Here is a 69,782-nt window from a genome sequence, read left to right as displayed (position 1 = left end):
GGCGCGCGCTCCTTCTTCGCCGGCCCGTACTCCTCCGTCTTCCCATTTCCTCCGCCCCCAGCCAACATGGCCGCCACTCTCCTGTCTCCACTTGCCTGGCCGTTGCCGGCCTCTTAGCGCGCGCTTTGTTTGAATCAGAACTGGGAGGCCGGCGGGCTCGGGGGTGGCGGCGCTGTGCAGGCGGACGCGGGGACGGGGGAGGGACCAGTTGGGTCACCCCGCGGACGCGGGCCTGCCCTCGGGCCACCCTTCCTAGGCCCGGGGAATGGCCGTGGTCCTTGCAAGCTGTAGGTTGCCGGAACGCCCATCGGCCAGTCCTCGCGCCGGCGCAGCTCCCTTCGTGATGCGCGCGGCGAAACTTGCGTGCTCTGGAGAGCCACGCACTTTTCTTCTCCTTAGTGAGTGGCCTTGGATGTATTCGTCTAGGAGTGAGTGTGTTGAAATTTGCAATGCGGGACCGCGCAGCCCCTCTGGTTTGGCTTTCTCCGGCGTCGATTGTGCGTTCTTGGTTTTACAGAGGTTTCTTTTGAGTAATGGCTTCAGTATTGTCAACCCCATACGCATTTGGAAGTTTGTTTATGCAATTGTTTTTACATTTCTCTTGTTATTTATAATGTTTGAATTAGATTTTGTGTTTTTGGAGAGATTTTCCGTACGTGGTGGAAGCGTTTTTAATCTTGGCAAATATGGATTGTCTATTTTATCATGTTGATCGGAAAGCAATACCAGGAACGTTGAAACGTTTTAAAGGCTTTCACTCTCCACTGACTTGTGCGAAAGACGACGTACATACTAAAACTGAAACACCTGTCTTTTTTTCTATTGGAGTTTTTTGGAAGAAATTCTGTGCAATCTGAAAAGATTGATGGAGGATACAGTAATTGCTGTCTACATCGCTTTTGTTAAGCAGTGTAAATTAGACAAACTTGGAGATTTATACCTGGACATACTGAGTTTTTGAACTGTCTTGAAGTGAAATTTTGGAAAGGGCAGGTAAAATGAGGCTTCTTCCAACCTTCCCCCGCCCCAGCTTGGTTAACAGGTAAACACCAAAATATTGTAATATCTGGTAATTTACAGAACGTTGGTTATCAGATTTGATAATTATATATTAAGGTTGTACAATATTTGTATGTCAGAGTTACGGGTAGTAGGTCTTAGGCCGTAGAGTCTTATGAAAAATACGATTTTTTAATAATCTTCTGAGTAGCGAAATGGTAACTGTTACAATGGTTATGAATTGTCAAGGCAATAGGGCCGGTATATGTCTTCAGTCATGTTTTTATGCCTGAAATCCAGGAAACTGTGTAAATGGATGTTTCCTGAAACAGCCATTGCAGTGCCATATGTATCGGTGTCCTTCCAGTATATCTCAGATAATGGTGTGTCTCCCTTACTTGTGAACTGCAGGGTCGTGATATTGCTGCGGCTTGTCTGTGCCCCTCTGCATTTTGTGGGTAGTGTCTCACATTTGGCTATCATATTTATAAGATGAGTTATTAATTTGGTTTTAACTGGAAGAAATTTAGGTGGTTTTCACTTCCCAGTGACTTAACTGATTGTACCTAGTTACAACGTTAATGGTTGCACTCCTCAATTGCTAGCATCTTTTTTCTAGTGTTAGATATATATTCTTTTGGTTTATCATTTAAAAGAATATTGCTGAGAAAGCATATAAATGTTAAGATTGTATTTGTTTATATTTATTGGATGCTTAATTAAATGTTTTTTCTTTCCCTTTTCCTGAATGAAAAGAAACCGGGAGAAGAGAATCAACCATTTTGTGCAAGTACTTTGTTCAGTTGAGGAGACGTGGTATTGTGAAAACAGTGTAGTCTCTGGAGTTAGACCTGGAGTCAGAATGTATATCTAACATACTAGAAAAAAGATGCTTGGAAGAATGGCCTTCCAAGTCAGAAGCATCTGGGTTGAAATTGAGCTCCACTCCATACTGGGCCAAAGCCATGTAACTCATTCATCAGCAGCCTTTTCTTTTCTTTTTTTTTTTTTAAAGAAAAAAAATGTTTTTAATGTTACTCGAATATGTCAGTTTTATTGTTTCTGTATACACACATTTGTTACTGAAAATTGCAAAAATAGCACATTGAAAGTCCTTTTATTGGAGTTCAAACTTCTGAAAACAAGAAAATTTAATGATACTGTAGCCAGACTACCCAGTGTTTTCTTTACATTGTTGCCCCACAAGTTGGTTTCCTCCGATTCTTGAAGTTGGGCTTCATCTCACTGACTTCAGGCTTCTGACACACATGGGAATCTTAGGAGCTACTGGCTCTTTGGGTCACGTCAGAGAGGAGAGCTTATTGAAAAGGATGTATTGAGCATCGTGGCTCACACCTGTAATCCCAGCACTTTGGGAGGCTGAGGCGGGTGGATTGCCTGAGATCAGGAGTTGTGAGACCAGCCTGGCCAACGTAGTGAAACCCCATGTTTACCAATAACACAGAAAAATTAGCTGGGTGGGATGGTGCGCGTCTCCCGGGTTCAAGCGATTCTCCTGCCTCAGCCTCCCAAGTAGCTGGGACTACAGGAGCATGCCACTATGGCTGGCTAGTTCTTTTTTTCTTTTTTTGTTTTTTTGGTAGGAGTTTTGCTCTTGCCGCCCAGGCTGGAGTGCGATGGCGCCATCTTGGCTCACCGCAACCTCTGCCTCCCGCGTTCGAGTGATTATCCTGCCTCAGCCTCTGGAGCAGCTGGGATTAGCCCAGCTAATTCATTTTTATTTTTATTTTTATTTTTGAGGTGGAGTTTTGCTGTTGTTGCCCGGAGTGCAGTGGCGCTATCCTGGCTCACTGCAACATCCACCTCTTGGGTTCAAGCGATTCTCCTGCCTCAGCCCCCTAAGTAGCTGGGATTACAGGCACGCACTAGCACACCTGGCTAATTTTGTATTTTGAGTAGAAACAGGGTTTCTCTATGTTGGTCAGGCTGGTCTTGAACTCCTGGCCTCAGGTTATCTGTCCGCCTCGGCCTCCCAAAGTGCTGGGATTACAGGTGTGAGCCACTGTGCCCTGCCTGCCCATGTCAGTTTTTAACATGAGTGTGCATGTAGTTGTTAGTATGTTCTTTTATTACCTGTTTAGTGACTACAGGATCTGTGGTTCTATGTTCTCTTTCAGTGCTGGCATTCTTAATTTGAATCTCCTCTATTATTTTAGCATCAGCAGATTGTGAAGTTTACTGATTGTATTAAAAGAACAATTTTAAGCTGCGTGCTGACCATCGTAAAGGACTGAGCCTTTCTTCATTCTTTCCCATGGCTCTGATGCACGGTTTCCAGATACCAGTTAGGAAAGAAGTTCCTGAGATGATGGAACTTGTGCTAGTCCCATAGGGCTGCTAGGACAAAGTGACCATAGACTTGGGGGAGCATATTAAAAACAGAAATGCATTAGTGACAGTCTGGGGGCTGGAAGTCCAAGGTTAGGGTCCCAGTGTGGTGAGGTTCTGGTGAGGGCTCTCTTCCTGGCTTGCAGATGACTGCCTTCTCACTGTGTCCTCGTGTCAGGGAGAGAGAGCTCTGGGGTCTCTGCTTCTTACCAGGGCCCTAATCCCAACATTAGGTCCCCACTCTCATGATCTCCTCTAACCCTGAAGAACTCCCAAAGGCCCCATCTCGAAATACCATCATCTATCCTGGATTAGGGCTTCAACACAGGAATTGGGCGGGAGAGGGGAACGAACGTTCAGTCTGTCAGAGCCCCCCAGTCGCCCCTACTGTCCCCGTTTAGGGGCAGATTTTAGGCCTCAGGCGGGACACAGAGGTGGAGGAAGCACACGTTCTGCCTCCTGGGAGTGGTTGAGCCAAAACAAGGACAGGGACGTGGGGCAGACAACAGCCAGTGGGGTAACCAGCAGGAGTCCCGAGGTGTCACTAAGCTGAGGTGTCACTTTCATCTTTAGGTGAGGAAGTTGACTGAGCACCCACACACAGCAGAGTACAGACCACGTTCCCTTCAAACACGGCTCACTTACCATTCCTCAACGCTGCAAAGGGGAGGTGCTACCTCGTCTCCTGAGGATGGTCCTGGAGGTAGAGGAGTCACGGGAGTTGCGCACATCACCCACCAGTGACTCTTCACTCCCCACATTTTCCCCGATGGGCTGATGTGCGCTAAGCTGGGGATGCCTTGTCAAGATAAACTCTTCTTCCCAAAGGCCACAGAGGGCAGGCCTCTGACACTGCCCACATGGAGCAGAAGTGATGGGGCGGAGGGGCATCCGTCCAGCTGACTGGTGTATTCTGGGGGAGGATGGGGCCGGAGAGGCCCCAAACATGGCTCCCTTTGTCACTCGGCAGAGGGGCCAGACCGCCGTGTGCCAGACAGCTGTGCCCCACCAGCCTCTGTTGCTGGGCCAGCCCCTGGCACCATGACCACAGCTCTGCATACAGGCAGTGCCGGGACCAGTGCTCTGGCAGTCACCATGGTCCTGAGCCAACAAGGGCCCTGGGGAGGAATCGGAAGTCAGGCAGTGAAGAAGGTATTGGCCAGAAGGGAACCGGGGCGGGTGCCAGGTCCTGTCTGTGCTGGGATCTGAGATTCTGAGAGGTGGGTTAGGGGTAAGGGGGTAGAGGTCGGCCACATGGGGTGAGGGGAGTTCAGCAGAGATGAGGAGGACCGGACGATGTGGGAAAGAGCAGAGCATCCTCCCCAGCCTCAGTCCCTCTCCTGATGCAGTCATCATCTCACTCTTAGACTCCAGAAGTCTCCCTTCAGCCAACACCTGGCCCCCGAATCCCAGGGCACTTCCCAGACAGCCAGTGCCACATCCCAGGCAAGCCCTGCTCTGCTCTTGAGGTCTGTGCCTGGCAGAAGGGCGGCTGACCCTCGGCCCCTCTCGGCCTGGGTCCCAGCTCTCCCTGGCCCTGGGACCAGCAGACACAGCCACCCTGCGCCTGGCAGACTGGCCATGCTTGTACCTGTTTGTGATGGTGGATTGGGAGGGAACTGTTTGAGATACCAGTGTAAATCTGTGTCTGCATCAATTCCACACAAGAGTCGAGTTATCATATGGGAAGGGAATCATAGCTGTGGGGGGCTCCATGCAGCACCCCGAGGGCCCCTGAGGCCAGTCCCTGTGGCCACGGCAAGGAGCATCTGCTTCTGCCAGTTGGACAAGATTCTTTCCTGCCCAGAAACCGGCAGAAGGACTTTCTCTGCTCCCCACCCACCGTCGTATCCCAAACACACCCGTGTGGATGGATGCCTTGACATCTCCTCCCAGCCCAGGGCCTGAGCTCTTCCTGATGAGGGTTAAGCAGGAGCGGCCGCCTCTCCCCATGTCCATGTTGCGGGCAGTTGCCTTCTCCTCAGCTCCCACGGGGCAGAACAAGAGCCAGCCAGCTCTCAACATCCCAGGATTTTCCAGGGATGCTGATAACTAAAGCAGGCGGGGCCTTGTGAGTGGGTGGTGGGAGGGATCAGGGTTTCCTCAGCATCTGTCAGTCCCTGGAGCATCTGAAGGGGCAGCCTACACCTGGAGGAACGAGTGGGGCTGGCCCCCGTGGGTCCCCAGTGCCTGGCATCTCCCGGTCCCTCTGCTCTCCCAGACCCCCTCCACTGAGCAGCACAGCCCTGAGGACAGAGACAGCAGCCCAGAGAGCGTTCCCAACACCACTATATTTATTCCTATTTACATATGAGACCCACTAGGCATTGCTCCCACCCTCTCCCCCTCCCCCCAGGCCCTCCCTTCTGGTTCAGCCACCCTCTCCTTCCCCTCCCTCCCTCCCCCACCCTTCCCTATCAAGCTAAGGCCCAGCAAATCCGCACTGGGGGAGAAGCTTTTGTCTGCTTTGGGGCAACAGATGTCAGAGCCCCACCTCGGGGATTGGCACCAGAGAGCCTGCCGTGTCCCCCTACTGGCTGCAAGCCCGCTTCTTCTTCTTCTTCCTGGAGACCATGGGGTCACCCTTTCTCTTTTGAGGCCGCGAGGGGCCAGCCAGCCCCCAAGCCAGGGATTGCGCCCCAGAGACTCTGAGCCCAGGCCCTAGGTGGGGCGTCTGTTGAGCAGAGGATGGGCCTCCGAAGAGAGCTTGCTCCTGGGACTCGGTGGTGGGAGCCGCTGCTGGGCTGAGGCCTCCTCTCTGAGCAGAGGGAGACTGACGAGCTCCCTGGGGACCCTGTCCTTCTGGGCTGAGGTGGCCTTGGGTGGCAGGCAGGGAAGCCTGAGGCAGCTGGGCTTCCTGTCAAAGACAGAGGGTGTGGCTGTGCCGGGCATCCCGTTGGGCCTCACTCCAGTTTGCATCCTGACTCCCCTCCCTGGCTCCTCTCCATCCCGCTCCATCTGAACCTGCACCTCCCCACCTCGGAGTGGCTCCCCAAGAAGCCGAGCATGCCCCGCAGGGTGGGGTAGACAATCAGGTGGGGCTTGTGTGCCGGGTCCCTCCTGCCCCCGGGGTACCTGGGTTCCCCTCCCTCCCTGCTCTACCTGGGCAAGGGTGAGTCCTTCCTCCTGCTCCAACTCCTGGCTTAGGGCCAAGAGATCCATCTGTGGATCTGGGGAAAGCAGTTCTTCCAGGAATCGGGGGTGAATGATGTCCTCCACCTGGAAACAGAAGGAAGACGGTGAGAGCTACCTGGGCAGGGAGTAACGTGGAGCCAAGGACACCTGGAGGAGATGCAGAAAGCAGCGAGCACCCCGTCCCCACCCTTCTGGAGCTGTCTCATAGCATGGCGACCACCAGCTCCACACACAGACCACAGACCTGGTAGCATACACACATGCAGACAGAGACACACAAACAGACCCACATATGACACAGGAAAAGACACAGACACAAGTAACGTCCACACTCCACACTCACACCCACGCAGACACACAAAGAAACACAGTAAGAAATGACAGGCACAAACATACAGCAGAGCTTAATTCCAAGGACCTGCGAGTGACCCCCTTACCCACCCCGGAATCCTGCAGACCCCAGCACTTCAGGCCAGCCCACCTTGCTGAGGAAGTCTTCCTGTGAGCACAGCTTTTCAATGTAGCTCAGGAGGCCTGGGTCTTCCCATTGTGCCTCGAGCTCCCCCGTGGCCCCAGCGGGAGGCTCCAGCAGCTCCTCCATGATCTCCATATACTCCTGTACCAGTTCAGGGGGGATCTCCTTGGGGGCCTTGGTGTTCACTGGCCGCCGGGGCGGTAGTAGGTTGGTCTTGGTCTCTGCTGGCCGCTGGGGCCTGGGTGGCGGCAGGCAGGCAGGTGGGGCCTTGGGGCCGGCCTTCCTCGGAAGGTACACTGAGGCAGGGAGGGAGGAGGATGGGTGTGGTGAGGGCTGCTCCTCCTGCCCGCGCCACACGAGGGAGGGCAGGGCTTGGGGACATGAAGTGGGACCCAGCTGGGTCAGGACCACCTGAACCACAGCACCCCAGAGGAGACGCCGCAGGAGGGGCACATCTGAGACAGCATCGTTTGGGAGGAAGTTTGGAGCCACCAATATGCCGTGTACTCGACCCGCTCGTCCCTGTTCCTGGGTGGATTGTATGTTGAGTTTTGGACAGGCGAGGGGAGAGTAGCTAGGAAACCTGACCAGGTCAATACCCTCCTTGGTGACCATGGTCCGCCCACGAAGTGACCTGGTCAGTACCCAGCATATGCCCTTGGGAGCTGTCCTATTGGAGGAGCACATCCCTCTCTTGAAGGAAGGCATGGGGTGTGGGGACAGTGGCCTCCCTCGGCCCCTCTGGCCTTTGCCGTGGCTCCTATGGGAATGTGGGAAGCCGTACCTGGCTGCTTGACCACCTCAGGGGCCAACGGTTTCTGAGGTTCAAGCCTCGGCAGGGCTGGAGGAGGCAGGCACTGGGGCCCCTTCATCCGCTGTGAGTTCTGAAACCGCGTCTCCTCCTCAGCCTCAAACTCCAGGAACCTGGGGTGAAAAAGGTTACAGGCCGTGTTGAGAGGGTCCAGGCCCCCTGCCCCCAGGACCAGGCAGCAGCCGATGGCAGGGATGGGAAGGCGTGCCGTGGACGGGCTGTCCAGGCCCTGCCTGGGGCCTGTCCCCCAGTCCCAGAGGGAGCTGCTCCCAGAGTTCTGGGCTCTCCCTCCCTCACCCGGCCCCCGCAGAGCCCATGGCATCAACAGGGCTTCCTGACTCAAGTCAGGGCCACGAGGCCCAGGAGGGCACCAGGGGGACCCCTCCTCCTGGCTTCAGCTGGCCAGGGGTGGGGTTTATGGCAGAAGGTGTCAGGAATGTTGCCCAGATGCAGGAGTCCTGAGGTTGGGACTATGGGTCCCTGAAGTATAACCCAGGAGCACGAGGCCTGGGAGACCCCTGGTCAGGAGGAAGCAAAAGCTGGGCCCCTTTCCCCCAAGGCTGCTGTCTTTTTGTCTTAACGGAGGGGACTTCCCAGGAGCAAAGGCAGGGAGGCCAGAGATGGGTCTCATGGTGTCCTGGACGCAGGTGGCCCCTGACCCAGCGCAGGTTTCTCCAATCCTGGCCAGGCCGGGATGGGTGAAAACCGACTTGTGGCCACTGCTGTGAGGAGAGTGCATCCCGCTCTGTCTATAGTCGCCAGCCCCGCTTCTCCCCATCCTCACAGCTGGCGGTGATCTGCTTTGGGCTGTGATGCTGGCTGCTCCCTCCATGACCCCCAGTGTCAAGGCAGGGGTTGGCCCCAGGCCAAGCAGGGCGTGGCTTCCCACCAGGGCAGTATAGAGACCCCAGAGCACTCTAGGAGGGAGGAGCAGTTTCTTGAGAGAGGCAGGGGCCCAGGAGGGCCTGTGTTTGTCCACACCCTCATGCTCCACGCTGAGAAGCCACCATGGCCACCGGGCCTCTGTCACCCTCTCTTACCCTGCCATGCGGGCTCTGCCCCTGCATCCCAGACTCACTTTGCCGCCATCTGGTAATAGATGATCCTGTCAGACTTGCTGATGTGCTGCCATTCCCGCATGGCCCACCACAGTTGCTCCTCCAGGGTCATGCTGGGCTTTCGCCGGGCCAGGGTTCTGAGAACTGGGCTGTAAGGCGGTGCAGTCAGTCCCAGTCCATAAGCCTACCCTCCATCCCAAGCCCACCTGGTCCCAACACCCGGCCCCTGTCCTCCCCACACCTGTCCTGCCATGTGTCCCCGTCCTGTTTTCCCCCACGTGGGCTCCTCAGCCTCTAGGACACCCCCCCAAGATCAAACATCAACACAAGCCACTGGGTGGCCTCTCCTACTGCCCCTCGAGTCCTCAGTGTTGACAAGTGAACTCAGTACTATGGGTGGAACGTGTGTGTCCCCAGCATTTCTGTGCTGAAGCCCTGAGCCCCAGTGTGTCGGTTCTTGGAGTCAGTCAGGGTTAGAGCAGGTCATGAGGGTGGGTTCCTGTCATGGCATCCGAGCCCCAATAAGGGCAGGAGGAGACAGCAGGGCTGTCCCTCTCAGCCACAAGGGGACACGGCCAGAGGCAGTCCTCTCCAGCCAGGACACCAATCTGCTGTCGCCTTGATCTGGGACTTCCGGCCTCTGGAACTGGGAGACGTGACTGTGTCCTGATGAAGCACCCAGTCTGTAGGATTTGTTATGACAGAGCCCGAACTGACTGAGACAGCGCACACACAGAATGACCGGGGAGCGAGGGTTAACGTGCAGGTTCCAGGGCCCCAGGACTGAGCATTTAAGCAGCTTCCTGGGGACTCTGGAGTAAGGTAGCCCCTGGGGACATAGCCTCAGGGTCCTGGAGAGTAGTAGAAACCAGAACCAAAGCAGAGCGGCATCGAAGCCCACTCCACGCCAAGCCTGTGAGCCTGGGGCGACTCCACTCTGAGAATCAGGGTCCCCAGTGCACCGGGACTCAACTCCAAGGGAGAATGCAACCAGTTCCAGGATGCAGGGGCGGCAAGATTTTTGGGAACAATGATGGGGCCTCCTTACACCTACAGCCTGGGCAGGGGACTTGCCTAGGGAGTGGCCAGTGTGTTGCCTGGTGGTTGTGCTCAAGCTCCCGTGGAGTACGGGTTTGCTCATCAGCGGGGGACACAGGGTCACAGAGGCCCTGCAGGATGGAGAGAGGCAGGACTGGGACTGAATCGACAAACCCTCAGATCTGAGGCGTTGCTGCCTCAGTCACCACAGTCCACAGCCCTGAACTGCTGGGCTCGTGGGCTCGTGGACTCGTGGTGCACTGAGAGCCATCACTGGAGCCCGTGGCTTTGGGGAGCGCTGTCCTAGATGGCCTAGTTCCAATAGCGATAGCAATAGGGACAGTAATCATAACAGCTATCATGTAATGTGTCCCAGCATGTGCCGAGCACTGTGCTATGTGCCTCATATGTGAGCTCAAGTCACCTCCTCACCATCCTCTGAATGAAGCATCATTGTCCCTTCTTCTAGAAGGGATCGAGGGCCAAGCTGCAAATACCTGCCCAGCGTGGACCCTAGTGTGGGGCCCAAGACCATCCCTTGTGCAGGCTCCACCACCACCGTGCCAGCTGGACCTCAGCAGAACAGTGGGCGTGTGCCAGTTTCCTGCAGCTCCCACCCCCAGCTCCATGTGATGTGCCCCTGGCCTTTGCCACTCAGGTCAAGGGGAGGCACTGGGGTGCACTAAACCCAACCCGTGGCTCATGTTGGACCGAGAACCCTCTCTGATCTGGGTCTTCTGTAAACGTTGTCATGACAATGTTTGAAAGTAAGGATTGGCCGGACTCACAGGACAGTGAGGGGCAGGTGAGATGAGGCCCCTGAGAGTCTGTCCTGAGCGGCAGTCAGATTAATGTTGCTGAAAATGTGCCCTTCCATAGCTCCACCCGTCACCTTTAAGACCACCCTGCAAGCTTCCCTGAACGGCGTGACCTCCCGTCCATCCAGCAGCCTCTTTACGGGTGAGCTGCGAGATGAGCTCCGGTGCCCCGAGGACACTCACATAAAGAAGCAGGAAAGCGCTTCCATGTCCGGACTCTGGGGAATGTGCCTCCGGGCCAGGGTCTTGTAGTGCTGCCAGAGTCGGAAGTTGTCATACACGCTCTTGCAGGAGTCGTCCGGTTGGGCCTTGGCCTGGGAGGGAGCCTGGCTGCCCTCTCCATGAGCCCCTTGTGGCCATGGACAAGCATTCCCTGGGGCCATGATGGGGGCCGGCTGGGGAGCCAGTGGTGGTGCTGGAGGAGGAAGGCTCTGGGACCAGCCTCCCTCGCAGGCCCGGGTGCCCCCAATGACGTGGGCAGCCCTAGCGGGCACCGCAGGGGCAGCTGCTAGGGGTCGGGGAGGTGGACAGGTGACACCCGCGCAGAGGGTGCCTGGAGCCTGCCAGACGAGGGGTGCCTGAGTTAGGACCAAGGTCTGTGCCTGAGGGGCCTTCATAGGCCCCGCTTCTGTCTTTATCTGGAGAAGGGCGTTGGAAGCCCCAGCCCAATTCAGGCCTTGGCCATCCTGTCCTGCCACCAGAGGGGTGCTGGGGAAGGCAGACAGCACCAGAGAGCTGCCTGGAGGAACCACTGTAATCACGAGGGTCGGCCCGTGTGCTGGGCTGGGAGCAGGTGTGGTGAAGGGCAGAGCCCTGAACACTGGCATGGAGGTGCCAGGGTTCTTGGTCACACTTGGCTCCAGCACTGGGCATGCTGTGGATACAAAGGAAAGAGGTGAATGAGCTGGGGTCTCCAGGTCCGCACTAGTCACTGGGAATCAGAGGGGTGTCCCAACAGCTGAGGGTGTGGGACAAGGAAACTCTGCAGCTTGTAAGTGTCCGTGAGTGTGTATCGCATGCTCTGTTCCTCCACGGGAGGGTCGCTTCACTAGAGAGCCTGGCCCTGGCTCCACTAGACTCCCTGACCCCTGTCTGCCAAGAAGCAACAGCCAAGCCTTCGCTGCCTCTGAGGGTCTCCCTGGCAGACCCTGTGAGCCTTACAGGCATCTCCCAAGCCATGGGTCAGGGATGAATCTCTCGCCGGCTTGGTGGCCCTCAGCATGCTCAGCAGCAGGTGAGGGGCCTCCCCCAGGGCGGTGCTATGCGCTCAGAAGGCGTATAGGAAGCCAGAAGATTCCTAATATTATGGTCGTGTCTCCTCTTCAGTCTTCCTTTTCCTGAAGCTCTTGAAAACCCCTTTCTGTCCTAGCTCAGCACAACAAAATAAAACCACTGATTAGAGTGGGTGTGGCGATTCATGCCTGTAATCCCAGCACTTTGGGAGGCCGAGGTGGGCAGATAACCTGAGGTCAGGAGTTGAAGACCAGCTTGGTCAATGTGGTGAAACCATGTCTCTACTAAAATACAAAACTCAGCTGAGTGTGGTAGTGCATGCCTGTAATCCCAGCTACTCAGGAGGCTGAGGCAGGAATATTGCTTGAACCCAGGAGGCAGAGACTACAGTGAGCTGAGATTGCACCACTGCATTCTGACCTGGGTGACAGAGCAAGACTCTGTTAAAAAAAAAAAAAAAGAGAAAAAGAAAAAGAAAAAGAGAAAGGGAGGAAGGGAGGAAGAAGGAAAGAAGGAAGGAAGGAAATCATTGGAAAGAAATCTGTCCCAAGCCAGCACCCTGTGAACCCTGAAGATAACCCATATGTGTTATGGCCAGTGTGCAAGTGATTGTCCTGGCACCATGCACGGCAAGTGCTAAACAGGGGTCAGATTTGGGCCACCCTTTCCTGAGTGCTCGGTGGTCCTGGCTGCCACTCAGTAAGGTGTGTTCCCAGGGGGCAGGTCTGAGAAGCAGTGGTGGCGTTCCCTGAGATACTTTGATTGCTCAGCCAGCAACAGCTGCACACGATTAGAGCACAGCCAGGAAGCAGTGAGCAGTGGGGCTGTCAGGGGAGGTGTCCAGGGATTTCCACAGCTGCTGGTCATGTTAGAATAGGTCATGGGACAACGAGCCCGTCTCTGGTCCTTTTCCTTTGAGCTCCCAATAACTGAATCTAGTGACCAACCAAGAAGCAGAAGTTCTTGGGCCACAGGCCAGGTGTGGCAAAGTTGTCTGGAGCTCATCCCTGTTCACTAGGACCTCATGCAGTCTCCAGTCAAGGGGACTAGGGATACAGCACATGCACCTCATCAGTCAGGACACACATCCTGACTTGAAGGAGAATAATAAGAGGACCGTCTTCCTATTTGTACGCTACTCTCCTTCCTCTACTGAATAGGAAACCAGTCTTTCCAGACCCTTCCACTGAGAACCAGCAAGAGTCCACACCTGACCCCTGTTCATGAGGTAGTAGACATGGAAAAGAGACAAATTCTTCCTCTCCACAGTAACACAAAGTGCAGAGGACAGGCCATGAGCTAGCAGACAAGAGGAAGTGGGTCTGAAGACCTGAGCTTCCACAAAAGGACGAAGAATTCAGAACAAGCTGGGAAGCCCAGGCCGTGTTGCCTGATCTTCCCCAACTGCCCCCACCCCTGTTAAATGAGAGCCAACAGCCACCTGAACTGACGGAGAAGCCACCTCTGGGGAGGGAGCTGAGAGGCTGCGGCAGTTACAGTAGCTCCAGCCTCGCCCACCCAGAGGCTGTCACTGCGTGCTCTGTCACAGACAACCCACCCAACAGTTTTCTGGCTGAGCCCACTTCTCCCCACTCTTCCCTAAGATCTAGAAACGTCCAGTCCAAATCCCTCTGCACAATATGGAAGGGCACCTTCCAGGTGCCTGAAGACACACAACACAGGGCTCAGACTTGCCTGTCATCCTCCCTGGGCCACCAGCACAACACGATCCCACCACTCCCTACAAAGACACGGTGATGTGACCTGTCCCCCTCTAGAAAGAATCAATACATCCACTCCATCCTTTCCCCTACATGGTGTATTCCCCCGGGCACCTTGGTCCACCTCTAAGGAGCCGTCCTCCCTAACCACAGACTCAGGGTGCCATGGCCCTCCCCAGGTGTGATGTATTTGGGAACATCCAGTGCTTCCTCCCTCCTGGACATCAGCCCTATCAGCTGTCCCCTGGGGCACTGTGAAATTTGAATTCCCAAGGATTTGAAACATGGCAGAGAATTGGATAATGCCCTTGTCCCTACAGACTCACCTCCATTTGAAGCCATCGCCTCAGGCTGGGTGCTGACCACCGCTGTCTGGTAGTTTCTGTGGTGAGAAAAGTCAAGGGCAGGACCCAGAGAGTGACCTGCCTCAACAGATTCTCCTGAGTTCAGGTAGGTCAGGTAAAATTTGAAAGTATGGCAGTTTAGAACATAGGACCCAGACATTCTGCAGAGGGGGAGGGGCGCTGCAGTAAGTACCGGTCGCGGCAGGGGACATTCTGTGCAGGGCTCCAGTCAGTAGGCAAGAGCTGAGCTTCCCTTCCAGCTGGAGGGCAGCAGCGCGGACTGTGTGCGCCTCTTTAGGCAACTTTTAAATTGTCCTTCTGACTCACAGCACAAAGCTTCAACCTGATGTCCCCTTTACTTCCGTTCTTTGTCAACAGACCTACTTCTGTGCCCCTCAACCCATGCTCCTTCCCATTTGGGCTCTTTCCCTCTCTTGATGAATCTCAACAGGGGCTGCACCTCCTAAACACAATTTAGGACACTTCCTAAGAAGCCCTGTGTTTGTCAGACGATCCACATCTGGATCCTCTGCCTGGTTCAGGCAGAAAGCCTTTCCTGGAAAGCCTCAGTCTGGGAAAGAGTGGCTCTGTGGCCAGAAAGCCTTTGATTTTGTTTCCCAGCATATTGTGCTTGTATTAAATATTTATTTTTTATCTTTTAAATGACTTGAATTTAACCAAGCAATACTTTTGCATGGTTCGAAATTCAAATTGTGCACAGTGGACTAGGCAGTGACCAGTCTTCCTCCCACTTTTTTCTGTCCACAACATTTTCTTTCCTGTAACAAACGGGTATTCTGATTCTTTTTCATCTTTCCAGAGATATATTATACAAACGAAAGGATAATGAAGCTGTTTTTGCTGTCTGCAAATGCTTTCAGGTTTTTTTGGGTGAAAGTTGATATATTAATATTAATATGTTCCAGTATTCTGATACTTCCCGTTGGCACTTAGGAAGCATTTGCCCCTTCCTAAGACAATTGGACTCATGCAGGCAGAGTTGCAAGACAACATAACCGGGGCCACACTGCAGGGAAGGCGGCGGATTGCAAGTGTGAAGCCCAGGGTTCTCCCCTCCTTGCTCCGGTTGTGTGAGAAACTCATTTTCTAACTCCTGTCCGATATCCCTCATGAGTTCTCGGTTTGATCCTGATTCTGAATGTGAATGGTCCTTGAGCATTTCTATGAAATGCCTCCACAGTGGCCACTGGGAGGGGAGCGACCTCCACGCAGTGCCTGCCTGTCCGGGTGCTCCCAGGCCTTTTGTCCTCTGAGACAGAGCTGCCTTCTTACACGCAGCCCTCTTCCGCCGTGCAGCTCACCTCGATCTTAGCTGAGAAGATTGGTGGAGAGCAATTGAAGCAAAACGATGGTAAACTTACCGAAACAACGTCCCCAGTAGTGGGGATTCCAGGTGTGCACCACCACACACAGCTAATTTTTGTGTTTTTAGTAAGAGACGGGGTTTCACCATGTTGGCCAGGCTGGTCTCGAACTCCTGACCTCAGGTGGTCTGCCTGCCTTGGCCTCCCAAAGTGCTGGGATTATAGGCGTGAGCCACTATGCCTGGCCTGTTAACGCTAACTTCTGAGTTACTCCTTCCCATTTCCTTTTTTGTATTCGTATTTGCAAATGCTTTGTATCCTTATATATCAAGATCATCTGTGATACTGACTGACTTAATTGGCATCTCCCTTTTGTTTTACAAGTGACGGCCAAAAAATGAGCAAACGGAAAAAGAATTATCCAGATCCAGTTTCCATCATCCAGAAGTATGGTGCTGATGCGCGCAGGTACAGACCGGTGCTTTGCCTTGTGTGTCTTTATTGTTTTATATGTAAGCGTCTCCTACACTATTGGTCAGAATTGTTAGGTTTCGTTTATACTTAGGTTTTTAACAACACATCTCTATTATGATTTGGGTGTTATGTTGGTGTGCTTGTTGATCTTCAACTCCCCAAATAGTTTTCTAGATGATAAAGGCATTTTTCAACCTAGAGGTCCGTTTGGGGAAGAGGACCTCTGTTGGGTGTTGGTCGAGCTGTCCAAGTCCTCCCCAGGCTAGATGTGGATTGCCTCTGCCTTCCTTCCTTTCTAGGTTCCCTGTCTTGTTGGTATTCGAATTCTCTTTCACCATTTATTTTAATTTTGTACCTACAGAGCCATGTGAGATATATCTATGCTGGAGCTAATATGTGTATGCTAGAGGCTGGTTGTGGTGCTGCCAGAGAAACAAAGCAGGACATGAGTTCTGTGTGTGGAGCAGGGACTTAAGATCAAGGAGGATTTTGCAGAGTGGGATAGAACATTCTGGGTAAAATGAACAGCTTTAGCATGGCAGTTCCTTCTCAGTACTCATTTTGAGTTTGTGGACAATCATTCAGTCCTAGACAGTTTTACTGTCCTTCCTTCCTGAGGTTTAAAGGAATTAAACCCTGCACTTTCTGACAAGGTTTTAGAATCTCTCTCAATTCTTAATTACTATTTGGTGCAGAGAAGTAATGTTTTCCTAAACTCACTTCGGTTCACTCAAAAACATAATCGAGGACTTAATGTCGTACGTTGGTGCTTATGTTGAAAGTATTGCTGAAAATCAGAAATTCACACTGCCAGCAGTGTTTGGGATTTTTGTTATTTGTTTGTTTAAGTGATTGTAAAAGTTGATTTCCTTATAGTAACTTACCCCAATGTGCAAGTGTTTAACTGATTGTTCATTCCTAGGAAGAAGAAGTAGAATTTCTCTCCAATGAGAACACAGTTAGAAAAAGCCCCAACATGACGGACCAGTGGATCCTGTCCTTCATGCGGTCTCTCATTGGCTTCTTTGAGACTGAAATGGCAGGTGAGTCTCTCTTGGTCTGTCCTCCCAGAACTACTCTCTTTGTAACTGCCCTTTTGGCATGTGTCCGTCTATAAACATAGTGGAAATATTGAGAGAGACAAAATTAAAAAATTACTTCCTTTCACCTCTCAAATGCAGTTTTGGTAAGGCTTGTTAATTGTCGGGATGTCTTTGTTTCAAGGCCCCGGGGAATTCTGATCTGGCTCGGTGGCTCACACCTGTAATCCTGGTGTGATCCGGGGGGCCTGGATCTCTGGATAGTTGTCGGTGCCGAGGGGCCTGGGACTGGGTAGGTGCCGGGGTCCAGTGCCTCTGGACAGAGGCAGGTCCTGGGGTCCAGTGGCTCTGGACAGAGGCAGGTCCTGGCGAGCCTGGGTCTCTGGACAGGGGTAGGTGTCGCGGGGCCTGCATCTCTAGACAGGGCTAGATGTGGGGTCCTGGACCGGGGTAGGTGTTGGGGTCCTGGGCCTCTGGACAGGGGTAGGTGCCCGGGCCTGGGTCTGTGGACAGGGGTAGGTGCCGGGGGCCTGGGTCTCTGGACGGGGGTAGGTGCCGGGGCCTGGGTCTCAGGACAGGGGTAGGTGCCGGGGTCCAGGGACTCTGCAGAGAGCTGGGTGCCAGGGGCCCTGGGTCTCTGGACAGGGGTAGGTGCCGGGGAGCCTGGGTCTCTGGACAGGTGTTGGTGCCGGGGTCCAGGGTCTCTGGACAGGGTAGGTGCCAGGGGCCTGGGTCTCTGGACAGGCGTAGGTGTCAAGAGTCCTGGGTCTCTGTACGGGAGTAGGTGCCAGGGGGCCTGGGCCTGGGTAGGTGCCGGGGTCCAGGGTGTCTGGACAGAGTCAGGTGCCGGTGGGCTTTGATCTCTGGACGGGGCCAGGTGCCGGAGTCCTGGGCTTCTGAACGGGGGTATCTGCCGGAGTCCAGGGCCTCTAGACGGAGTAGGTCCCGGGGGACTGGGTTTCTGGACAGGGGTAGGTGCCAGGGGTCTTGGTCCTCTGGACGGGGTAGGTGCCGGGGGCCTGGGTCTCTCGACAAGGGTAAGTGCCTGGGGGCCTGGGCCTCTGGACAGGGGTAGGTGCCGGGGGGCCTGGGCCTGGGTAGGTGCCGGGGTCCAGGGCCTCTGGACAGGGACAGGGGCAGGTGCGGGGGGCCTGGGTTTCTGAACGGCGGGGGTAGGTGCCGGGGTGCCTGGGTCTCTGGACAGGGATAGGTGCCGGGCTCCATGGCCTCTGGATGGGGTAGGTGCAGGGGGCCTGGGTGTCTGGACAGGTGTAGGTGCCGGGGGGCCTTGGCCTGGGTAACTGCTGGGGTCCAGGGTGTCTGGACGGGGCAGCTGTCGGGGGCCAGGGTCTCTGAACGCGGGTAGCTGCCGGGGTCCAGGGCCTCTGCACAGGGGTAGGTGCCTGGGGGCCTGGGTCTCTGGACAGGGGTATGTGCTGGGGTGCAGGGTCTCTCGGCAGGGGTAGGTGCCCTCGGAGGCTTGGGTCCCTGGACGGGGTAGGTGCTGGGGGCCTGGTTCTCTGGACAGGGGTAGGTGCTGGGGGGCCTTGGTCTCTGGACACGGATAGGTGCGTGGTCCTGGAAGGGGGTAGGTGTTAGGGGTCCTCGGCCTCTGGACAGGGGCAGGTGCAGGGATCCAGGGCCTCTGGACAGGGGCAGGTGCCGATGGTCTGGCGCTCTGGACAGGGGTAGGTGCCGGGGGGCCTGAGTCTCTAGAAACTGGTAGGTGCCGGGGTCTGGGTCTCTGAACAGGGGTAGGTGCCAGGGGCCTGGGTCTCTGGACAGGGGCTGGTGCCGAGGAGCCTGGGTCTCTGGACAGGGGCAGGGACCGAGGTCCAGGGCCTCTGGACAGGGCTAGGTGCTGGAGGCCCTAGGTCTCTGACCCGGGGTAGGTGCCGAGGGGCCTGGGACTTAGTAGGTGCTGGGCTCTAGGGTCTCTGAACAGAGGCAGTTGCCGGGGGCCTGTGTCTCTAGACAGGGGTAGGTGCCGGAGTACAGATCCTCTGGACAGGGTAGGTGCCGGGGCCTGGGTCTCTGGACAGGGTTAGGTGCCAGGGGTCCTGAGTCTCTGGACGGGGGTAAGTGCCGGGGGGCCTGGGCCTGGGTAGGTGCCAGGGTCCAGGGCCTCTGGACAGGACTAGGTGCAGGGGGACCTGGGTCTCTGGACACGGACAGATGCCGGGGACCTGGGTCTGTGGACAGGGGTAGGTTCCGGGGTCCTGAGTCTCTGGACAGGGGTAGGTGCCGGGGGGCCTAAGTGTCTGGACAGGGGTAGGTGCCGCGGGGCATGGGTCTCTGGACAGGGGTAGGTACCGGGGTCCAGGGACTCTGGACAGGGTAGGTGTCGGGGGCCTGGGTCTCTGGACAGGCGTAGGTGCCAGGGGTCCAGGGCCTCTGGACAGGGGTAGATGCCGGGGGACCTGGGCCTGGGAAGGTGCTGGGGTCCAGGGCCTCTGGACCGGGGCACATGCCGAGGGGAGTGGGTCTCTGGACAGGGGCAGGTGCCGGGGGCCTGGGACTCTGAACGGGGGTAGGTGCCGGGAGGCCTGGGTCTCTCGATGTGGGTAGGTGCCGGGATCCAGGGCCTCTGGACAGGGTAGATGCCGGGGGCCTGGGTCTCTGGACAGAGGTAGGTGCCGGGGTCCTGGGTCTCTGGACAGGGGCAGTTGCCGGGCGCCTGGGTCTCTGGACAGGAGTAGGTGCCGGGGGGCCTGGGTCTCTGGACAGGGGTAGGTGCTGGGGGGCCTGGGTCTCTGAACAGGGGTAGGTGTGGGGGGTCCTGGGTCTCTGGAAGGGGCAGGTGCCGGGGGCCTGGGTCACTGAACGGGGTTAGATTCTGGGGGGCCTGGGACTGGGTAGGTGCTGGGGTCCAGGGCCTCTGGACAGCGGCAGGTGTCGGGGCCTGGATCTCTGGACAGGGGTACGTGCCGGGGTCCAGGGCCTCTGGACAGGGGTAGGTGGCGGGGTGGGGGGGGCTGTGTCTCTGGACAGGGGTAGGTGCCGGGTTCCTGCGTCTGTGGACAGGGGTAGTTTCCGGGGGGCCTGGGTCTCTGGGCAGGGGCAGGTGCCGGGGGGCCTCGGTCTCTTGACAGGGTTAGGTGTCGGGGGGCCTGAGTCTCTGGACAGGGGTAGGTGCCGGGGTCCAGGGCATCTGTACGAGGTAGGTGCCTGGGTTCCTGGGTCTCTGGACAGGGGTAGGTGCCGCGATCCTGGGTCTCTGGGCAAGGGCAGGTGCTGGAGTCAAGGGCCTCTGGGCAGTGGTTTGTGCCAGGGGTCCTGGGTCTCTGGAAAGGATAGTTGCCGGTGGTCGGGGTCTCTGGACAAGGGTAGGTACAGGGGGTCCTGGGTCTGTGGACAGGTGTAGGTGCCTGGAGTCTGGGTCTCTGGACAGGGGTAGGTGCCGGGGTCCAGGGCTCCTGGACAAGGCTAGGTTCCCAGGGGCCTGGGTCTCAGGACAGGGGTAGGTGCCATGGGGCCTGGGTCCGTGGAAGGGGCAGGATCCGGAGGCCTGGGTCTCTCAACGGGGGTAGGTTCTGGGGGTCCTGGGTCACTGAACAGGGATAGGTGCCGGGGTTCCTGGGTCTCTGGACGGGGGTAGGTACCGGGGGACCTGGACCTGGGTAGGTGTCGGGGTCCAGGGCAGGTGTCGGGGTCCAGGGCCTCTGGATAGGGCCAGGACCCGGGGGTCCTTGGTCTCTGGACAGGGATAGGTGCCGGGGACCTGGGTCTCTGAACGGGGGTAGGTGCCAGGGTCCTGGGTCTCCGGACAGGGTAGGTGCCGGGGGCCTGGGCCTCCTAACAGGGGCACTTGCTAGGGGGTCTGGGCCTCCGGACAGGGGCAGGTGCCGGGGGGCCTGGGTCTCTGGACAGAGGCATGGGCCGGTTTGCCCGGGACCCCGGAAAGCGGCAGGGGCCCGGGGGGCCTGGGACTCCAGACAGGGGTAGGTGCCGGGTGCCCTGGGTCTCCGGATAGGGATAGGTGCTGAGGGGCTTGAGTCTCTGGGAGGGGCAGGTTCTGGGCGGGGTCACTGAACGGGGGTATGCGTCGGGGGGCCTGGTTCTTTGGACAGGGGCAGGTGCCGGGGGCCTGGATCTCTGAACGCGGGTAGGTGCCGGGGGCCTGGGTCTTTGGACAGAAATAGGCACCGGGGTCCGGGGCCTCTGGACAGGGCTAGGTGCCTGGGGCCTGGGTCTCTGGACGGGGTAGGTGCCAGGGGTCCTGGGTCTCTGGATGGGGTAAGTGCCGGGGCCCTGTGTCTCTGGACAGGGGTAGGTGCTGGGGGGCCTGGGTCTGTGGACAAAGGCAGGTGCAGGGGTCCAGGGCCTCTGGACAGGGCTAGTTTCCGGGGGGCCTGGGTCTCTGGAGAGGGGTAGGTGCCCGAAAGCCTGGGTCTCTGGACAGGGCTAGGTGCCTGGGGCCTGGGTCTCTGGACAGGGGAAGGTGCCAGGGGTTCTGGTTCTCTGGACGGTGTAAGTGCTGGGGCCCTGTGTCTCTGGACAGGGGTAGGTGTCGGGGGGCCTGGGTCTGTGGACAGAGACAGGTGCCGGGGTCCAGGGCCTCTGGACAGGGCTAGTTTCCGGGGGGCCTGGGTCTCTGGAGAGGGGTAGTTGCCCGAAGTCTTGGGTCTCTGGACAGGGGTAGGTGCCGGGGGGCCTTGGCGTGGGTAGGTGCCAGGGTCCAGGGCCTCTGGACAGGGTCAGGCGCCAGGTGGCCTGGGTGTCTGGACAGGGGTCGGTGCCAGGGGGCCTGGGTCTCTGGACAGGTGTAGGTGCCGTGGTCCAGGGCCTCTGGAGAGGGTAGGTTCCGGGGGCCTGGGTCTCTGGACACGGGTAGGAGCCAGGGGACCTGGGCCTGGGTAGGTGCCGGCGTCTGGGGCCTCTGGACAGGGGCAGGTGCCGGGGTCCTGGGTCTCTGGACAGGGGTAGGTGCCAGAGGGCCTGGGTCTCTGGACAGGGATAGGTCCCGGGGTCCACGGCCTCTGGACAGGGCAAGGTACCGGGGGGCCTGTGTCTCTGGACAAGGGTAGGTGCCGGGGGGCCTGGGCCTGGGTAGGTGCCGGGGTCCAGGGCCTCTGGACAAGGGCAGGTGCCGGGGGCCTGGGTCACTGGACAGGATCAGATACTGGGGATCATGGGGCTCTGGACAGGGTTAGGTGTTGGGGGGCCTGGGTCTCTGGACAGGGGTAGGTGACAGGGGTCCTGGACCTCTGGACAGAGTAGGTGCCGGGGGCCTGGGTCTCTGGACAGGGGCAGGTGCCAGGGGGCCTTGGACTCCGGACAGGGGTAGGTTCCGGGGTCCCTGGGTCTCTGGAGAGGGTAGGTTCCGGGGAGCCTGGGTCTCTCAACAGGGGCAGGTACCGGAGGGCCTGGGTCTCTGGACACGGGCAGGTGCCGGGGGGCCTTGGTCTCTGGACAGGGGAAGGTGCCGGGGTCCAGGTCCTCTGGACAGGGGCAGGTGCCGGAGGGCCTGGGTCTCTGGACAGGGATAGGTCCCAGGATCCATGGCCTCTGGACAGGGCAAGGTGCTGGGGGGCCTGTGTCTCTGGACAAGGGTAGGTGCCAGGGGGCCTGGGTCTCTGGGCAGGGTGAGGTGTCGGGAGGCCTCGGTCTCCGGACAGGGGTAGGTGCCGGAGTTCAGATCCTCTGGACAGGGTAGGTGCCGGGGTCTGGGTCTATGGACAGGGTTAGGTGCCAGGGGTCCTGAGTCTCTGGATGGGGGTAAGTGCCGGGGGGCCTGGGCCTTGGTAGGTGCCAGGGTCCAGGGCCTCTGGACAGGGGTAGGTGCAGGGGGACCTGGGTCTCTGGACACGGACAGATGCTGGGGACCTGGTTCTCTGGACAGGGGTAGTTGCCAGGGGCTGGGTCTCTGGACAGGGGTAGGTGCCGGGGGCCTGGGTCTCTGGACCCGGGTAGGTGCCGGGGGCGTGGATCTCTGGACAGGTGTAGGTGCCGGGGTCCTGAGTCTCTGGACAGACGTAGGTGCCGGGGGTCCTGGGTCTCTGGACAGGGGTAGGTGCCGTGGGGCATGGGTCTCTGGACAGGGGCAGGTGCCGGGGGGCCTGGATCTCTGGACAGGGGCAGGTGACGGGGTCCTGGGTCTCTGGACAGGGGTAGGTGCCGGTGGCCTGGGTCTCTGGAGAAGGTTAGGTGCCAGGGTTCCTGGATCTGTGGACAAGGTAGGTTCCGGGGGCCTGTGTCTCTGGACAGGGGTAGGTGCCGGGGTCCACGGCCTCTGGACAGTGGCAGGTGCCGGGGGTCCTGGGTGTTTGGACAGAGGTAGGGGCCGAGGGTCCTGTGTCTCTAGAAAGGGATAGGTGCTGGGGGGCCTGGGCCTGGGTAGGTGCCACGGTCCAGGGCCTCTGGACAGGGGTAGGTGCCGGTGGACCAGGGTATCCGGGAGGGGCAGGTGCCGGGGGCCTGGGTCTCTGAAGGAGGATAGGAACCGGGGGGCCTGGGTCTCCGGACAGGGGTAGGTGCCGGAGTACAGATCCTCTGGACAGGGTAGGTGCCGGGGGTCTGGGTCTCTGGACAGGGTTAGGTGCCAGGGGTCCTGAGTCTCTGGACGGGGGTAAGTGCCGGGGAGCCTGGGCCTGGGTAGGTGCCAGGGTCCAGGGCCTCTGGACAGGGCTAGGTGCAGGGGGACTTGGGTCTCTGGACACGGACAGATGCCGGGGACCTGGGTCTGTGGACAGGGGTTGGTTCCGGGGTCCTGAATCTCTGGACAGGGGCATGTGCCGGGGGGCCTGGGTCTGTGGACAGGGGTAGGTTCCGGGGGACCTGGGTCTCTGGACAGAGGCAGGTGCCGGGGGGCCTGAGTCTCTTGACACGGGTACGTGCCGGGGGTCTTTGCTCTCTGGACAGGGGTAGGTGCCGGGGGGCCGGGGTCTCTGGACAGGGGTAGGTGCCGGGGGGCCTGGGTCTCTGGATGGGGGCATGTGCCGGGGGGCCTGTGTCTCTGGACAGGGGTAGCTGCTGGGGGCGGGTGTCTCTGGGCAGGTGTAGGTGCCAGGGTTCCTGAGTCTCTGGACAGGGGAGGTGCCGGGGGCCCGGGTCTCAGGACAGGGGTAGGTGCCGTGGTCCTGAGTCTCTGGACAGGGTTAAGTGCCGGAGGCCTGGGTCTCTGGACAGGTGTAGGTGCCGGGACGCCTTGGTCTTTGGATAGGGGTAGGTGCTGCGGGGCCTGGGTCTCTGGAAGGGGTAGGTGCCTTGTTCTCTGTATAGGGGTAGGTGCTGGGGGGCCTGGGTCTCTGGAAGGGGCAGGTGCCGGGGGCCTAGGTCTCTGAACGGTGGTTGTTGCCAGGGGGCCTGGGTCTCTGGACGGGTAGGTGCCAGTGGTCCTTGGTCTCTGGACAGGGGCAGGTGCCAGGGGGCCTGGGCCTCGGTAGGTGCCGGATTCCAGGGCCTCTGGACAGGGAAAGGTGCTGGGGGGACTGGGTCTCTGGACAGGGGCTGGTTCCGGGGGCCTGGGTCTCTGAATGGGGATAGGTGCCGGGATCCAGGGCCTCTGGACAGAGGTAGGTGACGGGGGCCTGTGTCTCCGGACAGGGTAGGGGCTGCGGGCCTGGTTCTCTGGAAAGGGTTAGGTGTCGGGGTCCTGGTTCGCTGAACAGGGGTAGGTGTTGCGGTCCTGTGCCTCTGGACAGGGGTAGGTATTGGGGGACCTGGGTAGGTGTGGGGTCCTGGGCCTCTGGACAGGGGCAGGTGCCGGGGTCCAGGGCCTCTCGACAGGGGCACGTGCCGTGGGGCCTGGGTCTCTGAACAGGGGTAGGTACCGGGGGCCTGGGTCTCTGGACAGGGGCTGGTGCCGGGGGCCTGGGTCTCTCAACAGGGGTAGGTGCCTGGGGCCTGGGTCTCTGGACAGGGACAGGTGCCTGGGGGCCTGGGACTCGACATGGGTAGGTCCCGGGATCCAGGGCCTCTGGATACGGGCAGGTTCCGGGGGGCCTGGGTCTCTTGACAGGGGCAAATGCAGAGGCACCTGGGTCTCTGGACAGGGATAAGTGCTGGCTGGCCTGAGTCTGGGGACAGGGGTAGGTTCCCGGGGGGCCCGGGTCTCTGGACAGGGGTACGTGCTGGGGTCCAGGGCCTCTGCACAGGGCTAGGTGCCGGGGGCCCTGGGTCTCTGGACAGGGTAGGTGCCGGGGGCCTGGGTCTCTGGACAGGGGTAGGTGCCTGGGGGCCTGGGTCTCTGGACATGGGTAGGTGCGGGGTGCTGGACGGGGGTTGGTGTTGGGGGACCTCGGCCTCTGTACAGGGGTAGGTGTTGGGGGACCTTGGTCTCTGGACACGGGTAGGTGCGGGGTCCTGGGCTTCTGGACAGAGGCAGCTGCCGGGGGTTGGGGTCTTTCGACAGGGGCAGATGCCGAGGGGCCTAGGCCTTGGTAGGTGCCGGTGTCCAGGGCCTCTGAACAGGGTCAGGTGCCGGGGTTTAGGTCTCTGTACAGGGGCAGGTGCCGGGGGGGCCTGGGTCTGTGGACAGGGGAAGGGGCCGGGGGGGCTGGGTGTCTGGACAGTGGTAGGTGTCGGAGGGGCTGGGTGTCTGGATAGTGGTAGGTGCCGGGGGGCCTGGGTCTCTGGACAGGGGTAGGTGCCGGGGGGCCTGGGTCTCTGCACAGGGGTATGTGCCGGGGGCCCTGGGTCTCTGCACAGGGGTAGGTGCCGGGCGGCCCGGGTCTCTTGACAGGTACAGGGGCCGGGGGGCCTGGGTATCCGGACAGGGGTACCCTGGCCAGGGTCCAGGGCATCTGGACATGTTCAGGTGCCGCGGGCATGGGTCTTTTCACACGGGCAGATGCGGGGGCGCCTATGTCTCTGGACAGAGGTAGGTGCCGGAGGGCCTGGGTCTCTGGACAGGGGTAGATGCCAGCGTGCCTGGGTCTCTGGACCGGTGTAGGTGCCGGGGGTCCTGGATCTCTGGACAGGGGTAGGTGCCCGGAGCCTGGGTCTCTGGACAGGGGTAGGTGCTGGGAGGCCTGGGTCTGTGGACAGGGGCAGATGCCGGGGTCCAGGGCCTCTGGACAGGGCTAGGTGCCGGGGTGCCTGAGTCTCTGGACAGGGGTAGCTGCTGGGGGTGGGTGTCTCTGGGCAGGTGTAGGTGCCAGGGGTCCTGAGTCTCTGGACAGGGGAGGTGCCGGGGGCCCGGGTCTCAGGACAGGGGTAGGGGACGGGGTCCTGAGTCTCTGTACAGGGGTAAGTGCCGGAGGCCTGGGTCTCTGGACAGGCGTAGGTGCCGGGACGCCTTGGTCTTTGGATAGGGGTAGGTGCTGCGGGGTCTGGGTCTCTGAAAGGGGCAGGTGCCTTGGTCTCTGTATAGGGGTAGGTGCTGGGGGGCCTGGGTCTCTGGAAGGGGCAGGTGCCGGGGGCCTAGGTCTCTGAACGGTGGTTGTTGCCAGGGGCCTGGGTCTCTGGACGGGTAGGTGCCTGGGTTCCTTGGTCTCTGGACGGGGGCAGGTGCCAGGGGGCCTGGGCCTCAGTAGGTGCCGGGTTCCAGGGCCTCTGGACAGGGAAAGGTGCTGGGGGGACTGGGTCTCTGGACAGGGGCTGGAGCCGGGGGCCTGGGTCTCTGAACGGGGATAGGTGCCGGGATCCAGGGCCTCTGGACAGAGGTAGGTGACGGGGGCCTGGGTCTCCGGACAGGGTAGGGGCTGGGGGCCTGGTTCTCTGTAAAGGGTTAGGTGTCGGGGTCCTGGGTCGCTGAACAGGGGTAGGTGCGGGGTCCTGAACAGGGGTAGGTGTTGCGGTCCTGTGCCTCTGGACAGGGGTAGGTATTGGGGGACCTGGGTCTTTAGACAAGGGTAGGTGTGGGTTCCTGGGCCTCTGGACAGGGGCAGGTGCCGGGGTCCAGGACCTCTCGACAGGGGCACGTGCCGTGGGGCCTGGGTCTCTGAACAGGGGTAGGTGCCGGGGGCCTGGGTCTCTGGACAGGGGCTGGTGCCAGGGCCTGGGTCTCTCGACGGGGGTAGGTGCCTGGGGCCTGGGTCTCTGGACAGGGACAGGTGCCTGGGGGCCTGGGACTCGACATGGGTAGGTCCCGGGATCCAGGGCCTCTGGATACGGGCAGGTTCCGGGGGGCCTGGGTCTCTTGACAGGGGCAAGGGCCTGGGTCTCTTGACAGCGGTGGGGACAGGGGACTGCGTGGGGACAGCGGCGGGGACAGTGCCCAGTGTGGGTACAGAGGCGGGGACAGTGCCCAGCATGGGGACAGTGCCCAGCATGGGGACAGCGGCAGGGACAGGTGACTGCGTGGGGACAGCGATGGGGACAGTGCCCAGTGTGGGGACAGTGGCGGGGACAGGGGACTGCGTGGGGACAGCGGCACGGGCAGTGCCCAGCGTGGGGACAGCGGTGGGGACAGGGGACCACGTGGGGACAGCGGCTGGGACAGTGCCCAGCGTGGGGACAGTGGCAGGGACAGTGCCCAGCGTGGGGACAGCGGCCATGGTGCTCCTGCCGGGCCCTTCCCTGCAGCCCAGTGTTCTTCAGGCCTCTGCCATTGGTCCCCACACCTGCTGCTGGCTCTGCGCAGATGGGACCCCACCGCGTCCCCTGCAGCCTTCAGGTCACAGCCCAGAACGGCCCAGTTCATGCGGAAATCAGAACAGGCCAAGGGTGGCGTTTAAGGCTGCAGGAGGGCGGGGGCATGAGGCGTGAGAAGGAACTTTGTAGTCTGACTTAAAGCCGAGTTCGTGGTTGCTGGTGTTTTCTCCGGAGTTTCTTCAATGAAACCAGAGGTGCTGGGGAAGACGAGGGTGAATGCTGACCCCACCCCAAACGTGCTCCCACGAGGAGCTCCTGTGCCCAGCAGGCAGTTTCCAAATCTCATCTTTACGTTCCCAGATTACCCTCCAGGCCTAGATTTGAGTTTGCCAATTCCCCGGCCTGGCAAAGCTGTGCCTTCTCTAGCGGAACCAAGCCCTGCCCCTTAGACAAGCTGGCCCTCAGCTGGGCCTCATGGGGAACAAGGTTGGAACTTTCCAGGAGGTTTTAGTGTAGGGCTGTGGTGGCTGGGGGTGCCGGGGGCTCCAGGGCAGGGAAGCCACTGGTCAGTGAGAGCGGCCTGAAGTCTGGGTGATGGGGGTGCCGGGGAGCCCAGGGCAGGGAAGCCGCTGGTCAGCGAGAGCAGCCTGAAGTCTGGGTGATGGGGGTGCCGGGGGGTCCAGAGCAGGGAAGCCGCTGGTCAGCGAGAGCGGCCTGAAGTCTGGGTGAGGGCCCTGGGTGCTGTGCCACTGGAACGATCGTGTGACCCCCCATTTTCTTCAGGGCGAGCCTGGAGCCGACGGGGAGGCAGGGAGACCCGGGAGCTCAGGGCCACCTGGAGACCTGGTGAGGATGTGCACGGCCCCCGCGGATGGGGGGGTTCGAACCCCCAGGGAGGGTTCGGGAGATGGAGCCGCCATCCTACCCCTGTCTCCCACAGGGCGAGCCAGGAGAGCCTGGTCCCCCAGGAGAGAAAGGAGAGGCGGGCGATGAGGTGAGTTCCCCGGGGTCTCTCCACAGCCCTGAGACCAAACGCAGGGGTGCGCCAGTCTAACACCGGCATTTCTTCCTCTTCCTCCCAGGGGAACCCGGGACCTGATGGTGCCCCCGGGGAGCGGGTGAGTGGGGCAGGGCGGCCTGTGCGGTTGGCCTCACCATGTCGCTGTGGGCATGGCCTCCACGGCCCAGTCGGTCCTCCCAGCGCTGAGATCCACAGCGCTCTGGTCTAAGCCAAGTGGGCTTTCACCTGCGCGTCCAGGATACCTCCGCTCTCCGGCGGGTTTTCGTTCTGTGGAGAGCACGGCTTGCTCGGCCCTTCCCACGGTCTCGGAGCGGGTGGGACCTGGGGGACAGGGAGACTCCGGCCTCTGGAACCAGGGGGCATGAGGTGGAGGGACGGCCCGTCCCAGGGGTCCTGCTGAGGGAGTCACCTGGGCCAGGCCTCCAGCCCCACCCCAGCCAGGCGTGAGTTCCAATAGCTGAAGCTTCTCCCCTCCACGTCTCTCCACTCAGGGCGGCCCTGGAGAGAGAGGACCACGGGGGACCCCAGGCACGCGGGGACCAAGAGGAGACCCTGTGAGTCACAGTTCTTGGACCTGGGACCCCACGGGTCAGCAGATGCTGTGGCCGGGTCAGGCCTTCAGAGCCACAGGATGTGCCACAAAGTCCCCGTGGCACCCAGACTCGGCCAACCCGTTGCCACACCATCCGGAGGGCAGCCCCCGAAGCCTGATGCTGGGTTGGTGTGAAGGTGCTGCCCTCCGGGCCCGGTGCCCACCTTCCCACCAGGCCGCGTCCACATTTCTGCATCTGAGCTTGGGTTCTTCTTTGGAATAATTTTCCTTTGTTAAAATTGCCAGAATGAGGAATTTGAGTCAGAACCCCAGATGGGAAACCAGGCCAGCAGGGCATCTGCTTGGGGAGTATTGACAGAGACGCCTTGCCCCAGAGCCGAGATGCTGGCAGCCCCAGGGGCCACCTCCCACCTTCAGCTCCATGGGCCGTGGGCCTCGATAGGCCACCCCACAGCCCAGCCTAGGGGTGCAGAAGCGCCTGGCCTTTCTCCGTCCTGTGACATGTCCTGGGGCGTGGCAGCTGGCAGACTTGGTGTGTCTCAGTCCCACCCGGCTCAGGGACAGTGAGGGCCTGGCAGGCAGAGTGAGGAGGAGAGAATGCCCCGTGTGCCCAGCTGAGCTGCCAGGCCTCAGGACACGCAGCTCCCGTGCGCCGTGACAGTTGGCCAGGGCTCCAGCAGGGCCGGGGAGCTGAGCTACGGCCAGGGCCTCCGCAGAGGGACAGGGATTTGGCCCACTGGGAGATGAGGGCTTTCTGAACCCCTCCTTGGGAGCTCCCAGAAGCACACAGCCCCCATGGGGGTTTAGGGGTACGTCAAAGCAGGGGTCATGTGACTTAGTGACTCAGACCGCCTTCCAAGCCCACCCCTCTGAGATCAGGAAATGAGACGGAGGGCCAGGCAGAGCCCAGAGGAAGGGCTGGGGCTCTGGTTTCCCAGCAGGCCACGGGTCTGTGGCTACAGAGACTTTCCAGGTCAGCAGAGCTCTCTGGAGAAGCTGGGGTGCAGGCAGGGTGGCCTCTGGGGCCCAGGAGGAGCTGCGGCCTCCTGAATGGAGACAGCCAGCCACGCTGGCAGCCACACAGATAACCACGCACGTGAGCCAAGGAAACGCTTGGCAAGGCTGGGAAGGGGCTGTGCGGGAGGGAAGGCCGGAGCCACCCATTGCCCACCGTGGACCCCACACTCCGGCTCCCAGTGTGCCCAGGCAGCTGTCCTCCCCAAGGATGGCCCAGCCCCATACTCACGGCTTGTTCGTCCCCAGGGTGAAGCTGGCCCGCAAGGCGACCAGGGACGAGAAGGGCCCGTTGGTATCCCCGGAGACCCGGTAGGAAGCCCTGTGGGGTTGCAGGGTGTGGGCCCATTTGGGTCTTGGGGGTAGATACGTCCCAGCAGCTCACGCACTGGGGACTCATTTACATTTGAGGGCGTCTGCCTTCCCGTAGACCTCGGGGTGTCCCTGCGTGGGAGCCGGCTGCAGGGGGGCGAGGCGCAGCCTGGGCTGGGCTGGGTGTGGATTGGTGAGTGCAGGCTCAGCGCCCAGGGGACCGACCCTCAGATGCTCAGTCCCAGGTGGAGGAGCACCGTCTGGGGACCCCGTCTGGAGCAAGGGCGCCTCACAGTGGGGAAGAGGTGCTTGATCCCCTGGGAGACACTGTGGGGGCTTGGTCAGCATTTGTTTCTGGGTCAGGAGCCAGGCATGGCTGTGGCTGGAGGGAGACTGGGGATTGTGAGCCTATGGAAGGTTCCAGAATTCCAGGGTACAGGGATGAAAATGCACTTTCACCTCATGCTAAATTCCCCTCTCTGAGCCTCTGGAATCGCTGTGCACGGCTCAAGGCCTTCTGTCTCTTCCCGCTTCTGGAGACGGCCGTGATGGTGTCCGCACTATGCTGCTGCCTGCAGGCCGGGCTGGGCCCTTTCTGCCTCGTCCGGGGGCTCGCTCTCCCTCATGGACAGGAAGGCCTCCACGCGGTCACACCCAAGTCTGTGCTCTCCAAGCTTGTCTGCTTCTGTGGAGGAATTGACCTTACGGCCCCATGTGGGCAGCTGCCCACCCACCGAGCACAAGGCCAGACCCCAGACATGGCCGCTGTCTCAGCCGCTGGTCACTTTAGCAAGACAGGGCCTAAGACCCAGGGAAGTGGGAGCGGCTGTCCCAGTGCAAGGCCCCTGTGTTTCTGTGCACAAGGTGAAATCGTGCTTTTGTGATGCCAGTAGCTGTTACACAGCTGTTGAAAATACCTGAGTCACGGATTAGCACCCGGCAGGGCTTGGCAGGCAGGGTCTGGGCCGTTCGTCCGCCTGGTCCTGCGTGCCCCTCGTGGCAGGGGCAGAAAGGGCTCCTGGCACCTTCCTGGGGACGTGCGCGGCCGCAGCCTCTGATCCTCTCTGCCCTTTGAGCTCCGGCCACTGTCCGCCCGAGGCTGACCTGCTGTGTGGTCACCCCAGGACAGGGCCGAGTGCAGGCCACCGTGAGTGGAAGTGGCCGAGCGGCCAGTGGCAGGCTATGGAGAGCAGGTGGTGTGGGGCTGTGTTTCAGGCTCGGAGGCTGCTCAGGACCTTGGCAGCAGGAAGCCCACAGGCAAAAGTCTCAGTGGGACTGAACGTCCAGAGGCCGGGACCTGCCTGGAGAATTCTGACCACACCCTTCCTGCTTTCTGTTTTCAGACTAGTTAGCAGTCGCTCTAAGATAAAACAAAGCAGCTTTCAAGAGCTGTGGTAGGAGAGGGTCCTGTAAGCCGGCCGGCTGCGGGGCCTCCGGAGCCTCCCGTGCCGAGGGGCGGGCTGCACAGGCGCTGGCTGCTCCGGTGCCCGGGGATCTGGGGAGCAGTTCCCCCCAACGCCTGAGGCCGGGGCACCCTCTGACCCGTTGCTCACAGTTGTCTGGCCAAGGCAGGCGCATGTTCACCTGGAGCCTCCCTGGGGCCTTTCAGGGCCTGGGGGTGTGGACAGGTGGCTTTGGAGCTCCCGGCTGGCCTCCTGGACTCTCCCTGCTCAGCCCTTGCCAGCCTTACCCCTCCCCTCCACGCAGCCCAGCACGGGGTTGCATCCCCCGTCTACCTGTGGACGCCAGAAGGGGCTGGGCCCTCAGTGCTGGTCCTGGGAGCTGCCCCCGGGAGCCGCCTCTGCTGCGGCTCTCCTCCTGGTGCCTGTGGCGTGGTCTGACTGTGCTGTGTTTCAGGGTACATTGGTGAGGTCCAGGCCTCCCGCCTCCCACTCACCTGGCCCAGGATACCCTCCTTTCCATCCTCCCTCCTGCCCCCCTGCTCACGTTCCCAAGGCAGGGTGTCAGGGTACCAGACTAAGCCCTGTGAACCCCAAGTTTGGTGAGTTCTGGGCTTCCTTGAGGCCCGTGTGCAAAGTCCCCAGTTAAATGTGCAATCCTGACGCTGCAGGACATGGTCACGCGGGTTGCAGGGGCCTCAAGGCCAGGGCTGGGTGCACGCGGGGTACAGGGGCCTCACGGCCAGGGCTGGGTGCACGCGGGGTACAGGGGCCTCACGGCCAGGGCTGGGTGCACGCGGGGTGCAGGGGCCTCAAGGCCAGGGCTGGGTGCACGCGGGGTACAGGGGCCTCACGGCCAGGGCTGGGTGCACGCGGGGTACAGGGGCCTCACGGCCAGGGCTGGGTGCACGCGGGGTGCAGGGGCCTCACGGCCAGGGCTGGGTGCACGCGGGGTGCAGGGGCCTCACGGCCAGGGCTGGGTGCACGCGGGGTGCAGGGGCCTCACGGCCAGGGCTGGGTGCACGCGGGGTGCAGGGGCCTCACGGCCAGGGCTGGGTGCACGCGGGGTGCAGGGGCCTCAAGGCCAGGGCTGGGTGCACGCGGGGTGCAGGGGCCTCACGGCCAGGGCTGGGTGCACGCGGGGTACAGGGGCCTCACGGCCAGGGCTGGGTGCACGCGGGGTGCAGGGGCCTCACGGCCAGGGCTGGGTGCACGCGGGGTGCAGGGGCCTCACGGCCAGGGCTGGGTGCTTGCATAGTCGAGGTAAGGAGAGCGGTACACCAGATGCCAACTATACAATACACTAGATGCCTGCCTGGTGGAGTCACGGGTCAGGCTGGAGAGTGGGCCGCTCAGGTAGTGGGAAGCTGTAAACCTTTGAGACGGAACCACCGGGAAAGGCCCCATTGGGAAGCATCAGCCCAACCACAGGCCCAGGGACAGGCGTGCGACCAGCTCATGGTGGGTCTTGCAGGGCCAGTGGCCAGCGGCCGCGTGCACACCACTCCCTTCTCACGCCCACGCTGGGAAGTGCTTGGGGCCCCTGGGCTCAACTCGGAAAGGCCCTCGAGGGTGGGGTCTGGGGCCAGCTCCGGAAATGGACCTCACAGCGGGTCCTCGCGGGATGTGGGGACGCAGTGAAGCCCAGCAGGTGGCCTCAAGTGCAGGTGGGGGCAGGGCCAGTGGTGTCCAGGCTCAGCCCACAGAGGGTCCTGTCGGGGGAAAGGGCCTCGGGGACCAGGCCGAGCCCAGAGAGGGCTGTGAGGGGGTGCAGGCTGGGGCCACTATGGGGGGACAGGAGGGGCAGGTGGTCTGCAGCCTGGGGATCAGCAGCCTCACCCCACCAGCCGGGTGCCCACAGAAGTCACCTGGGAGAAGCTTCAACGCTTGTAGGGGTGGGCCTGGCTCCCCCTGTGCTGACAGGACCAGGGCCTGAGCCTGGGGACCCTGATGCCTCATAGCCCGAGGCCCTCAGTTCAGGGTCAGGGGTGGCCGGGCCTGAGGCTGGGTGAGGCCTGTGTCCCACATGCCACATCTGTCTCTCTACAGGGTGAGGCCGGCCCCGTTGGACCTAAAGGCTACCGAGGAGATGAGGGCCCCCCAGGGTCCGAGGTGAGACCCACTCCCCACCCACCCATGCCCACCAGGGGGACCTGAGGGTCCCAGAAGCCACTCTGCCTGGTGCTGGCCCCACGCCCTCTGGGGACTCCATGGCGCTGGGTGTCCTGGCTCCCGTTGGGTCCTCTCCCGGCCCCAGGAGGGTCCTGCTTCCCTCCAGGGTCACCACGTCTCAGCCTGCTCCCCTCATGCCTCCCTCTTCCCCCTCAGGGCGCCAGAGGAGCGCCAGGACCTGCCGGGGCCCCCGGAGACCCCGGGCTGATGGGTGAGAGGGTGAGTGTCCAACAGCTCGGGCCCTGGGGAGCCCCAGCCCCGCACCGTGGAGCTACCTGGGGTCCCCTGACTGGGCTGGGAGCACCCCAGCATCACTGGCTCCTGGCCACAGTCGGCAGCAGAGCCAGAGGCAGCTTCGAAGGGCCCCTCCTGCCTGGAGATCCAGGTCCCAGGGTCCATGGGGAACAGCAGTGCGGGCGGTTCCAGGGGAGGGAGCTGGCTTCCGGGCCGACAGGGGCCCTGCCTGCAGGTGCTGCTGGTACCCCAGGCCTGGTGATTCGCTCGGTGACAGCTCCTCTGCTCCCCTAGGGTGAAGACGGCCCCCCTGGAAATGGCACGGAGGGCTTCCCTGGCTTCCCCGTAAGTGCCCAGGCGCTGAGCCCACAGGGACATGCCCCAAGCCGCCTCCGGTGCCCTCTTCGGTGGGCTGGGCAGTCTTGGGTGGGTGGGTTGGCCTAGGAATTCTATGATGGATTCTGCCAATCTCAGGCCCTTCCAATGTGCCCCCTTCACGGCCTCCCCTCTCGAATCAGAACACAGCATCACTGCCATGCTTTTCTGTGACAGGGGTATCCGGGCAACAGGGATCCTCCTGGGATAAACGTGAGTACACCTTCTCCCCCGTCTGGCTGTGGGCACATAAACTTCACAGTCATAGGGACACACACATGTGAACATACAGGTGCAGAAGGGCTCCTGAACAAAGATACGGGGTACACAGGCACCCACGGCTGCCCCACTGTCTGTGGTCACGGCCCCGGCTGGCATCGGCTCCAGAGGAAGCCCAGGCTGGTGGCCAAGGCCCGGCGAGGCTCCCACCGGGGTGCCGCCTGTGGGAGCCCCACACTGCCCTGGTGGAGGGGGAAAGTGTGGGGGAAGAGAGTGGGTGAAGGGAGGGGGAAGAGAGTGGGGGAGGGGAGGGGGAAGAGAGTGAGTGAAAGGAGGGGAAGAGAGTGGGTGAAAGGAGGGGGAAGAGAGTGGGTGAAGGGAGGGGGAAGAGAGTGGGGGAAGGGAGGGGGAAGAGAGTGGGGGAAGGGAGGGGGAAGAGAGTGGGTGAAGGGAGGGGAAGAGAGTGGGTGAAGGGAGGGGGAAGAGTGTGGGGGAAGGGAGGGGAAGGGAGGGGGAAGAGAGTGGGGGAAGAGAGTGGGGAAGGGAGGGGGAAGGGAGGGGGAAGAGAGGTGGGAAGGGAGGGGGCAGAGAGTGGGGGAAGGGAGGGGGCAGAGAGGGGGAAGGGAGGGGGCAGAGAGTGGGGGAAGGAGGGGGAAGAGAGTGGGAGAAGGGAGGGGGAAGAGAGTGGGGGAAGAGTGGGGGGAGGGGGAACAGAGTGGGGGAAGGTGGGGGAAGAGTGTGGGGAAAAGGAGGGAGGAAGAGGGCGAAGAGTGCCTGCCTTATCTTTTTCTTTTTCCTTTTAAAATTTTGGCTTCCTAAAAAGAAAATAAAACCCTTGTTAACCCAAGTACTCTCCTGTTCCTGCAGGGTACAAAAGGCTACCCAGGCCTCAAGGGGGATGAGGGGGAAGCCGGGGACCCTGGAGATGATGTAAGTGTGGATGAGGAGCGGGACCAGCCCCGAGGCAGCCTGGGCCACAGAGGGGTGGCCCTCGGAGGGCAGTGGATGGGCACAGCCGGGGGGTGCTGCATGGGCCCAGCTGCTGGACGCTCTGTGGACTGGGCCAGTGCACAGATGACCAGACGGTCCATGGTCTGTTGAGACAACACGGTTTTCTTCCAGAACAACGACATTGCACCCCGAGGAGTCAAAGGCGCGAAGGGGTACCGCGGCCCCGAGGGCCCCCAGGTGGGTGGTTGGGACCTGGGTGCTGGGGCTCGGGAACGCTGGAAGAGGTTGGGAGAGTGGGAGGCAGCAGGAGGGAATTTTGGGGAGCACATCATCTCAGAGGATAGGGCTTTGGTGGGTGGGAGGTGCCAGTCGGCAGGGTGGGGTGGTGGCCAGGGAGACAGTGAGTCCTCAGGATGGGGCCCCGCCTAGACCACTAGTGTGCGAAGTGTCAACTGCCCTCACAGAACCCTCATGGGGAGACAGGGGGCGGGCAGGGAGGGGACGGGGTGGGGGCGGGCTTGTGCAGTAGGCACCTCACCCTCAGAGCTCCTCTTCTCCATTTCTTGGACAGGGGCCCCCAGGACATCCAGGACCACCTGGGCCGGACGTAAGTGGGGCTCTGTGAACGTCGCTGGGGGTGACCACTTCGACCTCTGTCCCTTGGGGTGTGGGTCCTGTCCGTGGAAGCTCCTGCCGACACTGCTTGCAGGTGGGGGTGGGTTGTGGAAGAAGAGCTGGTACCAGGTTGGGGGGACACGTGACAGCCATGGGGGACCCGTGAGGACCGTGAGGGGACCCATGATGGTGCTGCTTCATGACCATGTCAGGGTCCAGCCCAGTAGCAGGTAGTGGGCAGAGCCGGGCACACCTGCAAAGAACCCCCTGCCCAAACCCAGCCCTATGGGGGCCCCGGGAGGGTGACCTGGAGACCCGGCAGCCCCCGCTGGGAGGGGCCATCCATGGCCTCAGTACCCTCACTTCTCCCTCCCAGGAGTGCGAGATTTTGGACATCATCATGAAAATGTGCTGTGAGTATCTCGCCTTGGAGAAACTGTCCTTATGGAGAGCAGGGCGCCAGCGCAGCCGGTTCCACTCTTAGGAGGGTCTCAGCGCACAGCCTTGACTGAGGAGACTCCTCGGCCGGCCCCTACCGGCCTCTAAAGCACCCCCAGACCCCGGGCCCCGCACAGGCTGAGAGCCCTTGGCGTCCGGCAGGGAGGGCGGCCGGGGAGGCGGGGAGGCCGCCCCGAGAGCAGGAGTCTCCCTGACGCCGGGACGCGGCCCTGACTGGTCTAACTGACTCTCTCTTCTCAGCTTGCTGTGGTGAGACCCGTGCTCTGCCTCCTGAGAGAATGGTTCCCGGGGGCGGGGAGCGAGGCCTGGGTCCGCGCATGTCACAGGATAGCGAGTGGCGCCCTGGTCCCCGCCTGTGGCTCCCTGCACCTGCCCACCCCCCCGGGGCCTGCTCCAAGCCAGCAGGGTCCTGGGTGCTGGGCTGGGCCTCGTCATCTTTCGCCCTTAACTGAAACAACCAGGAGCGGTTATTTAATAATATATTATTATTTAAATATATTATTTAACCAGGAGAGTTAAATAAATAACCCTGCGCCATCGTTCTGGCCCACAGGCCCCACGCCCAGCCTGGCCAAGGGAGGCCAGCCCTGACCAGCCCACCAGATGGAGGGGCCATGGGAGGGGTGGGCTCATCCTGGGCCAAGCCAGACAGGACCCCACCATGTCAGGGGAGGACATGGCAGCCAAGGAGGGGCCTGGGCGGTGGAGGGGAGGGGCCAGAGCAGTGGAAGGGTGGGGCCTGGGCAGTGGAGGGGCGGGGCCTGGGTGGTGGGGGCGTGGCCTGGGCCATGGAGGGGTGGGCCCTGTGTGGTGGAGGGGCAGGCCCTGGGTGGTGGATGGGCGGGGCCTGGGCAGTGGGGGCGGGGCCTGGGCCGTGGAGGGGTGGGGCGTGCTCTGCTGACACCTTCCCTGCCTGCAGAATGTAAGTCCGGCCCCATCGACCTCCTCTTCGTGCTGGACAGCTCAGAGAGCATCGGCCTGCAGAACTTCGAGATCGCCAAGGACTTCGTGGTCAAGGTCATCGACCGACTGAGCCGGGACGAGCTGGTCAAGGTGAGGCGGCCTCACCCTGTCCAGCTCCACCAAGCCCAGGCGCACCCGGGCCCTGCCATCCGGCCCTGCCAGGGCCAGACCCCAGCCCCACGAGCAGCTGCATCCATCCCTGTGACTGCCCTGCTCGTGACGGGGATGCCAGGCAGGCGCCAGCCCGTCCAGGCCTCCAGCTCCATCTGGCAAGGCTGGCACACTCCACACAGGTGCCTCGGATGAGAGACAGCACCCCTCCCCTCCTTGAGGGGCTGCAGTCCCGGGTCCTGAGTCCTGGGGGTGGCTTCAGGGCTTGTCCCTCGTGGACGGAACGCAGGAGTGGGGTTCATCCACCAAGGAGGATTGGTTTGCAGGGGACCCAGGTCCCGGGGCCCGTGCCACCCTCTGGGCACCCATGGCCAACAGAGACACCCGAGGGAGGCTTGTGCGGGCCTGGGGCAAGCCCCGTGCTGACCCTGTGCCTGTTCCGCAGTTCGAGCCGGGGCAGTCGTCTGCGGGCGTGGTGCAGTACAGCCACAGCCAGATGCAGGAGCACGTGAGCCTGCGCAGCCCTGGTATCCGGAACATGCAGGAGCTCAAGGAGTGAGTGCTCCACGTGGCCAGGAGTGTGGCATCTCCAAGGGCCCTCCCACCTCTCACCCCTCACCCCTCACCCCGACCCCTGGCTGCAAGGCGGGCCGGCCCATCCCTGGGGAGGCTGGGTCCTGACCCGATCCCAGGTGGGCTTGGTGCCGCGGCAGGGCTGGGCCCCACAAGCCCCTCACTGTCCAGAGCCATCAAGAGCCTGCAGTGGATGGCGGGCGGCACCTTCACGGGAGAGGCGCTGCAGTACACGCGGGACCAGCTGCTGCCACCCAGCCCGCACAGCCGCATTGCCCTCGTCATCACGGACGGGCGCTCCAACACCCAGAGAGACACCACGCCACTCAACGTGCTCTGCGGCCCAGGCATCCAGGTGGGGTGGCCGCCACAAGGCTGCACCTGCCCCACCTTGGGCACCCTGCAAGCCAGGGTGGCCTTCTCGCCAGGGTGAGGAGGGCAGAGCGGGTGTGCCACACCGACACTGTCTGTCCCCGCAGGTGGTCTCCGTGGGCATCAAGGACGTGTTTGACTTTGTCCCGGGCTCCGACCAGCTCAACGTCATTTCCTGCCAAGGCCTGGCACCCTCCCAGGGCAGGCCCGGCATCTCGCTGGTCAAGGAGAACTACGCAGAGCTGCTGGAGGACGCCTTCCTGAAGAATGTCACGGCCCAGATCTGCATAGGTGCACACAGGATGCCCAGGGCAGGAGCAGCGAGCTCTGTCCCACACAGAGGCCCACCCCAGCTCGCTGTGACCTCCGGGGCATGGCCACACCTGTGCTTGGCCGTCAAGGTTCTGGGACATCTTGCGGGGTTACAGGTGGGGCAGCGGGCTCATGCTACACGGCTTTTCTCTTTTGCAGACAAGAAGTGTCCAGATTATACCTGTCCCAGTGAGTACCTCAGTGGCCAGGGTGCATGGGGAGGAGGGTGCATGGGGAGGAGAGTGCCGTGGCTGGGGTGGGGGCTCTGGGAGGAGAGGCTTTGGGGGGGGCTCTGATAAGAGGGGGCTCTGGAAGAAGGGTGCCCCAGCAGGAGGGGGCTCCAGAAGGAGGGTTCTCCTGAGGAGGGGGTCCCGGGAGGAGGGGGCCGAGGGAGGAGAGTGGGTGAGCACCACACACGGTGCCCTCTGGGGAGCTTGGACTCCCTTCGGCCGGCCGGCCAGCCCCCCACGGCTGCATCCTGGGCCTCACGCTAATGCTGCCCGCCCTGCCCTCAGTCACGTTCTCCTCCCCGGCTGACATCACCATCCTGCTGGACGGCTCGGCCAGCGTGGGCAGCCACAACTTTGACACCACCAAGCACTTCACCAAGCGGCTGGCTGAGCGCTTCCTCGAGGCGGGCAGGACGGACCCAGCCCATGACGTGCGGGTGGCGGTGGTGCAGTACAGCGGCACGGGCCAGCAGCGGCCGGAGCGGGCGTCAGTGCAGTTCCTGCAGAACTACACGGTCCTGGCCAGCAGTGTCAACGCCATGGACTTCTTCAACGATGCCACCGACGTCAACGATGCCCTGGCCTACGTGACCCGCTTCTACCGTGAGGCCTCATCCGGCGCTGCCAAGAAGAGACTGCTGCTCTTCTCGGACGGCAACTCGCAGGGCGCCACGCCCGCGGCCATCGAGAAGGCAGTGCAGGAGGCCCAGCGGGCGGGCGTGGAGATCTTTGTGGTCGTTGTGGGCAGCCAGGTGAACGAGCCCCACATCCGCGTCCTGGTCACAGGCAAGACGGCCGAGTACGACGTGGCCTACGGCGAGCGACACCTGTTCTGGGTCCCCAGCTACCAGGCCCTGCTCCGCGGCGTCTTCCACCAGACGGTCTCCAGGAAGGTGGCGCTGGGCTAGCCCGCCCGCAGGCCAGCCCAGACCCTGTCCTCCCACCCCTCCCCACCCATCCTTAAACAGAGTTAAATGGGAGGCGAATTTTCCCCACCCGCCTGATTTCACTAGATTTGTTTTGAAGGAACAGCTTGGAAAGCCAGGATGCAGCACGGCTGCCCACTTCCCACAGCGCCCTCCGAGGCTCAGCCCTGCGCTGGCGTCTGCCTGGGCTCCTCGCCCCGGCTCTCCCACCCTCCCTGCCTCCTGCCCGCCCGCTCCTTCCCGGCGCATCTGTGCTGCCTCCCACCTGCCTGAGCCAGACGCCCTCTCAGCCTGTGCCACACGTGCCTCCCTCTCCTCTGTCCCCATAGCTGGCTTTTCCCACCAACCCAGAATTCCTCACCTAACATTTACTTTACACGTAAAGTCAAAGCAAGCTCCTCCTCTCAGCTCATGGCAGCACTGGACTCTGTCTCGTTTTGGGAAACCAAGGTCAGGGGACTGTTGTGGACACAGATCTCAGCCACTCAGCCCTGTCTCCTGAGGGTCCGGGGGACCAGCCTGGACCTCAGCCCCACAGCCCTGGGGGCCGCTGCTGACCAGCACTGACCCCGACTCAGAGAGCACTCGCAGGGGCGGTGGCTGCACTCAAGACCCTCAAGATTAAAGGTGCTAACCCCGGCTGCTCCTCCCTCCCGCAGAGACCGGGGCTGGGGCTGGACCGAGAATCCCGTGGTGCCACAGAGGCCTGTGTCTTCCTAGAAACAACGCAAACCTTTCCTCCTCACAACAGTGATGTGTTCGATGTTTTCTCCAAGGCCCTCTTTCTACATTCGTGTTATTTTTGCTCCTGTGTTTCCTCTGAACCGTATCCATGTCAACGACTTTTCCAAATAAAGGTTTTCACTCTTCTCCCTGGGGTTCCCCACGAGGTAAAATCCCACTGTGTGCACCAATGGAGCAATCATAGGAGGTCAGGGCCACGTGCCCACCTTCATCACCACCCCTCCCAGGCCACGTGCCCACCCCCATCACCACCCCTCCCAGGCCACGTGCCCACCTTCATCACCACCCATCACAGGCCACGTGCCCACCTTCATCACCACCCCTCCCAGGCCACGTGCCCACCTTCATCACCACCCGTCCCAGGCCACGTGCCCACCCCCATCACCACCCGTCACAGGCCACGTGCCCACCCCCATCACCACCCGTCACAGGCCACGTGCCCACCCCCATCACCACCCGTCACAGGCCACGTGCCCACCCCCATCACCACCCGTCACAGGCCACGTGCCCACCCCCATCACCACCCGTCACAGGCCACGTGCCCACCCCCATCACCACCCGTCACAGGCCACGTGCCCACCCCCATCACCACCCGTCACAGGCCACGTGCCCACCTTCATCACCACCCGTCACAGGCCACGTGCCCACCCCCATCACCACCCGTCACAGGCCACGTGCCCACCCTCATCACCACCCATCCCAGGCCTTGTGCCCACTCCATCACCACCCATCACAGGCCATGTGCCCACCCCCATCACCACCCATCCCAGGCCAAAATCAGGGCTGCCCTTGGCTAAAGCTGTCCATCCACACCCCTTATCTGCCTCTGCGTCAGTGACATGGAGACCATGCCGTGTCTGTGGACAGGGAGGAGCTGGGGCCAACATCCTGGGCTGAGGGTTCGGGAGCAGATCAGGCCTTAGTAGGCTGGGGCCAGCCACATCCTGCAAGGCCAGACTCAGGTTCTAGGCTTGGTACTGAAATGCCCCGGGGAGTTGAGACCCTGCAGGGCCCATAGGAAGATGTCCTGGGAGGCTCCACATTTGGGGCAGAGCAGGGGGAGGGTGGACAGTGGAAGGCGGAGGGCAGTGGTGGCAACAGCTCATCCTCAAGAGAAAGAAGTTCATAGCCCATGAATTCCAGAACCCCAGGTGTCCAGCTGTTCCTTGGGCCGCTGAGAGGCTAAGAGGATGATGGGTCAGAGCGCTGGGCTGGAGGAGGGCGGCAGGGACAGGCAGCGGGGTGAGAGTAGGGCCTCCCGAAGTCCACCCCTGCCTCCCAGGCACTGAGACCTCACCCTCACCCGCACGGACCTCAGCGAACCCCCCAGGTGCTGCGAGCAAGGACCTGCCTCGCTAGATGCTTCACACTCTGTGGCCACCAGAGCTGCGGGAAAATGCCAGGGCCCCTTGGGTTTCAGGTGGAGAACTGAAGGGAGAGAGGGGCCCGGGGCAGATGCAGTGAGGCAGTGGCCCAGCCCCTCCCGGCTGCCCTGTGGACTTCCTCTGCAGCCGCGGCCCTGGCGACAAGGGCTGGGCTTGGCCAGTAGGATGTTCCCTCATGGTGCCGGGGCCCACACCCAGGCTGCCCCCCAAGGCCCCGCAGAGGCTTCCTCTGGCCGCAGCCCCCACACGGCCGGGCCCAGGCCTGCTCTTCGCCACCCCCGGTTTCTGAATGCAACCAGGACACCTCGAGCTGGCCCTCGCCCTCGCCCCGGCTTTCCCCACCGTCAGCCAGGTGAATGATTCCATGGCACCCACCTGAGATTGTCATGGTAAGGCCCAGGCCCCTGGTGCCCGTGCACCCCATGGCCTATGCCTGGTGGACGCTGGGAGGAGGCTGGGGAGGCTGGAGGGGAGTGGCCTGGACTGAAGAGGTCCCGGGGTGCTGGTAAGAGGGTCTTTCCCAAGCACTTTCTGTGGGGTCCCCTTCCCCTCCACCTGCCCTGCACAGACCTCTCTGGGTCACCCCTGGGCTGCACGCTGAGTGCAGCGGTCCCTTGTGGTGGGGCCCCTGCTCCCAGGTCCCAGCTGGGTTTCTCCTGGGCCTCACCTCCTCCTCACCTGCAGGCATTTCCATCCTCCAATGCCTGGGGTCACCAGGGACTCCACACAGACCTCCACAGGGGCTGAGGAAGCTCCCGGCCTCAAACTGCGGGGGGCCGACACCAAGGTCCCAGCCTCTCATTTTGCAGAAACTGAGGCACAGGAGAGACACATACTCACACGGCCAGTCAGCATGGCCCCTGCACCCCCCTCAGACTAACACTTAGCCAGGCCCCCGAGACCCCTCGCCCAGCCTCAGCCCCTGGAGCCCCTGCTCCCAGGCCCGCAGACCCCGTGTGCACCTCCTGCCTCAGAACTGGAGGCCCGCCGGCCCCAAATAATCAGACAATTCAACAACAAAAGTGCCTTTTCCAGACTGGCAGGACTCTGGGCAGGCCCCTGCGGCAGCGCCCTGCCCTGTCACAGCCACCCCTGCCTCCCAGACACCGAGAGCCCGCCCTCAGTCCCAGCCCTGGGTCATCACCACGCACCCCACGCGTCGGGATGGCGATGCTGGCTGAGCCCCTGCATCCCCACGGGAACCCCTAGGGGCCCTCTGGCCTCTCCTCCCACTCCTCCCAGGAGCTGAGGCCCTGACACCCTGGGCTTCAGGGTCAGGAGCAAATCAGGCCCGGGTGGGCTGGAGCCGGCCAGATACAATGAGGTCAACCCAAGAGGACCAGCCCAAGGCTTTGCATTTGGCACTAAGACACCTTCACCAAGGAGCCTTGGGCTGCTGTGTCCAGCGTGTGCCCAAGACCCTCCTCCTGAAGGGAGGTGAAAAACGACAAATGTGGGCATCCTTGTGCATTTGTCCGTTCTCACACTGCTCTAAGAACTGCCCAGGACTGGGTGATTTATGAAGAAAAGAGATTTCTTTGACACAGTTCCACATGGCTGGGGAGGCCTCAGGAAACTTACAATCATGGTGGAAGGGGAAGCCAGCACCTCTATTCAGGTGGTGGCAGGCGAGAGAGAAGCGTGAAGGAGGAACTTCCAAACACTCATAAAGCCGTCAGATCACACGCGAACTCGCTCACTATCACACGAACAGCACGGGGGAGGCCACCCCAGCTTCCAGCCACCTCCATCCCGCAGCGGGAGGGATCACAGTTTGAGATGAGACGTGCGTGGGGACAGAGGGCCAAACCGTACCCCCTGCTTCGAGAAGGGGGTGCCCCGACCCCTGAAGTGTCCTCCAAGCCAGCAGCCAGGCTGCACGTCTCACCTGTGGCCTCCCGGGTCAGGAACAGATGCTAGAACGCTCTCCTTTGTTCTACGGAGCTCAACTGTGAAAAAATAGTCAGGAAAGAAACCTTGGCCCATCAGGCCCGCACCTGTTCCCAGTTTAGAAAAGCGATGTTTCAGATCATCACACGGAGTCTCCCAATAGGAGGGCAAAGCCAGTCACCCCGACACTGAGTGGTCAGAGACCCCATTCCTTCCTGGGCCGGGCACAGCCCAGGTGGCCCCATGCCGTCCACAGCATGGCTCCCTGACTCCTGGCTCAGAGCAAGCTCCTGCCTCTTGCTGGCCCCTCCTGTCCCGGTGCAGGAGGAGCTGGGACCCACTGGCCTCAAGAAGACAGGGGGTTGGCAGGAGAAGCAGAACCCTGGGATCTCAGCCCTCTCAGGAGGGTCCTCCCCTGCACCCATCCATCCTGATCCAGAACAGGGAGGCAGTGCTGGCAGAGGCTCTCTCCTTGGGAGCCTCTGGCTGCAGTTCCCTCCCAGGAAGGGTCCTCAAGGGAACAGGGACCCAGGGGTCTGAGGGGGTATGGAGGCCTAGCAGACCGTGGGGGTCCCAGGTGTCTCCGCAGCCCACCTCCCAGCCAACAGCTCCCCTGTGAGGCCACCCCAAAAGCTACCCTAGATCCAGTGGCATTGGCTGGGGACATACAGGGCCTGTTCACCCACCTCGGGACCCCTGTGACTGAGTGCCATCCCAACCACCATCCATCACGGGGGCCTGGGGTGGACCGAGGCCTGGGGCCACTTTCGTTTCTCTTTCTGCCGCTGCACTTGGCGGCTATGACGGCCCAACGCGCGGTCCACTCTCATCCGCATTGATGAAGAACGACCCCAGCCGTGGCGCTGCTGTGAGCCCTTCCCGGACAGCGGCAGTGCCGGGGCCCTGTGAGCCCTTCCCGGACAGCCCCAGTGCCGGGGCCCCTGTGAGCCCTTCCCGGACGGTCCTCACTTCCTTTTTTTCTATGTTGTGTCTCCTTGTCGTGTTTCACTTTTAATCTACTGAGATGTGTTGTGTTCGGTGCACGTTTGTAGACAGTGGTATTCACGTTTCCAAACCCAATCCGATCATCCGATCGTCATATTTCTAGTAGACTTTTCCCTCCCTCCCGCAACCCCTTTCTCCTGGAATGCAGCCAATCTTCACCCAGGGTGGGGCCCCGTCCTTTCTCCCATGCAGAGTTGGGGTAGCTCCTTCCTCACTGCTTTGCATATCGGCCATCCCCTCCCGAAGGTCTCCAGGGGAGGCCATGCTTTCCTTCCTGTCAGCCCCGGGACCGCCCGCCCGCCCTCCCCACGCACAAACCCGAGCGGGAGCAGCAGAGGCTGCGTCCACGCGGTGCGGTCCATCCTGGCCTTCCCGATCTTCATACTCTCCCCCGGGGGAGGACAGGGCAGGAGCAAGAGCCTCCACCCCTCACACCCACCCCACCCAGCCAGCACCTCCACCTCACCCAAATGCAGCCAATGGGCTTGCTGCTCAGAGGTTTTGCGAAGCCTCACTTCCCGGCTGCTTGGTCCACGTCACCGAATTGCCTGTGTCATTCCTTCCAGCTTCAACCGTGTCCTTCGCAAACCCAGAGCTCCTTGGAGAATCGCCCGCAGCCCAGCGTCCCTTGGAGCACAGTTTCCTCTCTTCCCCTGCGCCTTTGGTGAGGACCACTGGAAACACTCCAGCCTGGGCAACAAGAGCAAAACTCCGTCTCAAAAAAAAAAAAAGTGCTTTTTATACATGCAAACACCATTACTGCACTTAGCCAGAATAGAACTCGCTCCCAAGCACCATCTAATGCCCAGGGCACACTTGCATTGCCAGTTTCCCGAAGTTTCCAGTTAATTCTTTCAGTGTTTCTTTTAGTGACACCTTTTTTCTACAAAAGATAGAGCACCGTAGTCACAGACGTGCACACTACGTTTATGTAGTAACACATGTTGGAGATTACTATGGATCACGCTCTTCCCTGTAGAAGTGGGGTTTCCAGGCTGTGAATCTACCAAAGTTTCAAGAGCACCTCACAGTAAGATATGGGGGTGGTTTCCAATCTTTGAGGCTGCAAAGAAAACCAACATGCTGGCATCACCCACATGCTGGCATCACCCACATATTATCCGGTGTCACCCACATGCCAGCATCACCCACATGCCATCCAGCATCATTTCCCACTTTGCTCGCATGTGCACCCTCAGGACAGGTCAAGGGAAAGCATCTGAGACTTTGTCGGGGACGGCCCGTCTCCCTCCACAGGGTCATGCTGTTCTGCGTGACAGCCAACAGTGTCCAACCGGGCCTTCCCTCACTATTCCTGCCACAGAAGAAGCGGTCAGCACAGCAGCCGTCACCCAGGGGCTGGGACGTGCAGCTTCAGAGCCCCGGCCTGCGCTTCTCTCTCCACGGTGAAGCTGGGCCCATGCCCGTGTGGGAAGGCCGTGCCCGGCGACCGTTTCTGAGAAAGGCCTGTTCATGGCTCTTGCCCGCTGTCCCGTTGTCTTGTTTTTAATTCTCTATTTCTGGAAACTATGTGTGATGCAGACTCACCCTCTGTGACAATGTAAAAGTACTTGTTTACAGTTTACACAGGTATTCTGATTTTGCTTTTTTTGGGGGGTAGGGGGTTGGCCGAGGCATTTTGTATTTTAATGTAGCTTAATTTCTTAGTCATTTCTTCTGTTGGTATGGAATCTTGAACAATATTTTAAAAGGATTTCCCCATGCCCAGGTTACGGAGCAATTCATGTGCTGTCTTCTGGTATTCGTGTGATTGCATGTTTCTTGCAGCTCGATGACCCACTGGGGTGTGTTCTATGCTGTGCAGCCCAGCGTGACACAGGGAGCCAAGGTCATTGCTCAAGGAGGCGTCCAGGGCACCCAGCACCATTTCCTGACAAGTCTGCCTTCCCAGCTTCAGAGCCGCCTTTATCCACGTGCACTCCACGTACGCGCGTGCACCTCCTTGGGATCTTCTAGTCTGTTCCATATTCACTGATCTCTCCAGAAGCACACTTTTAATTATGAGCAATTGATTCTACTTTTAATCTCTGCCAGGCCCAGCCCCACAGTCCCTGCCCTGCTCATCTTGTCAGGATGTTCCTGACTCTTCTTATTTCTTGTTTCTTATGGAACGTTAGAATAGACTTGTCTAGGCCCTGCTGGGGAGGGAGAACCTTGTGGTATTTTTATTTACAAATTAACTTAAAGAGATCTGACAACTTCACGATACCGAGTGTTCCTGTCCGGGAACAGGCCCTGCTTTTTCAGTCGTTTCCGTCTCCGTCAGCGCCTTTCGGGTTAAAGCTTTCTTCTAATAGATTTTCTCATTTCTGGCTATGTGGTCCCCTTCTTACTATTCTTTGTCCATCGTGTCTATGAGGACGACTGATTTCTCTCTGTTAATTCATATCCTGCCACTTTAGTGAATTATCTTATTGTTTTAGTTTATTACAGTTTCTCAGTCAATTGCCTTGATTTCACCAGAACTACAATCTGCAATAGAGACGGTTTCACCTCCTTTTTCCAGTTCCTGTGCCAGTGCCTGTGCATGTGTGTCTGTGTGCATGTATGTGTGTATGTGTGTGTGCATGTGTGCATGTGTGTGCATGCGTGTGTGTACGTGTGTGCATGTGTGCATGTGTGTGTATGTGTGCACAGGTGTGTGCATGTGTGCACACATGTGTGTACGTGTGTGTACATGTGTGTGCACGTGTGGGGCATGCATGTGTGTGTGCACATGTGTACGTGCATGTGCACGTGCATGTGTGTGTGCGTGTGTGCTGTGTACAGGTGTGTGCATGTGGGGGGGCATGTGTGTGCATGTGTGTGTGCATGTATGTGTGCATGCGTGTGTATGTGTGTGTACATGAGTGTGTGTGACTGCATGTGAGGCTGTCTGCCTTCAGTAGTGTATCCAGCAGTGGGGGTAACAATAGTGTGCAGGCTGTTCTTGTTCCTGACTTTGGCAGAAATGCTAAAAGTGTCTCCCACTAAGACACAGTTTTTCTATTTGTCCATAAAAATGAGGAAATAAAACTTGTTTTTCATAGATGGAGATGCTTATATAATTTTCTTGTTAGCTCCCTTTGAAATCCTGGAAGCCTGGTGATTTGGGGTCGGGCTGGAGGGGAACAGTTCTGATTTTTCTATGTGAATATATCTGCTTAGATTTTCTATGTTTACTAGTTAATTCGGTCAGTCATATAAAACTATCTTTTCATTCAGGTTTTTCAGTGTTTGGGCCCAGTGTTATAGTAATCTTCTAAGATTTTTTTCCTTCTTATAGGAAATCATTTGGTAATCAGGCAACCAAGAACGTTATTCTGACAATCGTCAACATGCTAACATGTCTGTGGACTGGATGATGGCATCGTATCAATGCTAAATTCCTGATTTTGATCATTGTACTGTGGTTATGTAAGAGAATGTTCTTGTTCTCAGGATACACATACTGAAGTATTTAGGGACGCAAATGATGCTGACTCTACTCAGTGATGGGAAGAGCTTTTGTTTAGTAGTTTCCATAAGCAACTCCGCAAATGTGCAATGGCTGCAATGTTTTTAACAAAGGTTCCGTTTGGAATAAATGTCCTAACACCACTTAAGAAAGAAAACAGGGTGTGTGAAGTAAATATTCTAACACATAACTAACATATCTTGGCGTGTATTTCTACAGCAGTTCAACATGTATTGTTCTCCGCATATCCAGAGTAACCCAGAACGTTGTAAAGTGTTGCAGGAAACCAGGGATCCAGCCTCACACGAGCTGCAGACTATGCTTCTCTCGGGAAAAAAGTGATAAATGTCACGAAATTACTGACTCCCCCCAATAAAGTTTGAAAACATCAAGTTTTACTGGTAGTGTGTGGCCGTGTTTGTTTCTTCACACACTCATAGCTATGAACATTGTACACAGTCCTTGTGTGGTCACGTACTTTCACTTCTTTCAACGGCTGTGCTGTATGACAGCTACCGCTAACTTCTTAAGAAACAGCCATACTGTTTCCAACGTGAGTGATTCTACCATTTAACATCCCATCAGCGTTCCGGTTGCTTCACACCCTCAGCAGCACTTGGTCTGATTAGTCTTTTAAACTTTAGCCACTCTCACAGATGTGTAGTGGTATCTCGCTGTGGTTTCATTTGCATTTCCCTAATTACTAATGATGTTGAGAATCTGTCGTGTCATATTTTTTTGTTGTCGTTAAACGTCTCTTCAATCACTTGCCCATTTTAAAAAATTGATAGTTTTCTTACTGTTGGGTTTTGAGAATTTTTAATTATGTTCTGGAAAAAAACAACTTTAATCAGATGCATCATTTCAATAGTTTTTTTTTTTTTGCCAACCTTGTCTTCATTCTCACAACAATGTATTTCAAAGAACGGAAGCTTTAAATTTTGATGAATTCCATCTCATCCTTTTACTTAATGAATCACGCTTTTCATCTCATATGTAAGAACCCTTTGCCAAGCCCAATATTTTCCTCTGTAAATTTCATAGTTTTAGGTTTTAAATGATCTCTTTTGAGTTAATAATTGCATATGGTACAAGATATGAATCAAAGCTCATCCTTTTTCAAGTGGGTGTCTAATGGTTCCAGCACAATGTGCTGACAAGACTCTCTTTTCTTCACCAGTTTATGTTAGCTCCTCGGTTGTTTAAAAAAATTAGTTGTGAATACACATGTAGATTTATTTCTGGATGCTACGCTGTTCCATTGATCTATTTGTCTATCTTATGCCAATATCACACTGTCCTGATTACTGTGGCTTTGCAAGTCTTGAAATTACACAGTGTTAATTTTCCAATGTTGTCCTTTTTCAAAGTCGTTTTGGCTATTCAAGTTTCTTTGAATTCCCATATTAATTTAAAATGAGCTTGTCAATTTTTATAAAATAGTTTGCTGGAATTTTGATTGAATCAGCGGACCAATTTGCGGATAACGCCAACTTAACAATGCGATGAACACAGTTGACTTAGTTCGTTCTGTGTTGTTATAAAGGAATATCTGAGGCTGGGAAATCTATAAAGAAAAGAAGTTTATTTAGGTCACGGTTCTGCAGGCTGTGTAAGAAGCACGGAGACAGCATCTGCCCAGCTTCTCTTCTGCTGCTTTAAAACATGGTGGAGAAGCTGAGAAAGGGAGCGAGAACGTGCAGAAGGGAACCACACCCGATGTGCGTCCTGACCATACAGCCACCCGGTCTCTCAGGGACTGCTGCCTCCATCCAGAACCAGTTCAGTCACCACACAGACAAACATCCAGACCGCAGCGCTGGTATAATTCTCCACTTATTTGGATCTTATTTATCTCAGCCATGTTTGTAAGTTTCAGTGTACAGGCTTTGCTCACATTTGTATAGACTCATACTCTATCATTTTTGTGCCAGTATTGTAAATGGTAATTTTAAATTTCAATTTACAAGTATTTGTTAATAACAGATAGAAATACAGTTGAGTCTTGGCTAGTGAGCTTGCGCCCGGCAACACTGCTAAACTTAGTATTTGTGGCAGCTTTAAAATGATTCCATCGGATTTTCTATGTAGATGATCATATTGTCTATGAAAAAAGACAGTTTTACTTCTCTTATTCCGACTTAGATGCCTCATTTCTTTTTCTGCCTGTTGCACTGGCTGGAACCCCTATTCCAATATTAAATAGAAGGAGTGAAAGTGACCATCCCTGTCCTGATCTCAGAGTTCCCACTAAGTATAATGTTAGCTAAAGGTTTTTCAGAGATGCACTTTAACAATTTGAGGTACTTCCCTTCTATTTTCTGTTTGTTCAGAGTCAGGGTTTTTTTTTTATTTTAATAAAGAACAGACATTGGATTTTATCAAATGCTTTTTGTGCATCTTTTGAAATAATCACAGTTTTTTTTTTCTTTTCCAGTTTGTTAGTGTGGTGAGTTAAAGTAGCTGACTTTCAAATCTTAAACCAATCTTGTAATGTTTCATGTATTTACAAATTTTTTAATGTTTTGTTTCGAGATAATTGTAGATTTCTATGCAGTTGTAAGAAACAATAAAGGTTCTGTATACCCTTTACCCAGTTACCCCCAATGGTAGCATCTTGCAAAACTATACTACACTGACACAAACAGGATATTGACATCAACAGGACCACGATAAAGAACGATTTCACCACCAAGAGGATTTTCCATGTGGCCCTTTTAGAGCTATACCCACCACTCTCCCATCTCAATCCCCTCCACTACCGGCAACCACTAATCTAGTCCGTCTCTATAATTTCATCATTTCAAACTGTTATGTGAATGTGATCATACTATCTGATCTTTTTGAATGGATGTTTTCACTCAGGATAATTCTGGGAAAACTTATCCAGGTTATTTCAAGTATCGGTAGTTCATTTCTTTTTATTGCTGAGTAGTATTTCATGGTAAGAGTGTACCACAATTTGTTTAACCATTCGTCTGTTGAAGGACATCTAGGCTGTTTCCAGTTTTTACCTATTATGGATAAAGCTACTATAGGCATTCGTGTATAGGTCTTTGTGTGAACATAAATCTTCATTTCTCTGGGAAGCCCAGTAGTGCAATGTTGGGCCATATGGTAGTTGTATGTTGCGTTTTTTAAAAACTTTCAAATTGTTTTCTAGAGTGGCTGTACCGTTCCCTCCAGCATTGTGTTAATCCAATTTCTCCACATTCTTGTCAGAATTTGGCATTGATTATAGCCTTTATTTTAAGTATTCTGATAGATGAGTAATGGTATCTCATGGTTTTAATTTGCATTTCCCTGATGGATAAGAATGTTGATGCATTCTCATGTGACTGTTTGCAGTTGAGACATCTTCTGTGGTGAAATGTTTCTTCATGCATTTTGCCCAGTTCCTATTGGAATTGTTTGATTCTTTCTGTTGCCTTTCGAGAGCTCTCTAGATATTCTAACACTAGTCCTTTGTCGGATAAGCGATTTGCAAATATTCTCTACAATTCTGTAGTCTTCTTATCCTCTTCATAGAGTCTTTCACTGAGCAAAGGTTTTCAATTTTGATAAAGTATAATGTATAAATTTTTCCTTTTATGTATTGTGTTTTGGGTGTCAAGTCTAAGAATACCTTGTCTAGCACTAGATCCTGAAAATTTTCTATTTTTCCAAAAGTTTTATACTTTTACATTTTTCATTTGGTTCCACAACCCATTTTGAATCGATTTTTAGATAGGTTGTGGCTCAGGTCAAGATTCGTATTTCTGCTTATGAACATCCAATTATTCTCACACCATTTGTTGAAAAGCAGTTTTCCTCTGTTGAACTGCAGTGCAACACTGAGCACTTTTTCAGCTCTGCCCTCTCTCGCTTCTCTCCTTCTGGGACCCTGGTGGCATGAGTGTCAGATCTTCAGTCAGTCCCACAGGTCCTAAGGCTCTGTTCTTCTCTTGTTCAGATTGGGTTATTTATATTGTTTTATCTTCCAGTTCACTATTCTTTGTTGATCTCTCTCCCTCCCTCCCTCTCCCTCTCTCCCTCCCTCCCTCTCCCTCTCTCCCTTCCTCCCTCTCCCCCTCCCCCCACCCTCCCTCCCTCTCTCTCTCTCTCTCTCTCTCTGTCTCTCTCTCTCTCTCTCTCTCTCTCGCAGAGTCTCGCCGTGTCGCCCAGGCTGGAGTGCACTGGTGTGATGTCGGCTCACTGCGACCTCTGCCTCCCAGATTCAAGCAATTCTTCTGCCCCAGCCTTCTGCGTAGCTGCTTTATTCTTCTCTTGAACTATCTACTGAGATTTTTATTTTGATTACCATAGTTTCTAATTCTAAACTTTTCATTTGGCTCTTCTTTACATCTTCTATTTATTTGATAAGACTTTCTATTCTACTGCTTTGCTGAGGCTTTCTATTTTTTTTATTTGTTTCAAGAATGTTGGAAATTACTTGCTGAGGCAGTCTTATCATGGCTATTTTAAACACTTTGTTATATAATTGTAATATCTGTCATCTCAGCACTGACACTTTTTGCTGTTTTTTTCATTCAGTTTGAAATCTTCCGAGTTCTTGGTATGGTTAGTAATTTTTTATTGAAACATGGACATTTTTGTATTATGAGACTCTGGATCTCATTTGAAAACTCGTTTTATCTGGCTTTCTTTGACACTGACCTAGCAAAGGGAGGGAGGGAGGCACTACCTTGCTACTGCCAGGTGGAAATAGAAATCAAAGCTCCCACTAAGGCCTCTATTGATACCCAAGAAGAAGGAGGGGCAGCTTGTTAATTCTGGATGGTGGCAGGATTTTGGGCTCACCATGTTGTCTCCACTGATTCCACTCTAGGGAAAGCCTCTTTACTGTTGAGTCACGGTGAAGTCCTAACTCCTCACTCAGCCTCCTGCAACATCATCCCACTGAGGAGGTGAAGCCATGCTTTATTGCTGCCGAGTAGGAGTGGAAGTTTAGGTTGTTTGTGGTTTTCACTGAACTGTGAGGTGCGGGTGTCGTGCCTTGTTATCAATGGCGGGGACAGAAATACTAGCTCTCTACTTGGCATGTGACATCACTCTCACGAGGGTGGAAATTCAGGCTCCCCAACTTGGGCTTTGCTTGCATAGGTGAAAGTGAGGCCACAAAGTTCTCTGTCTTCCTAGGTTGCTCCTATCCTGATCCTCTGGCTAGAAACAGAAAACTCTTGTTAGGGATATTTTTGTCTGCCCTTTGGTGTTTCCAGGTTTCCAGCTTTTTCAGCTCCATATCTGGGATATACAAGGGAAAAGGGAAGCCCAGGGAGCGCACCACCATATCCTTCTTCAAAATCCCACGTTCCTGACTAATCTGCCTTCTTCTCTCGACCTTTCAGAATCTTCCATTTCACGCAGAGTTTCCAGGGTCTTCTTGTTGTACTTAGCAGGAGGACTGGGGAAAAGTGTATCTACTCCAGGTCACAGAGAGGAAGTCTGCCCCATGTGCTTTGATTGCCATTATTGGGTGCATTAAGATTTCATGATTGACTGGGCAAGGTGGTTCACGACTGAAATCCCAGCACTTTGGGAGGCTGCTTGAGCCCAGGAGCTCAAGACTAGCCTGGACAACGTGGTGAAACAATCTCTACTAAGAATACAAAAAATTAGCTGGGCATGGTGGTGCACGCTTGTAGTACGAGCTACTCAGGAGGTTGAGGTGGGAGAATCACATGATCCTGGGAAGTCGAGGCTGCAGTGAGCCATGAGTGCACCACTACACTCCAGCCTGGGTAATGGGAGTGAGACCTTGTCTCAGAAAAAATAAATTCATGATCCATATACAGTGCTGTTTTAACTCACTTCATAATTTGTGCCTTGACTTCTGTCTTTGTTTCTCTAGGTTTTAATGTGCCCTTTCTGAATCACTTTGTTTTGGATGAATTTATTTGCTTGGGCTTTACATGTCTTTCAGTAGGTAAGTACATTTAATTTGTGTTTGACACACTTATTTTTAAGCCAGCATTTTACATTTTCTATTTATAATGTTTCCGTTATTTTCTAAGTCCCACTGTATGAACTGTTTTCAGAAGTGGGTTCTTTTCCTTATGGTAATCTGAAAGGGTTACACTGTTTAATTTTTCCACTTTTTTCTTTCATATGTTATACCATATATTAGTCTGCCTGGGCTACCATAACAAAGTACCACAGACCAAAATTCAGTTTCTCTCACAGCTCTGGAGGCTGGAAGTTCACCAAGGTACCAGCATAGGTGATTTCTGGTGTAGGGGAGGATCTCTTGCTGGCTTGAAACAGTTGCTTTCTTGCCAGGTTCACACAGGGGAGGAGGTTGTGAGGGTAGAGAAAAGAATCTGGTGTCTCTAAGGACACTACTCCTATCAGATCAGTGCTGACCCTTATGACCTCATTTAACCTCAATTGCTTCCTGTTCTAAATATAGCCGCACTGGAAGTTGGGGCTTTAACCTATGAATCTGAGAGGAGGAGACACAAGCATTCAGTCCACAAAGCGTGCCAACACTCTTTTCAGAGATTTAGCACATTTAGACAATGTCTATTGAACACCGACTTTAAAAGAAGAAAATCAGCAGAACTTCTCTTACCTACTTCCCTCACCTCTCCTCCTCTTACCTACTTTCTGATGTTCCCTGATTATAATTCAATCTCTCTTTTTTTTTTTTTTGAGACAGAGCCTTGCCCTGTCACCCAGGCTGAGTGCAGTGGCACGATCTCAGCTCACTGAAACCTCTGCCTCCAGGGTTAAGCAACTTTCCTGCCTCAGCCTCCTGAGTGGCTGGGATTACAGGTGCATGCTGCCACACCCGGCTAATTTTTTGTACTTTAGTAGAGATGGGGTTTCACCATGTTGCCCAGGATGGTCTTGAACTCCTGAGCTGAGGCAGTCCCCCCGCCTCAGCCTCGCAAAGTGTTGGGATTACAGGCATGGGCCATCACACCCAGCAAATTCATTCTTGCTTTTTTTTAGTTCTTCATATGGCTCCCTTTAGAACTGTTACTTCTTGATTGATTTTCCAACTTAGAAACTACCCGTGTCTTCCCACTGTGAAAGACCAGTAATCTCCTTACACTCACACTCCTTTCCCCAGACTTCCTGATTTATTAATTTCACCTCATAAAGATTTATGTTATTTTCTTCCAAGACTATTTAAAAGTTGAGACTTGGCTTTCTAAGCTGGCAACCCCAACCCCAATCCATAAGGCATCACCATGGTTGGGGGCAGGAGGAAGCAAGCTGAGAAAGGCCCCAATTTCTGAGAAATTCCCACCTCCCTTCCCATCTCCTTTAGCTCTCTCCTGCTGGAAGCAAAGTGGGGCGGGGAGAGGGGCGTTCCCTAGTGCTCTGCCTTCTGTCCTCTCCCACAGGTAGAGGAGGCAGGCGCTGCCTGATGCAAGGAGCTGGTCTCCCTTCCTCCACGTTCAGCAGTTAAGGCTGTTGCTGTTTGTCTTTTCTTGCTCAAACCTTTGTTGTTCACATCCTTGGGTGTGAGGGTAGTGAGCCAGAGGGCTTCACCCAGCTCCCTAAACCGGAGATCATGGACAATTCTTCAAAAGTACAGAGTGGCTGCTATGGTTCCTAGCGTACTGAAGAGGAAACTGGGACTAGGGGAGGTGACTTGAGTTTCTCCAGGCCCTCGGGCAGCGGGCGGGGCCACAGCAAGGAGCCTTCTCCCTTCTTGTCCTGTGCTTTTACTTCTCCAGTAGGGTAGAGACAGAAGCATTCTCTGACCACAGAATTAGGACAGCTTCATTCAGCAGAGATGTCTTGGGGGGAAGAGCTCTCAGTTTCCTTGTAAAAACTCATTGACAAGCACTGAGGCAGAGGACGGAAGTGCTGGCGCCCATTCTCCTCACTACGGCCACTTCAGAAAAGGGAGTCGGCGCGGGTATACCTACAGGAGACTGAAGACTTTACAGTCACTAGAGGAAGCGCAGGAGGGAAGAGGAAATGCTGAGGCTCTGGGACCTTGGGGAGAGCAAAGTGGATTTCACAAGTCCAGGCACGTCTCAGTGTTTTACAACATGCATCCCCTCCGCCAGCACCCCATGTAGCAAAAAGCTTTTGAGAAGTGCCACCGTGTAGAGTCCTGCACCCAGGTGAATGTAGGACAGGGCTGGCTACAGCATACAGACACCAGTCATAGGACATGGAGTCAGGAGAGTGAGAGGCTTCATGAACTAGAAGAAATCCCCCAGGAGAACCCTGGACTGCGACACGACTAGACTCAAAGCCAAATGTATCTGGCTCTTTGAAGGAAGAGTGGAACTGGAACTTGACAGCTTCCTTGCCTGAGTCATGATTGTGACAGAGGCGGCACAGTGCTGAGGTGAAGAGCACAGGCTCCAGAGCTGACCTGCACAGACCCAGATCTCAGCCGCCAGGGCCTCCACTCGCTCACCTCTGATGTGGGAGCAATAATATCACCCATGGCAGAATCCTGTCCCAAGGGTTCCGCTGATCTTTGCAATGCACTTAGATCAGTGCCAAGAGCATGGTAAGCACGATGGGAACTATTTAAGTAAAATCCGTAAAGCCGGATTCCAGTGTCTATCCCAGGCCGAGGGATGCAGTGAGGAGAGGATGACAACCCTCACTCTCCAGGCTGCTCCATGAGTAAAAGCTGTAGCCATCCACCACTGAGCCTTTTGCACGGCAGCTTCCTGGGTCGGATTCCCACCACTTTTGCCTGCATGCTGCTTTCTTGTGGGTTCTGTCTCCTGCTCAGCACATTTGTTCATCTTTTGCCAGTTGGGTCTGAGGTTTCCCCTAAGGCTTGTGTTTGATCTCTTCTCCCAGATGGTTCCCAAATGTGGCGGAAGAGGCTGTGAGGTCAGCTGCCATCGTGCTGTTCAGACTTTCCTCTGTGGCCGAGCACGTACGGGATGGCTGAGCTGCGGCTGGCAGTGTCTGACCACTCCAGGAGACTGAGGGGACAAGCACAGTAGGAAGTCCTAGACGCACAACTTCCTGGGGGCGCAGAAATGACCCTGCAGACTACAGGCACAAATCGGGAAGGGAACCGGAGCCATCACCTGGACTCCACGGTCTGCCGTCTCCTGCAGGCAGCCTTAAGTCCCACCTGCTCAGGCTCTCAGAGCAGAGGTCCTCTGCTGGCTTCGCATGCATAATTTGGGGGTGGGGGCATCTGTCAAGATTCTGATGCCAGGCCCGACGCGGACCAAGTCTCTCCCACCATCTGGGCTGGAGCCCAGGCCCAGCTGGCTTTGGAAAGAACCCAGGCGATTTAACGAGCTGCCGTCGACTTGGAGGAAAAGCAGCCCACGGGCTCAGGTCGGGGACGTCAGCGTTCCTTACGTGATCTGGAAGCTACAAAACCGAACAAAACGCTTTGTTCCAACAGCACATGGAGGAGGAAGCCACCGAGCGGCGCACGGACATTCCTTCGGAGAGGGAGACGAGCTTCCTCGCGGGCTTTCTGGAGGAGTCGGACTGGAAATACTTGCGACGCTACCGCGTCTCCCAAAGCAGCTTCCATTCACCCTGGGGCGGGAGGAGCTTTCGAAACGTGCCACCGGCCGCAGAGCTCGAAGGGCCTCCAGGGCGCGGCTCGGGCCGCCGCTGTCCGTTCTGCTCCCGCCAGCAGGGAGCTCGGTAGCCTCGGCGTCCCCGGGAACCCCGCTCCTCGGAGCCCGGGCTCCCGCTCCCACGCTCGTTCCCCCGGGGTCCTGAGGGTGCCGCCGCACGGGGACAGGGACCGCATGGCCACGGCAGATGCCCGGAGCGTCCGCAAACACCACGAGCCGAGCAGCTGCAGAAGCGCCGCCACGGCTCCGGTCAGGAAGACAAACCCTTCCCAGAATCCCGGGCTCCTGGTCCTTGCATCTCATTGGCTGGGGAGGCATCACGTGTGCACCTCCAAACCAATCACAGTCCAGATTCGCGGTGGGCGGGACATGCGGGGCTTCCGGCGGCGTCTCCGTTTGTCCGCGGTAGGCGGCCCCTGCCTCAACCTCCCAGATGAGGGGAGGCGCTTGCTGGTGCAGAGCCTTCCACTGAGCTGCTCGATGACCGCCTAGCTTGGTGTCACTTTGCCCAGGTGGAGCTGCGTAGTCCCCAGGGCTGGCCAGACGGGCTGTGCCGCTCCCACTGGAGGAGAGTAACCCACAGGGTAACTGAGGCACAGGGCCGGGTCCGCAGATGGCAGTGGTCAGTCCCAGCTTGGAGTCGCCTGCGTCGCCCCCTCCTCTGGGGACTCGGGGGTGATGGCATCACCCCCACCGTGTGGACGCCATTTCAGGCTGTCACCTCACGCGTCTCAGTGCCCTGGCTCAGCCACCTTCTCCAGTGGATCCTTCTTCCCGCGTGTCGCAGATGAGGCAGTGAGGCACGGAGAGGTCAAAGATGCTCACCCAAACCAAGGTCGCTGGAGCTGACGCGCCAGTGTCAGCATCCAGGGTGACTGCATTCCGGGCACCCCGCCGTCCACCCACAGCTCCGCAGTCTAGGGCGAGCTTCAAGATGGTGTCCAGGCCAGGCCTGTCAGTTATCTATGGTCATCTCAAGTCTTTCTTAACTGTCGAGAGTTTGGATGGACTCAAGCTCTCTCAATATCAGGAATTTTAAAAAAGGAAAGGGTCCGGCCAGGTCTAAATGTAGGAGATGTTCCTGATGTGAGCAAAGAAAAAAAAGAGGACACCCCTGTAGGGGAGGCTTCTAATTTTCATCTCAGTGGCAGGGACCAGGACAGTGTGGACTGAGGAGAGTGACAGCGAGGCCTGGAGTCTCCAGGAGAACTCAAAAGCCATAAAACTTCTGGTTGGTTTCTGTTGTCACCAGTCTGCCTCACTGCAGTGATAGGCAGTAAAACTGTTATCTTCAAAATGCCTTGTTTAAAAGGCAGCCAAGAAAGGAAAACCAGAGAAATGCATCCCATTCATGCTGATGTCAAAAAAAGAGGCGATTCCAGGAAAGAGCCTTTGAAGGAGCAAGAGAATGGAAACACAGCTTAACATGTGGCCCGGGACTTAGCACGGGAAAGGCCTCACTTTTTTATAAGCATCTGGTTCAGAGTGACAGTGTCATGTGAGAAGAGACACCATAATACTGGACAGGGGTCTTGTGGGCAGGCTGTGCAGGGCTCTGCATGACATGTTTGCTCCCTCAAGCCTTACACTGCAGTGCCGAGTACCCTAAAACCTGAACCCAGAACTACCTGCATGTGCACTCAAAGGTGTGTGTCAAAAGTGTGAAATGAAACAGTATTTTAAAGAATTAAAACTAGAAACAAAGATAATGTCCATCAGTAAGGAAATGACTAAATAAATTCCAGCACATTCATACTGGAGAATGACATGCAGCTGTTGAAAAGAATGGGAGCGCATCAGTGATGTGTAAGTTAAGACTTTATGAGGCCCTGTCACACAACAGAGTGGCAGAACTCTAAAAAGACTGATAATACCAAATGTGGTGAGGACGTGAAGCACTTGGAACTCTCATGCACTCCTGGAATGCAAAGTGATTCCATCACTTGGGAAAACAGTCAATTTCTGTAAAAGCTGTATATACATCTCTTCATGATACAATCATTTCACTCTAACCAAAGTTAGAAAAATCAGTGAAATGTCCAACAAAAATTTACAGCGACTTGAAAACAAGCAAAAAACTTGAAGCAGCTCAATCGTCTATCACTTGGCTAATGGAGAAATAATTGTGGTGCAATTCATCAATGGAATGTTACACAACAATAAAAATAGGCAACAGAGACACACGACAATACGGATGAATCTCACAGACACAACAGAGACACACGACAATATGGATGAATCTCACAGACACAACAGAGACACATGACAATATGGATGAATCTCACAGACACAACAGAGACACACGACAATATGGATGAATCTCACAGACACAACAGAGACACACGACAATACGGATGAATCTCACAGACACAACAGAGACACACGACAATACGGATGAATCTCACAGACGCAACAGAGACACACGACAATACGGATGAATCTCACAGGCGCAACAGAGACACACGACAATATGGATGAATCTCACAGGTGCAACAGAGACACACGACAATATGGATGAATCTCACAGGCGCAACAGAGACACACGACAATATGGATGAATCTTACAGGCGCAACAGAGACACACGACAGTATGGATGAATCTCACAGGCGCAACAGAGACACACGACAATATGGATGAATCTCACAGGCGCAACAGAGACACACGACAGTATGGATGAATCTCACAGGCGCAACAGAGACACACGACAGTATGGATGAATCTCACAGGCGCAACAGAGACACACGACAATATGGATGAATCTCACAGGCGCAACAGAGACACACGACAGTATGGATGAATCTCACAGGCGCAACAGAGACACACGACAATGTGGATGAATCTCACAGGCGCAACAGAGACACACGACAATGTGGATGAATCTCACAGGCGCAACAGAGACACACGACAATGTGGATGAATCTCACAGGCGCAACAGAGACACACGACAATGTGGATGAATCTCACAGGCGCAACAGAGACACACGACAATGTGGATGAATCTCACAGACACAACAGAGACACACGACAATATGGATGAATCTCACAGACACAACAGAGACACATGACAATGTGGATGAATCTCACAGGCACAACAGAGACACATGACAATGTGGATGAATCTCACAGACACAACAGAGACACATGACAATATGGATGAATCTCACAGGCACAATAGAATACATACTATTAAACTCCAGTACAATTATTAAACTCCAGAACTGCAAAAAGCCAACTATGATGCTAGAAATGAAAATCAAGGTTTTCTCTGGGAGACAATATTGACTGGGAAGAATAATAATGGAAATGTTCTGTATCTCGATATAAGTGAGTCATAGTGTAAATATATCAAAAATTCATTGTGCTGTACAATTGAGATTTGGGCATTTTGCTATATGTAAGTTATTCCTCAATTTAAAAAAAGAAGACAAGTTAATGAGTAACTTTCATTTAATTTTTATTGTGCTTTCTGTATCTACCAATGTGAAAAAGCATTACTTTTGTTTGCAAAACAAAGTATGAGTGTTTAAAGCACTAAATTATAAGGTAAACCTATTTGTGTTCACACGAAAAAATACTCATGACATACTATTGACTGGAAAAAGTAGCAGAATGCCAGATACGGGAGATTCCTGCTTTATATTAAGGTGAGAAAGACTGTTCGCATAAGAACAACAAGAGAAATTCAAACAAAATAAAAATTGTCCTTTTCTAAAAGATCAGGGCTCGGGAGGGGGCAGGGGAGGTGGGTAGGTCAGGCAGCAGCATGAAGAAAGCCTTGATAACTGAGTTCCAGAAAGAAACAAGCACAGGCAAGAAAGAGACATGGCAGTTCCCAGGCTTCCTACTGAGGTCTGAGGAGGATTGGCCTGCTGTGGACAAGGAACTTCACGGGAACAAAGGGTTGTCAGCTGAACCTTGGGTGGCAGTATGAGCTGATGGGACAAATTGGAGTCTAGAAAAGCCACAAGGGCAAGGATAGAGCAGCTAACCCGAGCAATTCTTCCCCACTCCAAGTTTTGTCATAAACTTAGCAGTGGAGGAAGGGGGGCTAAGCAGAAGGAAGCCACACTATCTCATACTTGCTGTGATTAATGGATTCCACTGCCTGAGTGGTTGAAGGTGCAACCCGCCCCTTCTAAGACCAAACATTGACAAGTCTGAAAAACTGCATCTCAGGAATTTGAAGTTGAGTAATCACAAGTTAAAGCTGCGACTTTTTTGTCTCAAGGAGATTGTAGGAGAAAGCTGAGTGACTGGCTTCTCTTCTTCACTGCATTCTGAGGAAGGGAAATGCATGTCTAAGGAACCAAAGTAAAAATGTTTAAATCTTCATTATTCATTTATATGCAATATGCCAAGCAATAGGAGTATATAAAACATGCCAGTAAGCGAAAATGTATGGTTTATACCTAGGATAAAATAAAATCTTATTTTAGAAAGAGATGATCATCAGATTTACCAATAATTGGGAAAAGAAAATACTAAAACAATTATTTCAAATGTGGGTGAACAAATGGTATGTTTCAAAAGATGAATGTGAATACTAATAGATCATTGAAAGATAAAAATCAGTGGGTGGACTTGAATAATGCAGAAGAAAGGATCAGTGAACTTGAAGGTCACTGGAAATTATTCAGATTTTTTCCTCAAGACAAAGGAGAAAGATTTTTCAATATATGAACAGAACTTTTGCAAAACATGGGATTATAACATGTAGTCTGAAAATATAACCATGTCAGATCCAAAAATGAGAGCAAAAATGACAGGAAATGGAAGACAAAAAAAATTAGAAGAATTAGCAGCTTAGATAAAACGGATAAAAATCTTGAAAGACAGACCTTATCAAAACTAACCCAAGAATAAACAGAAAATCTGAAATAGAATTTATACTTTAAAACTTTCTAAAAAAGAAGCTTCAGATTCAGATAGTTTCACTGGTAAATTATACCAAACTCTTAAGGGATGAGTATCTCTATAATTCCCAAACCCTTTCAGAAGAAAACGAAGGAAGAGAAGATGCTTCCTAAATCATTTTATGAAGCCAGAATAATCCTGATACCAAACCCTTGCCAAAAAAAAAAAAAAAAAAACAACCCTACAGACCAATCAATATCTCTCAAAAGCATAAATTTAAAAATTAACAACTTGTTAGCAAATCAAACAATGTAGTGAAAGAGGAAATTTATCATGACCAAGGCGGGTCTGTTCCAGGAATGTAATCCAAATTTCACCACGTTAATAGGTTAAAGGACAAAATTCGTAAGATAACCTAAATAAATTCATTTAAAACTTTGGAACAAAATTTAATATCTGTTCAAAATAATAACTTTCAAGACACAAGGAATATAAAGTAAGATCCTCAACTTGTAAAATCACAGATAACACCATCGTCTATAAGGAAATGCTGAATGCTTTCAACCCAAGGCTGAGAACAAGGCAAGGGTGTTGGCGTTTATTGTGTCTATTCAACGCTGTACTAGAGTTCCCAGCTACGTGCAGCAGGGCAAGATAACTAAAAATCGTAAAGAGAGGAAAGGAAAATGTTGACCTATTTGTTCATGGAGAACATGATTTCATATGTAGAAAATCCTAAGTATTAACAACAACTAATTATTAGAGCTAGTAAATGAATTAAGCAAGAACTCAGGATACAAAATCAATATATAACCATCAAATGAATTTTTATACACTAGCAAAAAGCAGCTGGAAAGTTGAAATGATTAAATGGGAAAAAACACCATTAGTAGCATCAAAATAAAACAGTAATTACCCTATTTAGAATTAACTTTAATGGAAGGTGTGCAGGACCTGTTCACAGAAAACTGTAAAACATTATTGAGAAAACTTCAGGAAGACCTAAATAAATGCAGCTATGTTTATGTTCGTGTACTAGAAGGGTACATACTGTTAAGATGTCAATTCTCTCCTTTTTTTTTTTTTTTTTCTTTTTTGAGACAGAGTCTCACTCTGTCACCCAGGCTGGAGAGCAGTGGTGCAACCTTGTCTCACTGCAACCTCTGCCTCCCAGGTTCAAGTGATTCTCACACCTCAGCCTCCTGAATAGCTGGGACTACAGGCACACACCACCATGCCTGGCTAATTTTTGTATTTTTAGTAGAGATGGGGTTTCACCATGTTTGCGAGGCTGGTCTCGAACTCCTTACCTCAAGTCATCTACTTGCCTTGGCCTCCCAAAGTTCTAGGATTACAGGTGTGAGCCAATGCGCCCAGCCCCTCCCAAAATTAATATACAGATTCAATGCAATCTCAAACAAAATCACAGCCAACTTTTTAAGAACATAAAGTCACAAGTTGATTCTGAAATTTACATGAAAATACAAAGGACCTAGTAGCCAACAATTTTTGGAAAAGAGTAACAAAATCAGAGATTTTACACTACCTGAATTCAAAGCTTAGTAAAGCACTGGCAATTATGAGAGTGTAGTATTGGTATAAAGGCAAATAAATAGATCAATGGAACAGAATATAGTTCAAAATGGACCATCGCTTATATAGCCAATTTATTTTCAACTAAGCCACCAAAGCAATTTAATGGGGAAAAGAAATTCTTTTCAACTGACTGTGCTTGAAAAACTGGTTAACTATTAGGAACAAATATTTATCTTGATGCCTGCCTCACACCATACATAAAAATTAATTCAAGCTGACACAGTGGTGCATTCCTGTGGTCCCAGATACTACAGAGGCTGAGGCAAGAGGATTCCTCGAGCCCAGGAGTTTGAGTCCAGCCTAGGCAAAATACCAAGGCCCTGTCTCTAAAAAAAGAAGAAAAAAAAAAAATATATATATATACGTATATATACGTATATATATATATATATAAAACTTTAGTTAAAAAGCTTATACGTATATATACATATATATGTATGTATAAGCTTTTTAAAGTTTTTCCCTCCTTTCATGAACTTGCAAATTCAGCCCTAAATATGTAGTGTTTGGCATGTGGCTTCCAGGCCAGATGTGACCCCAGTGAGGTTATCACAGAGCCCAGGGAACAGTTTCAAAACATGACCCAGGATCTGACATCTCTTATAAACAGCTTTCATTTAAGGGGAATCTGCTGGATGGAGAACAGTTTGGTCTGCCAGGATTTTTGTAAGAGATTTGGTCTCTTCCTTTGCTCTGAGCTTTCTCCAGCTCTGTTGGCATTGACCTCAGTTGAGCTACAGAACCCGTGTTACATACCCAGATAGGCGACTAAGTCAATGGGGCAGCTGAAACCCACACGTCAAAAGTGTTAAGTCAGTGCTTTTTATGTGCATTAATTGTGTTTTTAGAGCCATTCTTCAAAATGTTTTTTTAATCCACTGTGTAACACCCTGCCTTTAAGCAAAGAAGCATTATTCATAGCGGCGACCAAAATCCACTTGGAGACTGCCATTCACCCCAGTGCAGGAGGAACCCAGCTGACCCCCACAACAGCAAATACTAAAACCTCGCCCTCATTCTTCAGCACTTTCTGAGGGATTTCTGAGGAACATTACTGGAACACTCTGGAATGAAGTCACAAAGTAAGCCAGGGACTGAGGATCTGGCTTCCTTCCTTCTATAAATCTCACTGTCAGAAAAATAAAGGAGGTAGCTATCACAGCAACCCAATCCGCCTGTGGTGCAAGCGGAAGCCTGACCCGTCTCCCAACCGGTGATGCACTCAGGGCTGTAAATGTTCTTGGAGAGGTAAATCTCTCCCCGATCTGCTCTCTCAGCCCCTGACAATTTGGCACCTTGGTGGCTTTAGTTTAGTTGTTTGCAGTATCACATCACCAGCCTCAACCCCTATCAGCAAGCTTGCACCAAGCACCTGCCCTGCATCTACTGTGTACAAACATCTCCATATGCCCCATAAAGATGATGATGATATCTTCATTTTACAAATGAGCAACGTAATTCTGAGAGGTATTGGGTAATTTGTGCAAGACTGCACAAAATTAGTGATGATTTGGAGTCAAATTCAGGCCTGCCCAGTTCCAAAGTCTGTTCTCTTTCAAACAAACCTGTCATTCTCCCTGATACTGCACTATCAACAATGATTAAAAAAGAAGGCAGACTCCATGACCTCGTGAGTGTACAGTCAGTTAGGGAAGAAAGAGCATCACCATGTAGTAAAGTCCCCTGCTTGCTCTCCCCATCCAAATTATCTGAGATAGCAACGACCACACTTGTGGGAAGAGGGGTAGAACCACAGGAGAGCACTTAGTGACGAGTCCAATGAGCCTCGGTTCTCATTCTGGCTCTATACCAACCTTAAATGTGGTCTCAAGGAACTCACTCACTTTCCTTACCTCAGATATAAAGCAGAGTCCAAGTTTTAAGCAGAAAAAATAGTGTCAAATTCCCCATACCCCCTCAACACACTCATACATTAGAGTTTAACCATAGAATCTCAGGGATAAGGATGGAATAACCTATAAAGGAACCACTAGACTAGCAGACTTCTCATCAGGATGAATAGAATCAAGAAAACAATGAAGAAATGGCTCCAACTACAACCTATTTTATACCCAGCTAAGGTTTCACTCAAGAGTGAGGGTATAGTAAGAATAACTGAATGTAGAGATGTGACCTAAAAGAATGAACTGTTGTTTTAAACTGGAGTTTGGAAAAACTGTAGCAGGCTCAGAACAATCTCTCCAGGCAACAATGAGCTCTCAAAGCAAGAAACGTCCTCAGGGCAAAAGTAAGACCTGCGGAACTGTCAGCAAAATGTGGTCTCAGAGTAAAGATGAAGTCACTCGTGTGACACAAAATTATTAAGACTTTTGGTAGCTGGAAGTTGGATGCTGCTGTAAAAGAAAAACTGACATTTTGTTGATTTGGGAAGTAGACAGGCAGACATCTGATGTGCCTTGATAAGGGCTATTGGTTAGAGTTTAAAGGGAAGTAATTAAAATGTTCTTGGAAGTGGAGAAAAAGGAAGTTCTTGTTACATGGTGTGGAAGTTTGGCAACACTGTCACCTGAGGGAATATGAAAAGTAGAAAATATTCCTAATAAACTGATGATTCAGCTAAGGTGATTTCTGGGCAGGGGGTGTTGAAGGTGCTTCCTGGATTCTTTCGGCTGCCTGTAATAAAATTCAAGAGCAAAGAGGTGAACTGAGAAATAAACTTTTCAGTTTTCAAGTAAAGTTTAGGGAAATTATAGAGAAACAGTCTGGCTTGCCAGAATGATTCTCAAAGTAAAATGGAGCTTATGGATAAAAATCAAATCCAGGTCACTGTTCAGATAACATGGTCTCAGAGTAATATAAAACCATGGATGTGACTGTAAAATCCCTAGTTAAGACCTCTGCTGTGGTCTCAATGTGTTCCCAAAATTCATGTGTTGGCAAAGTGATCCCCAGTGTGGTGGCGCTGGGAGGTGCGGCCTGTTAAGAGGTGTTTAGGTCATGAGGGCTCCATCCTCATGAATGGATAAATGTTGTTGTAAACAGGGCTTTGGGGAGTGGGTTGGCTTTCCCTTCCCTTTTCCACCATGTGAGGACACCGCAGGAAGCCCTTCACCAGATTCTGGTGCCTTGATCACGGACTTTTCAGCCTCCAGAATTGTAAGAAGTTAATTTCTGCTCTTTATAAGTTACAGCCTGTGGCATTTTGTTACAGCAGTACAAAAGGACCAAAGACAGCCTCAGAAATATTTAAAGTAATGCCTCGAAGACCATTTCAAATAAATGACTTTCTAAAGCTCTTACAAGTGTGCCTTCTATGTTAACCAATAGACATTCTAAGAATTTTAAGATCACTGTCCCCCTGTAGCCTCACAGGTGACCTAAGGTACAGAAGAATCTTTTTTAGGTGTAAGTTTTAGCTAATGCAATTCATATAAATTAAACACCACAATGTTTCTAAAGGAATCACATCAACTTTGTCTAAAAGGAACAGAGTCGATATCAACTTACAAGAGGTCTTTGGGTCCCTGAACTTCTGCAAGAAGGAAGTAGGTAAAATGACAAACGTCAGCTGCAAACACTGGCCATTCTTACGAAAGATAAAAGGTGACTCCGGGGGTGGCAGAAGCACTCAGAAGAGCTAAGCGAGTAGGAGAGTCTCTCACAAGCAGTGGGGAGGCCTGATCAGGTGATGGATGCCTGGCCGGATGTCAGAATTGCTATGAGCCGATGACTGCTCTTTGCTTCCCATTTTCTCCCTTTTTGAACAGGAGTGTCTGTGTGATTATCCCATCCCTGTCCACATTGTATGTCAGGTGTGCAGATGGAAGATAACTTGCCTCTCTTTTCACAAATCTTCAGAACGAGGGGCAGTGCACTTGAGGAACCAGCCCTGGGGAGTCGCACACCTGGACCTGATCAGGAGCAAGAGCGTCAGCTTTGAGCATGAGATGGAAACCAAAATCGGATGCAGCTACCGTGGGAAGTCTTGGGAGGAGATGAGTATGTGTGGCTTGCGGGGGCATGTAAACAGCTGTCGTCTAGGGTGAGACTGTGGCAGTTTTAAAACGTGACATTTCTCCCTAAAGAGGCGGCAGTCTACAGCCCTTCCTTCTGAAGGCGCTGAGCTGTGCCGAGGGAGCTTTCCTTCTGTATCTAAGTGAACGTGTGGCTCCTTCCACCAAGAGAGCCCAGTGGAGTAACACCAAGTGCCCTCCACAGCCAGACCCCCACGGAAGGCCATGCACACCTTCTGCTTGAGGCAAAACACTTGCTGTTGGTGCTCTGGGCAACCATGCAGGAACCGTCTTGAAGCTGCCATGTGGTGAGGAAGCTCAAGCCGTGCCGGCAGGTCACGTGTAGGTGCTTCAGTTCGCAGTTCCAGGTGAGCCCCAGCCCAGCTACTAGACATGTGAGCAAAGAAGGGTCCAGGTGATTCCAGCCCTCTGCTTTTTCAGGCTTTCCAGCAAGGAATGCAGATGGCCTGGAGCAGAAACAAACCATCCCTGCTACGTTTTGTCTTTTTTTTTTAATTGTACTTTAGGTTCTGGGCTACATGTGCAGATCATGCAGGATTGTTGCATAGGTACACACATGGCAAAGTGGTTTGCTGCCTCCATCCCCCCGTCGCCTACATCTGGCATTTCTCCCCATGTTATCCCTCCCCAACCTCCCACCTGCCCCCGTTGTCCCTCCCTTGGCTCCCTGCAACAGACCCCAGTGTGTGATGCTCCCCTCCCTGTGTCCATGTGTTCTCATTGTTCAACACCCACCTATGACTGAGAACATGCGGTGTTTGATATTCTGTTTGTGTCAGTTTGCTGAGAATGATGGTTTCCAGATTCATCTATGTCCCTACAAAGGACACTAACTCATCGAAGCCACCCTGGTCCAGGCACTCTGGGCCATGCAGTGCATCCGTCTGGTGACCCCTAGGGACTGATGTCACAAGGATGCCATCTCCTTGGGGTCCCATGGCCAGCCCACAGCCACAGCATGGCCCACATGAGCTGGGCCCGGATGCTGCCTTCCCAAGGCGAGGCTGGGTCCGCACCCTGGCAGGGTCGTGAGCCGAGGCTGCAGGGACACATGTGCTCCCTGTAACCTGGCAGTTCCTCTGAACAAGCACGTCGTGGGGACAGAGCTGGGGAGGGGCTTCTTCTGAGTTAGAAGAAAGGAAATGGGGCCCCTGGAGAGGGTCTGCCAAGCCCTGCTGGGTGCATGGATGCAGGGTGGTGTGAGAGGCAGGGCC

General features: G+C 55.4%; 1 protein-coding gene across 1 annotated transcript; it reads left to right on the top strand.

Moving 5' to 3' along the window:
• Window positions 1-15,703: 15,703 nt before the first annotated feature.
• LOC135273187 (collagen alpha-1(VI) chain-like) lies at window positions 15,704-40,090 on the top strand. Its single transcript, XM_064372103.1, has 22 exons — window positions 15,704-15,774; window positions 16,769-16,823; window positions 28,080-28,142; window positions 28,237-28,290; window positions 28,379-28,414; window positions 28,809-28,871; window positions 30,134-30,196; window positions 33,646-33,708; window positions 33,925-33,987; window positions 34,297-34,347; window positions 34,555-34,590; window positions 35,464-35,526; window positions 35,719-35,784; window positions 36,119-36,154; window positions 36,539-36,575; window positions 36,862-36,870; window positions 37,541-37,674; window positions 38,141-38,250; window positions 38,440-38,623; window positions 38,748-38,931; window positions 39,112-39,141; window positions 39,468-40,090. Exons 1-22 carry the CDS (start codon window positions 15,704-15,706, stop codon window positions 40,088-40,090), a joined length of 2,094 nt encoding a protein of 697 aa, XP_064228173.1.
• Window positions 40,091-69,782: the final 29,692 nt, after the last annotated feature.

Source organism: Aotus nancymaae, unplaced genomic scaffold (genome assembly GCF_030222135.1).
Source record: "Aotus nancymaae isolate 86718 unplaced genomic scaffold, 86718_ANA_hifiasm-v0.15.2.pri h1tg000348l, whole genome shotgun sequence".
NCBI lineage: Eukaryota > Metazoa > Chordata > Mammalia > Primates > Aotidae > Aotus > Aotus nancymaae.
This window is presented reverse-complemented; position numbering and strand designations above follow the sequence as displayed.

Excerpts from the sequence above, each read along its gene's own strand:
- LOC135273187 (XM_064372103.1), top strand. The coding sequence starts at position 15,704 with ATGAGCAAACGGAAAAAGAATTATCCAGATCCAGTTTCCATCATCCAG. Across the intron at positions 33,988-34,296 it reads CCGGGCTGATGGGTGAGAGG|GGTGAAGACGGCCCCCCTGG; the intron begins GTGAGTGTCCAA and ends CTGCTCCCCTAG. Across the intron at positions 39,142-39,467 it reads TCCAGATTATACCTGTCCCA|TCACGTTCTCCTCCCCGGCT; the intron begins GTGAGTACCTCA and ends CCCTGCCCTCAG.